At 35.1% G+C, this 72,089-nt stretch overlaps 3 protein-coding genes, 1 long non-coding RNA gene and 2 pseudogenes across 4 annotated transcripts; 4 read left to right on the forward strand and 2 right to left on the reverse strand.

The window, feature by feature from the left end:
* The first annotated feature begins 25,013 nt into the window (after positions 1 to 25,013).
* Positions 25,014 to 33,966, forward strand: LOC126727851 (putative pentatricopeptide repeat-containing protein At1g09680; annotated as a pseudogene).
* On the forward strand, positions 28,977 to 30,544 carry LOC126727852 (uncharacterized). The gene is made up of 4 exons (XM_050433761.1): positions 28,977 to 29,006; positions 29,128 to 29,504; positions 29,640 to 29,987; positions 30,286 to 30,544. The coding sequence occupies exons 1-4, from the start codon at positions 28,977 to 28,979 to the stop codon at positions 30,542 to 30,544; spliced, it is 1,014 nt and encodes a 337-aa protein (XP_050289718.1).
* On the forward strand, positions 30,751 to 31,709 carry LOC126727853 (uncharacterized). Its single transcript, XM_050433762.1, has 2 exons — positions 30,751 to 31,001; positions 31,151 to 31,709. The coding sequence occupies exons 1-2, from the start codon at positions 30,751 to 30,753 to the stop codon at positions 31,707 to 31,709; spliced, it is 810 nt and encodes a 269-aa protein (XP_050289719.1).
* A 914-nt stretch (positions 33,967 to 34,880) lies between the features above and the next one.
* LOC126727854 (nuclear/nucleolar GTPase 2-like) lies at positions 34,881 to 49,168 on the reverse strand (annotated as a pseudogene).
* LOC126725229 (uncharacterized) lies at positions 36,943 to 41,328 on the reverse strand. The gene is made up of 2 exons (XM_050429798.1): positions 40,748 to 41,328; positions 36,943 to 37,465 (listed from the first exon to the last, which is right to left on the reverse strand). The coding sequence occupies exons 1-2, from the start codon at positions 41,034 to 41,036 to the stop codon at positions 36,951 to 36,953; spliced, it is 804 nt and encodes a 267-aa protein (XP_050285755.1). The 5' UTR covers positions 41,037 to 41,328; the 3' UTR covers positions 36,943 to 36,950.
* LOC126725230 (uncharacterized) lies at positions 41,515 to 44,252 on the forward strand. The gene is made up of 3 exons (XR_007655366.1): positions 41,515 to 41,680; positions 42,291 to 42,344; positions 43,930 to 44,252. It is a non-coding gene; the product is annotated as an uncharacterized LOC126725230 (long non-coding RNA).
* Positions 49,169 to 72,089: the final 22,921 nt, after the last annotated feature.

Raw genomic sequence — 72,089 nt, forward strand, 5'->3', positions numbered from 1 at the left:
CTCACCTTCTCGGGAAGATGCATTACCAACCAGGTCAGAGTTGATCGGTAGGGTTTCGCCTTTGCCACCCAAGTTATAATGGCTCCGTCGTAGTCTTTGGGCTTAGGATGGGCATTAAGACTTGTCTGGGCCAAGGCCGTAGGCCCAGTAGAACAGGCTACCTCGCACCATGTCCCAAGACCCGAGGCCCAAGGCCCAACAAACTTAAGGCCTTGTACGCGTGGCATCATCGCAATGGATTTTAATGAACAATGAGCTTGAGGGGGGGTTGCTCCCCGTACAATTACGATGTAATCGTGCTGCCTTAACTTTGGCTAGTGTTGCAAAAGAAGAAGAGGAAGCCATTATTTGGTTAGAAGAATGCCCATCTTTCCTCTTTTCCATTGTACAACATAATTTTCCTGAATAAAGTCTCTCCCTCAAAAAAAAAAAAAAAAAAAAAAGTGTTAAAGTTCAAACATGTTAGGTGTGACATTGAACCAAAAGTAAAGGGTAAGGTCTTCTTCATCTTCTTTTTTATTCCACCGACATATGTTAAGATATGTTGAAATAATTACTCTAGACCAAACCAATTATTCCAACTTCCAATAGTATAAATGAATAGCTCTAGTAAATTCAGCTTCATCACTCTGTCCAGTGTATAAATTTTTTTTTTTTTTTTTTAAAATGGAATTGTCTAGTGTATTCTTTTTGAAGTATTATATATAACTATATATGCACTCATTTGAAATTAGAATCGGTGTTGCCGTGTTGAATTGGTGATATATATAGGATTGGACAATCTCTCCCCCTCCCCCTCCCCCAAAAGGTTTACATAATTGTCTAGAATAGTTGTACCACAAGAATTAATGCTCTTTACTAAAAGATGACAAATCCCTTTCCATCTAGGCTAAAAGGTGCTCAACTTTTCGTCCATTTTTCTCTTTCCCTTAATTAATTGTTAACTAATAATAATAATTCCCCTCAAAAAAAAAAAAAAACTAATAATAATAATAATAATAATAATAATAATCTATATCATATCATATCATATACTATATAATAAAAGTTGGGCTTAAAAGCTGAGCTTGCGCCAAGTGGCTTCACCATATTGTAGAAATTTTTTTTAGATTTTTAGATTTTAAAAAAATATATATAATTTTTCTTCTCCTATAATTTCTAAGTTGATAAAAATCTTAATTTGATTACAATTCAAATTCTTCATCTTATCTATGTAATCCTTATTTTTTACGTGGTGTATTATAAAAAGAAAAATTTTATATAAAAAGGCTATATATTACTAATAAAAGTCTAATCAATATTGCAGAATTTAAAAAGGTTAGTTCAACTCATGTTGCTGTTATATTTTTATCCAAAACAAATTGTAGTTGTAGGGGCGAGGGCCCAAGATAGTATATTGGGCCTTGGACTTTATCCGAGGACATTGATAGCTCCAAGGAGAAGCAAATAATTGTTAGATGTTCCTAATTAAAGTCTCAAAAGTGGGAAACAAATGAAAGGTTGTTTGAGGAGGAACTCCTCCTCGGATGTGATGAATATAGTTCACAATATGTACTAAATCAATTAGTGTAATCCTCCAAGAAACTCCGATGATAGGGACATGCCTCATGAACTTACGAGAATGAAGGAAACCTAAAAATATTTAAGGGAAAGCTGTCATCACCGTATTAAATACCTTGCAGCTACTTTTCTGGCCGCATTTATGTGAAGGAGACCTCTGAACAGTGTTACCTTAACTACCACAACTCACAGAAAATCAAAGAGGGTGTTTGATGGGATAGGTACTTAAGTAAGGGTTCGGATGATCAACATGTATAGGGTGAAGATGATCCAAATGAGGATATATAAGGTGAAAGACTCTTCATGGAGAAAAGATCAGAAAAATAGAGAGAGAACACTGTAGCAATCTAAATTGTCTTTGTATCCAACTGTGATCAATATATACAATTGTGATCTCCTCGGACTAAAAGTCTATTGATATAAAAAACCTCTTATTTGTGTTTGATTGTCATTTAATTCAATATTAGTCATTGTTTAACTCATTAGAGCCTAGTTCTTTGACCCACTCTTTACAAATTTATTATATTGGGTTTATTGGGCCAAGATCCCATACAATTTGGGCTTGGGCCACAAAACGGGACTCTACAGTAGCTAATAGGTGTAGTAATATAACCTAAATGAAAAAAAGAAAAAAAAGAAAAAAGATTAGATGAACATGAAGATTTTGGATTGTAATCAAATTAAGAAGAAATAAATGAAGAAAAGGATTTGGATTGCAATTAAATTAAGATTTTTATCAACTTTTAGAAATTATAGGAGAAGAAGATAAGGAAAAAAAAAAGTATATCTATTTTTTTTTACAATCCAAACTTTTCATCTTATCCATGTAATCCTTATTTTTTTACGTGTAGCCTATTATAAAGAAAATGCAACAATTTTCTTATTTTTTAATTACTACACTATACGTTAAAAGAAAAATTTTATATAAAAAAAGTTATATATTACTAATAAAAGTCTAATCAATATTGCAGATTTTTTTTTTTTTTTTTTTAGATTTAAAATAATAAGACACGTAAAAAAAAACAACCTTAGAAACATGGATAAGATAACTAATTGACTTCGATTAGGATCGTGTAAGAAATTTTGTTATATGGTAGAATAAAAAAAAGTTTATATCACAAAATATTAAAAAGAAAAAGTAAAACTGTGTCAAAAAAAAAAGTTGATATTAACTAAGTTTTTGTGTTTATCCAAAAAAAAAGAAAAAAAAAAAGAAGGGAATTTAGTGTTTTATTAAAACACTAAAAGTAGTTGAATAGAATTTTAAAATAGATCTTTAGTACAAAATCGTATACTATGTTGCTGTTTTTCACGTTGCATATTTTATTTATACGTATCTTATCATTTTTTTTTTAATATTTAAAGTGATAAGACACGTAAAAAAAAAAAAAAAAACCTTAGAAACATGGATAAGATAACTAATTTACTTAGATTAGGATACTATAACCATTAGTATTTTATTTAAAATTTAAAATTATAGATAAAAAATAATTTTAGAAAAAAATACAAGCTTTTTTTTTTGGATAGAAACATTTTTTAACAATATATAATTGATTATAATTTCACATAGGATAGGTTTTTCTTTAATTCTAAACCATCTAATAATTTCTCTTATAATTTAACTTCAATATAATTTGAATTCTATGTCTAATAGAACTCCCCAAGTCCTAACTTCCAAGTTTTTTGGATAAATATGCATCCTAAGTGATGAGTTTTAGTGTTTTATGTTTTGTTTTTTAAAAAATTTAATTGTGATAATTTTTTAATACATATATATTTTTCCTAATAATTCTATTTGTCTTATAATTCCTAAATTGATTAGAAATCTAACATCTTCACGATTGAAAATTCTCTATATATATGGTTTTTTTTAGTGTATTCTTATATATTTATATGCACAACTTCTTCATTTACGGCTTCTTTCTTTCTCTTTTTTTTTTTTTTAATAAATTTTTTGGAGATAGAAACACTACTTATTGTTCTCATCAATTTTTTCTCTCCCCATGATTAATAATAAGTTTGTATCTCTCTTTTTGTTTGCAGCAGACTATAATTTTCATTATTTATTTAGTTAATATGTATTAACATTTACGTAAACTTAATTTTAAAAAAATCTAATTTAGATAATGTCAAAAAAAAAAAAAAAAGGATAAAGTAACCCAAAAAGAATATATTTTACATAATGAAATATTTTGCAAAAAAATTAATGACAAATTCAAATCCACGTAAATTTGAAGAAAAGCATACAAATTTTGTTTCATGATATTCACAAAAAATAATATAAAAAAAAAAAATTAATCATCTTATGCATTCTAAAAAAAAAAAAAAAAAATTTATTGCACTCTTTTATTAAGTTATTACTTATATATATATGTGCGTGTGTGTGCATTTCATAATACCTTAGTTTCACATGATATGAATTTATTATATAACTCAAAAAGTAAAATATTTATTTATTTTTATTATCTAATGTTCATTGACAAACCAGCTAAACGGTGGCTATTGCTTGCTTTGGATGTTTAAGAATTGAAAATGACTTGTTTATGATCCTCGTTGTCTTAAACTATTTTTGTTATCTTAAGCTCCTTCGCATAATTTGAAAAAGAATTTTAACCCAATATTAGTGAAGCCATCAATAGGTATACATTGATACTTGAATTAATCATGAAGAAAATGAGGAAGCTCTATGTACATGGATGCACATTTTTGTACTTCAAGTTTCACTACAAGGGAATTTTTTACGGAGTTACTTGTTACGTGAAAAAACTCAAGATGTTCATCATATCTGTACATATCAGTTATTATGTGAAACATATCTTGGTGCATGCAACATACCGTGTATCCTTTCACGTGTTTACTTTCCTAGCTATAGTATATATAAACAAGGAAGCCTTAAGCATTAAGATCACATCCTGTTGAACCGCATAGGACTCTGGTTCTGCCTTCTCTTAAAAAGCTTATCTGTCGTTTCTTCTTCTTCTTCTTCTCAAAAGTTAGTCGTTTACGGTTGCCAACCTCTCTCTCTTCTTCATTGAATGGTAGTTTTTACATTCCACTTTCTTCTATTAAAAGTGAAATGAACTGGTGTACAAGCCGGCCATTTTCAGAATCTATCCAAATTGAAATAATCTCCCCCCACCCCCCGCCCCCCCTTTTTTTTTTCTCTTGGCTTTTCTATTCATCAAAGATCAGTCAAGAAAGCCATCAAACAAGATTGTACCCAAAAAAAAAAAATTTGATTTGATTACAAGCCAGGAAGAAAGAGAGAAGAACTTAGGGCCTGTATGGTACGTGTATTTAAACAACAATTTTTAATTTTTTTTAAAATACGTGTAAATGAAAAAGTGGGTAGAAATACGTATAATATTGTTTAAAAACTGAAAACATATGTTCAAAATGATGTATCAAACTAGGTCTTAAAGGCTAAAAGAGATAGTCACAGATACAGTAGGAGCAATCTTGAAAGACCATTAATGCTTTCAGGTCAATGATTCTTTTTTATTTTAATACTAATGTGTGGGTTTTGGGGAGGGTTGTTGATGCTGTAATCATGTTTATGCCACAAGAGCAACATGTTTATGCCACCGTTCTTGTAACTATTTTTATTAATCCATCTATTATTACAGCTGATCAAGCCATTCTAATTGCTTTTTTTTTTTTTTTTACTAAACTTATCCATATTACTTGGTAACATACTTTGCATTCCATATAAGATCTCATACCCATCCGCCACGAGCAATCTTTGTCTAATTGCATTCCATGGTTATCTACTTCTAGACCTCCCTGAGTTTCCAAGTTTCCAAATCACTATGTTGACAAGCCCCTCAAGGACCATAAAATTGAAATATTGGTCCCTTAATGAGCCATCTATCACCTTCCATTGTTTTACCCCTTCTTACATGAAATATTTCAGTTTTCTGGTTGTTGAAGAGGCAGTACTTAACAGCTTAATTTCTTGATTTAATATTATTAGAAAAAGAGATTGGTTTTTTTCTTTTTATGGTTGGTGTGTTTGTGATTTGGCTTTATTTTTGTATTTTGGTTGGTTTCTGAAATTAATATCCAGGACTCCTAGTTTGGTTAAGTAATGGAATTATAGTAGGGTATGCTTCAAGTTTCAACTCTTCAATACAAAACAATGTGGAGGATTCTTTCAAACAAGAAATATATGTTAAATAGAGTTCATCTTTTAATTATAGTACTGAGATCAGGGAACTCCTTCACTAATTGGTATCAAAAGGAATTAAATTCTTAAAATTCATTTAAGCTAATTTCACTATTTCTAATTGACCAAGTTTGATAATGGTGGGGTATGTTTCTGTGGCTGTCTCTTGTTTTACTCAAGGATTTTGAATCCCATATTTATGGGAGGAATTTTCTAACATTAAATATCTTCCAACTTTTTAAGCATTGCACAGGGAACTCCAAATCTGCTGCAATGGTCACAACCTGGATTTAAATTTGTGATTTTTGAGTAAGGTTGGCTTTCTTTTTTATATAAATCAGTCTCTAATTCAGTTTATGATGTAAGCAAAGCCTAAAATTTTCTTTCAGTTTTATAAGCTCCAATAATGAAGTGCTTGTCATTTTAAACCCAAACGATAGCAGCTGTAGTGCAGAGGTATTAGTAACGAAATTCTGTAGTGGGACTAGCAGTAATGGTGGAGAAAGTAGTGGCTTATCTGTTAGATATGATATGCAACCTATGTTTGTCTTCTTCAGTCTTCCTATAATTTTCAGAAGCGGCCAAAACATGATGGACCTGGCTGTAAAATACTAGACATACCCAATTAGCCTTGTTGTGTAGATCCTTAATGCACGTTTAAATGTGTAATTGATGATTCTCAAATGGAGTCTGATTTTCTTATCAATTGGGTGCATAAAGTTCAAACTCAATGGAGATTATCTTGAAATTTATTGATGTAGTGAAGCATTTTTCTCATATAATAACCTGATCTCTCATCATCTCAAGCTCTCCCCTCTTCTGGATTTCAATTTTATAATGTCATTCTTTATGTGATGTATATAGTTTCTTTGTTTCGCCTTTTTCTTTGTATATAAAATATATAAGTGAAGTCTCATTTCAAGGCGGTTCTATAATATCTTGTTTTTGTATTTGCGGTGCGGGCTGTGTTTCCTGCTCTGTGAACTGGTAGATTTGTATCAACTAGTATATGCCAAGAATGATTTATTACGTAAATTTGCTTGCTTGTAGGGATGTTTTGATTTTCTTGTTTGTTAAAAAGAAATTCATATTTTTTTATTTGTTAATAGATTAATTTTTTACCGTATATATCTCTTATATTGATCTTCATATTCTGTTTGTTAACTAGCAGTTGTTTTATGATCTGAATTTCATTCAACTATACAAGTCATTTTCTTGATCTTCATTTTAGTACTTATCTTGATCTCTGAACAGGTGCAGTTGTTTGCTTTGTTAGATTAATTTAACTCAGATTTCAAGGCTTATAGTGAGACATCTTCTCAACGAGGGGAAATCATGATAGCGCTTAAAGCTCTCAACTGTGGCCCTGTTGACACTGATAAGCTTTATGCAGTGGTGATGGCAACAGAAGCTTTTGATGAGCAGATGCTTGCAACTACTTATGATCATTCGGTTTATGATGAATTGGCAGGAAGATTCTTTAGGGCTAAAAATGCTAAACTGTGAAAATTTTGGTTAGAGAACTTTTTCACCAAAAATGGTGGTCACTAAACTTTGTTAAGCATTATGAAACAATGTTAATGGTAGTATTATGGTTATATATTAGGGAACAATATGTCTTTTGAATAAACTTGGATGGTAGTAGTGTTTTGGATGGTTATGTATTTGTAGGGGGCAAAATTTTAAGCCAATTATAAAATGCCACATCAGAATTTAATGGCAAATTCTGAATTAATGTCATTAAATTAATTAAATCAAATGATGACATGTGTCATCCAAATTGACATCACATTAGCATACCAAAATTTGCCATATGTCATTTGACCCAAAAGATAAAGATAAACTTCCTATTCAAATTTTATGGGCAATTATCTTTATTAAAATAAATAATAAATAAAATAAAGATAAATTTTCTATTCAAACTTGGTAGATAATTATCTTTATTAAATAAATTAAATAGAGATAATTATTTATCTTTGTTGATTATTATCTTTATCAAAATATGATATTTATCAAAATAGATAAATAAAGATAATTATCTCTAAGAAGAATTTGGGCCAATCAAAAGTCTACTACATACTTCCAAGTATATCAATTTGAAATGGAGCTTATCCTCTAAAATCACTATAAATAGAGGACATCCCTTCTCATTTTGAGGACGAAGTTTTCAAGACGTCAAAGCTCTAGAGAAATTCTGTCTTAAGAACACACGAAGAATATTCAAATAAGTTCTTTGAAGTTCTATTGGAATTAAGCTGAAAAAGCCTCCATAAACTTCAACAAACCTCAAATCCTTGAAGCTCAACGGATCAAGCCTCTAAAGCCCCAAAGAACTTCAACCTAAAAGCCTTCATATTCAAAGACTTGAACAACAATAAATCTCTAATAAGCTTGAAGCTAGAGATTTGTTGTGGAGACCGTTCAATCCATCTTTCAACTAAAGTCAAGAAGATTCCTTATTCAAGTCAAGTTCAATGAAGATTGAATCAGAGGGTATTCTTTTGTAAAAGAATTGAAATAGAGATTGTACTCATTATACATCAATACAAATTTATATTTGCAAACCTATTTCTTTTCAATTGTTTGATTTTCTACAATTGAGAAAAATTTGTGTTTACAAATTTTTGGCACGCCCAGTGGGACAATCTCTACCTCTCATCTCTTCTTCATCAACTTGTCACATCCTTTGAAGCTATATGGCTTCAAAGAAGACTCAAATCGACAACCCTCTTTTTGGAACAAGTGAAGTTGATCTCACACTTGATTCAAACTCTGATATTCCTTATACTGGACCCATGACAAGGGGAAGGATAAAAGCCCTTGCAGAAGTCTATGCTCAAACAACACCCATTCCCCAGCCCTCACTTGTTCTCAACACTTCTAAAGTTCAGAAGTCGCGAACAACTTCATCTACGCAGGGGGCAAGCAAAGACATAGTTGGTCTTGTCAACGAAATGTTATCTCAACCAGCTTTGTCCCAAATTTCGGAATCAATCCAAGAAGTTCCAATAGCTGAAGAAGAAAACAAATCGCTTGATGGCTTTGAATTCTCTTTTTTAGATGATATTCCTGCTTCCAAGCTTAGGGATTCTCCTCACTCTGTTAGTTCATTTGCCATGCCAGTCATGATGACTAACACAACATCTTTGGAGGAACAAGTCTCGACTATAGCCCAGACTTTAGAAGAATTAATGAAGTCTATGAAAGAAAGGGAAGCAATGAGAGATGCACAAATAACTCTCCTAATGGATAAGATGGGGAATACATTTGGACCGAATCGTGAAGATGAAAGCTCTAGGCCGAAACAAACCCATAATGACAAACTCGAGAGTTCAACAAAGGATCTCAATTTCTCTACAGAAGGGTCTATCTCTCCTGAACAGCTCAAGGAGTTAATCAAGGAAGCTATCAAAGACCAAGTTGGGGGTGGAAGTCAAGCATCCATTGCCTACGCTAAACCATACACTCAAAGGATAGATCTCTTGAGGATGCCTCAAAACTATCAGCCACCGAAGTTCCAACAATTTGAGGGTAAAGGCAATCCAAGGCAACATGTAGCTCACTTTGTGGAAACTTGTAACAATGCTGGGACTTATGGGGATCTCATGGTCAAGCAATTCGTTCGCTCTTTGAAGGGAAATGCGTTTGATTGGTATACCGATCTAGCGCCCGGCTCCATTGATAGTTGGAATCAAATGGAGCGAGAATTCCTAAACCGTTTTTATAGTACTTGGCGTACTGTTAGCATGATAGAACTCACCAATTCAAAGCAGTGGAAAGAAGAGCCTGTCATTGATTACATTCAATGGTGGAGAAATCTTAGTCTTAACTGCAAGGATCAATTATCTAAAGCGTCTGCAATTGAGATGTGCATTCAAGGAATGAATTGGGCTATAAGCTACATTCTTTAAGGAATAAAGCCTAAAACATTTGAAGAATTAGCAACACGTGCTTATGACATGGAGCTTAGTATTGCTTCCAATAGTCGCCAAGGCCCGCCTGTTCAAGAACCCTACAATGGGAGAGAAAGACAAGATACTCGCAAAGGGGGCAAATTCCCTCCTAAACCGGAAAACAAGCAGTCTTTGATTGTAACTACTACTCCTCTCAAAGTTCCAGTTAAACCTAAGATAAAAGAACAGACATATGCTCTCACACAAGAAAGAAGAAGAAGACCAACCTTACAAGAAATGCAAGAAAAGAAATATCCATTCCCTGATTCCGATATCTCTAACATGTTGGATCATCTACTTGAGTTGAAGTTGATTGAGCTACCGGAGATGAAACGTCCTGAAAAGGCTGACCAAACAAATGATCCCAAGTATTGCAAGTATCATCGCCTCATAGGCCACCCCATAGAACAATGCTTTGTGTTGAAAGATAAAATCATGGAGCTAGCCTATCAAGGAAAGATCACATTTGATGATGAAGTTGCAACTGCCAATCTAGCCATGGTAGCCTCAACAACCACTTTTACTTATTTCACCATTCAATTTGGCTCATTTGAGCCTATTGAGGTGAAAATAGCTTTCTCCCCAGTGCCAGTTCCCGAGGATTATATCTTTTCATCTCTTACATGTTATCAAGTAAGTGGTGAAGAAGACTCTTCAGATAGTGAGGAAGAAATAGAGCAAGCTATTATGTATAGAGCATATTGGTCTTCAATCATTTTCACTGATGATGATCGTTTGTTGGGATCCAAGATTCATAATCGTCCCTTATTTGTGACTGGCTACATTCGAGAACAAGAAGTCAATCGTATCCTTATTGATGGTGGATCTGCAGTTAATATCCTTCCACTCAAAATATTGAAAGAACTTGGAATCTCATTGGATGAACTACTTCCCAGTAAATTGATGATTCAAGGCTTTAATCAAGGTGGACAAAGAGTTATTGGAAAGATTAGACTTCATATGCTCATCGGTGAAATAGAATCAAGTGCCCTCTTTCATGTCATTGATGCCAAGACCACTTACAAAGTGCTTATTGGAAGACCATGGTTGCACGAGTATGGTGCATGTTGTGCCATCTACGTATCACCAATGCTTTAAATATTTTCAAGATGGACAAGTTAAGAAGATAGTAGCTGATCACAAGCCCTTTACTGTAGCTGAATCACATTTTGCTAATGCAAAATTTTACTTGGAAGATGATACACCAGAAGAAGCACAAGTCATTGTTTCACCATCTAACAAAGATGTAAACCTCCACTACAAAACTTCAAGGATTGACTCTCTAGTTAAGGAGAAGGAAGCCAAGCCAATTGAGGAGAAGGAAGCCAAGCAAACAAAGACTTCCACGGAAGAGAAGAAGCATTAAGTTTCTAAAGCAACTAAGGCACCTCCTATGTTACACTATGTCCCAGTCCCCAAAAGAAAAGAGGGTCAATCACCCTTTTCAGGAGATGAAGAGTCAGTATTGGAAGATCTGCAGGGATTAACTCTCCCAGTTGCTAAAATCACAAAATCAAGAATCTCAAGCCAACCATTGAAAGGGTTCACAAGACCATCCCAAGGACCAATTGTTGAACATGGGACTTTGCCCACCAAACGAACCAAAGAGGGTTTTGACCCTAATGCATATAGACTCATGGTTAAAGCTGGTTATGACCATTAGAAGCCAAGTGGTTTGGGTAAGCTCATCCCTGAAGCCTCTAGAAAAGAAGAACATAAAGTGTCAAAGGCTAAGGGTTTCAGTGTAACAAGTTCTAAGGCTGGAATTGGATACACCCCACCAACTCCTGTTCATATTCCCATCCGAAAAGTTAGTGTTTCTGTAATTTCGGCAAATTATGAGGAAGAAGAACAATCTTTGAATCTATCAAAGAATTTGTCTGTTTTTGACCGCATTAGGCGACCCACTTCACATATCTCAGTCTTTGATAGGTTAGGGACTCAAGAAGATAACTCTGTTGTTGACACTCAAGGCTCTATTTTCACAAGACTCAGTCACTCAACCCCTTCTCAAATTGGCACTCGAGGTTCAGTTCTCAAAAGGCTTAGTCATTCAATCCCTTCTCGACTCTCAAAAGATTTAAAGGCAAGACGAAAGCAGAATAAGAGGACAAATTTCCTTCCTAGAGATGCTAACGACACACTTATTATTGATCAAGATTTGAAGCTCCATTCCGTCTCGTATGAAACGTAGAACCATTTGGGAAGTGAATACTGGAGAAGCCTTGACTATAAAAAGGCGTACAATGGTGACCACAAACCAAGAGGTCAAAGATGATGTTAAGGATGCTCCACCCATCTTTGAAGAAGGCATACAAGCTACAGTTGAGGAATTGAAGGAAATCAACACTAATACAACTGAAGATGGTTTGAGAATTAGCCCCATCAACGGCAAATTCTTGAAGCATTACTATGATTGAAGTTTGAAATGCTCCTTGGTAAGAGCCTAAAACTGCCTACCTTAACACTTAAAGGGTACATAATGTTTTCCCATTACTCTTGAAAGTGTTCTTTAAAAAAAAAAAAAAAAAAAAAAAGCCTGTTAGGTTGAAAACCTTTTTATAAGGCGGCCTAGGAAAAAGTTAGGGCACAAAAAAAAAAAAAAAAAAACAAAAGGGCCCACTAGGTTGAAAACCTTTTTATAAGGCGGCCTAGGCAAAAGTTAGGGTATTAAAAACTCGCTAGGTTGAAAACCTTTAAAAAGGTAGCCTAGGCAAAAGTTAGAGCAAAAAAGAAAAAAAAAAAAGAAGAAAACCTTCTGAACTACGTGTTGACTTGATCCCTTTTCGGGTACGTAGGCAGCTTGGTATCATTTACTGAGTTCAGTCACATCTTAAAAAAAAAAAAAAATCTCCTTTTGAACTACGTGTTAACTTGATCACCTTTCGGGTACGTAGGCAGCTTGGTATCATTTACTGAGTTCAGTCATATCCTCAAAAAAAAAAAATCTCTCCTTCTGAACTACGTGTTGATTTGATCCCCTTTCGGGTACGTAGGCAGCTCGGTATCATTTACTGAGTTCAGTCACATCCTCAAAAAAAAAAAAAAAATCTCTCCTTCTGAACTACGTGTTGATTTGATCCCCTTTCAGGTACGTAGGCAGCTTGGTATCATTTACTGAGTTCAGTCACATCTTCAAAAAAAAAAAAATCTCCTTCTGAACTACGTGTTGACTTGATCCCCTTTCGGATACATAGGCAGCTTGATATCATTTACTGAGTTCAGTCACATCCTTAATTAAAAAAAAAAAAAAAAAATCTCCTCCTGAACTACTTGATAAAAAAACTTTCTTGGACCACGTGATGACTCGATCTCTCTCAAGTGCAACACGGGCAAAACTTGGTATGTCACACTAAGTGCAATCATAGTTTTGGGTGAACATCACTATGAGATAGTCGCTACAAGAAGACAATGCTACCGTATGAAGGCTAACATCGTTGTAAGACATTACAACCAGAAGGAATGCAAAGTCTCCATGAAAGCAAACATCATTGTGAGAATGTCTCTTGGCATCTCTAAAATGTGCTTTCTCTCTCGTCTTTAAAGTTTAAGTAGTTCTACCTTTCACGTATAAAGTCTTGGTGTTTGCACAGTGTTGCCTCTCATCTTCAAAGACTTGGTGGTATCTCCTTGCATCTTCAAAAACTTGGTGGCACCTCTTTGCATCTCTAAAGTTTGGACTGAGTTGCCTCTCTGTTGAGTTGGATCACCTAAATCCTTGAAGTTTTGATGTCATCTTCTCACATATTTAAACTTTGAATGGTCTCACCCCGTATCGCTAAAGTCTGGTACTCATCATTTTATACCTTTAAAAAGTATCATAGCAAGAAGCCAATGCACATCCATTGCAAAGATGCCAAAGCACGTCCTTAGATCATTGCATCGACAGTTGCTCCATTGCAAAGACCACGCTCTAGAAGGGGAATCAGAATTCTGAGAGACATCATAGGTCCACTCAACAATGTCTCTTGAGTCTTTAAGTTCAGGCCGCCTTTCCGCAAATCGACCAATGATCGGCCTTTCAACGAGCATTGATATGTCTACTTCCTTAGTGTCATTCGATTCTTTAGTAACAACAAGATACTTCTTGCCGAATGAAGAGAAGTCTTTGAAGAGCACTATGATGATAGGGCGAACCTACAAAAAAAAAAAAAAAAAAAAAAAACTACAAAAGAATAAAAACTACGATGCAAAGAAGGTTAAAAAAAAAAAGGGCATGGACATGCAATAATAAAAAAAAAAAGTTATTATATCCTCATATGCAAGTATTGCTCCACTGCAATATATCAATGGACACACATCCTTGCATAGACAATTTTCATCCTCAAAGTAGCCTTCTTCTTCAATGCAATCTTCATTGTCAAGATTGTCTTCCTCTTCAAGGAAGTCATCGTATCACAGATAGACTTCGTTGTCAAAATTGTCTTTGTCTCCAAGGAAGTCTTTGTTACACAGATAAACTTCCTTGTCAAGATTGTCTTCCAAGGAAGTCATCGTATCTAGATTGTCTTCGTCTTCAAGGAAGTAATCGTATCACAGATAGACTTCCTCGTCAAGATTGTCTTCCTCTTCAAGGAAGTCTTCGTATCACAGATAGACTTCCTCGTCAAGATTGTCTTCCTCTCCAAGGAAGTCTTCGTATCACAGATAGACTTCCGTGTCAAGATTGTCTTCCCCTGCAAGGAAGTCCTCGTATCACAGATAGACTTCCTTGTCAAGATTGTCTTTGTCTTCAAGATTGTCGTTGAGGTCATTGTCTTGGTAGCTACTTGGCTTGAGGAACAAAATAAACTCTTGCAAGTTCTTCGTAGTGCCACTAAATCATTGTATTACCTATTCTAAATGGAGGTGGAACAATACAAAACACTTGCAAGAAAAGAAATTCACAAGTAAGAAAGCTTTGTACAAGAATGTACCTCCAAAGATTTCGGTGATGGAACTCTTCCAAAATTTGAGGCTAAAGTATTCCGAGATGGACAGTGGCTGCATAAAAAAAAAAAAAGTAGCAAAGAATAAATTAGACTCATATAAAAAAAAAAAATTTAAAAAGAAGAAAAGAAGGAGAGAGAGAACGGAAGGAAGATAATCAACCAATATCCGAATGGTCTTGTGAAACTTGATGCAAAGTTCTTTAGAAAGAGTGGAAATTGTGGTGCCGGATACTACATGGAGAAAATAAAGTCATGAACATGGATTACCAAGAACAAAAAAAAATACACATGAAGTCACAATAAATTATGCCTTGTTACTTGACTGAGAAAGAAAGAAAAAAAAAATCTTATGCCTTCTTCAAGAATTGTTTTTGAGATTTTTGAACTTACGCACTATAAAAATATTGAGAATTACGTGTGGCTGAGGCTATCCTTTTATAGTGCTGGTTAGAGAGAGTTTAATTGCAACTAAAACTCATCTAGTCAAGACTAGATTAACCAGGAAAAGAAGTCAAAATAAAGAAGAATTCTTGTATGAAGGAAGAGTCTAAATGGAAGAAGAAATCTTGAGTTGCGATAAGAAAGAAGTTTTCTGCTTACTGTTATCTACTGAAGTTCAAATTTAAGTAGGACTCTTTGAAATATAAGAGTTGAAATCCTTATTCAAATTGGACTTTGGCCGCTGATGTTAGACGGTTTAAGGTTGTCTCCTTAATCCTATTAGAAGTCCTCTAGTCATAATTCGACTATGAAAAGAAGTCCACCTTGGGTAGGATATGATCCTATGTCCCTGTTCACGTAGAGCTATATCGGTAATTAATGTTCACATGGAGCTATTGGGAAGAAGATCTTGATGACTAGAAGTTTCCTACGTACATAAGTCAAAGCATTATGTATATCAAAACAAGTTTCCTATGCTTTGTGAAACATGCCTGTTATGTCGGTGGGTCTTTCCAGAAGAGCCCAAGGCTACGAGTTGGGGCATTTTAAAAAAAAAAATTTGTGATGGTCTGGATCTAATAGAGAAGTACGGGTCCTGCGATAATATATACAAAAGTTTAACACCATGCAAGTCGAGACTCGCCCATTTTCCACACTCAAAATTGTGGACATGTCCAAGTCTCGAGGGGGCATTTGTAGGAGGCAAAATTTTAAGCCAATTATAAAATGCCACATCAGAATTTAATGGCAAATTCTGAATTAATGTCATTAAATTAATTAAATTAAATCAAATGATGACATGTGTCATCCAAATTGGCATCACATTGGCATACCAAAATTTGCCATATGTCATTTGACCTAAAAGATAAAGATAAACTTCCTATTCAAATTTTATGGGCAATTATCTTTATTAAAATAAATAATAAATAAAATAAAGATAAATTTTCTATTCAAAATTGGTAGATAATTATCTTTATAAAATAAATTAAATAGAGATAATTATTTATCTTTGTTGATTATTATCTTTATCAAAATATGATATTTATTAAAATAGATAAATAAAGATAATTATCTCTAAGAAGAATTTGGGCAAATCAAAAGTCTACTACATACTTCCAAGTATATCAATTCGAAGTGGAGCTTATCCTCTAAAATCACTATAAATAGAGGACATCCCTTCTCATTTTGAGGACGAAGTTTTCAAGACGTCAAAGCTCTGGAGAAATTCTGTCTCAAGAACACACGAAGAACATTCAAATAAGTTCTTTGAAGTTCTATTGGAATTAAGCTGAAAAAGCCTCCATAAACTTCAACAAACCTCAAATCCTTGAAGCTCAACGGATCAAGCCTCTAAAGCCCCAAAGAACTTCAACCTAAAAGCCTTCATATTCAAAGACTTGAATAACAATAAATCTCTAATAAGCTTGAAGCTAGAGATTTGTTGTAGAGACCGTTCAATCCATCTTTCAAATAAAGTTAAGAAGATTCCTTGTTTAAGTCAAGTTCAATGAAGATAGAATCAGAAGGTATTCTTTTGTAAAAGAATTGAAATAGAGATTGTATTCATTATACATCAATACAAATTTATATTTGCAAACCTATTTCTTTTCAATTGTTTGATTTTCTACAATTGAGAAAAATTTGTGTTTACAGTATTAAACCAGGATGGGAATGGTATAATAGTTATGTGTTATGGTAGAATGTTAAATGTTTGGATGATTATGAATTATAACTTAGATGGTGGTGGTATTATTGTTATGTATATGTATTACAAATGCTTTCATTTTACCTAAGTGTGTCAAAGTATATGTTTCAGAGGTAGAAGTGCAGTCAATCTATATGCCTTGTAAAAAATAACTAGACTAGCGTTCAAGATTAAAACAAGGCAATGGACCTTAATGTCCCTCTTGTGTCTGTGTACTGCAATTTTTCAAAAAAATAAATAACGCAATTGGAACACGTGTGCAAATGTCTCAGGTTGTCCTATGTGCTACACAGTAATGCATTGAATAAAGTGTTCATGTTTTCTAGCTAATAATTACTCAAAAATTGTAGTACTGTTGGAGATTTCAAAGAGAGATATGGAGCAAATAATTATTGGACTATCAAGTCGTTGTTTTCAGATTTGAATTGTTATTACGTAGTTGTTCCAAGTCCATAGCGTTGGAAATAGTTGAATAGGTAACTGAATGGTTAACGTTTATGTCATGTTGCTTATTTTTAACACCATTTTGCTTCCAATTGATTTATCCAAAAGAAGGCAAACAAGCTCTCCAAGTGAATCTCTCTCTCTCACTCACTCCAACTATTACTGTTAAACTCTTTTACTTACTGCCTCTACAATCTCTAAACCCTTTTCTCTCATTTCTCTCTCTTTGAAGCTTGAAACAAGCAAAGAATAATGTCAGACTACTTGCCTCCTGAAGTCTGCAAATCTTTATTCACCAAAGAAGCGATGTGGGACTCTCTACCTCTTGAAATCCTAACCCATGTTCTCATACGTCTACCTATCAAATCCATCCTAACTTGCACCTCAGTCTACAAAACATGGAAATCCCTTATCCAAAACCCTACCTTCATTTCCATGCATCTCCACCAATCCTCTAACAACAACAACCATCCCCTCCTCCTTTTCAGACAAGCAACTGACCAACATGAAAAAGAACACTACGCATTGCATTGGGACGACAACGAAAATTTCTATGAACACACTAGGTTTGGCTTCCCTTTCCATGATCGAAGCCCTTGCGAAATATTCCGTGTGGTGGGTACTTGCAACGGTCTCATCTGCTTTGCTGATGATTTTTATGTAGACTATTATAAATTCATTCTCTGGAACCCTTGTGTTAGAAAGTTTGTGGAACTTCCTCTACCCAATATCACCTTCCACACACATGGTGGGCACGATGCATCTGTTGGGTTTGGATTTGATTCCAAAACCAATGACTATAAGGTGGTGAATTAAAAACGCTTACTACTTTGCCTCCCACAGGGGCTGTAAGTTTTTGCGACTCACAGGCTTTTGTAAATGGGTCTCTACAAGAGATTAAAAATCTTAGGATTGTTGGAAATTGTCATACTTTTGTTGATTCTTATGTTGAGAGTATAGTTTTGCTTGACAAACCAACTGTGCATTTACGTAGAGAAGAAAATGCAGGAACAACAATAGGCAAGAAGGAATTTATTATGGTCCTTACATTTATGTTTTTAGCGTTGATGGTACCTGTTTTCATTGCTCTCAAGCCTGAGGACTCTCGCTTATAGACTATGTTTCAATGTTTATTGAGTCGTTTTCTTTTTGTTTTAATTTGTAATTCCTTAGGCCACTTTATGCCATTTGTGCATGAAGTAGTCTCTTTTTATAAAATTTTATTACCTATTAAAAAAAAAAAAAAGAATATACATGGCACTTTTCTTTAAATTCTTATTTCTGAGTGATTGCCTTGATTGAGTGGTTTTACATTTAAAATAGATAGCGATCAGTTTTATTGATGAGATAGTTGAGTAAATGGCATTTAGTACATGTACTACAGAGTGATTACCTTAATTGAGTATGTATTGATACTTGAATTAATCATGAGAATAAAGAAGTTCTATCTACATGGATGCAAATTTTTGTAATTCAAGTTTCACAGCAAGGGATTTTTTAAAGAAGTCAAGATCTTCAAATATCTGTACATATCGGTTTTTATGTGAAACATATCTTGGTGCATGCAGCATACCATGCATCCTTTCTTGTGTTCACTTCCCTTTATCAGAATAAGTTTCAGGGAGACCAGAAAATTGGTATTTTCTTGGTGGATGGTTAGATACAAATGCGCATCTGTTAGTTATTGTTGAAAATTGAATGATCTGGATCTGCTTTTGTTGATGGGGAGTGCATGTATAGTATAATCCATATTGTAAAATCATAAGCTACTTTTCATATTGACCTGTATCTAATATGTGTTCCATCAAAAGAAAAATTATTGCACGTATGTGCCTCGGGTATGATGCCAGTACGGCAGTACTTGTCTGATATAGATGAATTCTGTTGGTATCTCACACCCTTGATCTGGTGCCGGTACTTGTCTGATATCAGATGGACTAGTACAGTCAACAAATGCACACAAACCAACCAGATGGTAATGCATTTTCACAAGGTCAGTGGTTTTATTCAACAAACATGATAATTAAAAGCACTAAAGAGTGTATCCTATATTATAATACAGAAATTGAAGAATGCTTACATTCAAGAAATGGTAAAAAGTCCAAAAGAGCTGTATCGTCTGCATCATTTTTCTTCCATGGCTTAACAGGAACAAATTTCTCTTGTTGAAGGCAACTTTCTTGTGCATGGCCACTCAAAGAAAAAATCTTTGCCGGCTCTCTATTAGGTTTTGAAAGATCCTACCCAGAGAAATTACATCTTATTATCTGCACTTTTCTATCTGGTCTAGCATCAGACTTGATATATTGACATGGATTCACTGCCTAATTTGATTCTCTACAAGTATATTATACAAAAAGATTAGTTGCTAATTAATTCCATATGAATGTTATATTCAATTTTTTCAGTCATTTCTGCTTTTTTTACAGAAAAACAAAGCTAAAACTTAACCCCTGTTCATCCTCTTTCACCGATGTGCTCTTGACCTTCAACCTGTGGTCACTTAGAATCTAGGCTACTGATTTGTAGCTTGTTGGTAGATTTGAGTCTTATAAGGTATAGTAGACCTATAGTCAAAGTTCTCCTTTCATGCCCAATTTCTCCAATGTGACTAGATTTTGATGCCAATAGTTTGGATTTGAAATCTCACTCTCTTATTTGGATATGTACATGGAAGTGGAACCGCCTTCCCAGGACATCGATTTATTGAAATGCAAAAAATGACACTGTTAAATATTAGCAACGCGATGTGTTATATCATGTTGTGTATGCTAGAGTAGATGCGGAAGAGGAAGCATAGAGGAGGAACACTGAGAACACAAGGGTTACGTGGTTCAACCTTACGGCCTACATCCACGGAGGAATCCCTTAAGGGCTACATCTTTATTATATGAGAGTATAGTACAATAACCTGTGTTACAATGAACCCTAACATGAGTATATATAAGCGATTAAACCCTAGACTACTAGTACAAGCAGGAATGGGCTTGGGCCTATTACATTGGGCTAATATGTCTAATATATATCTCTAACACCCTCCCTCAAACTCAAGGCGGAAGCTCGATGAAGGCTTGAGGTTGGATAAGTATGAGAAGATCACTTGGAGATGCCTTGAAGAATGCCTTTGAAGAAACCACAATGAAGAATGTGCCAATTGACTAATTTCGGAGTCTCAAATGCAGAAATGGAGCACAAAATTGGAATCTACGCGAAAAACTAAGCAAGATAGGCCCTTTTGGAAATTTTGACTTTTGGTTAAAGGTCAACGCAAAAAGTCAAAGTCAACTGGTCCAGAGTCAAAGTCCAGAGTCAAAGTCAACAGTCAAAGTACTCACGGGTCAGATTTGGGTGGTCCGGGTCGGGTCGGTCCGGGTCAACGGTCAGCTAGGTGACGTGGTGTTGACGAGACGACACTGCTGACGTGGCTGATGACGTGTTGCTGACGTGGACTAGGGCTGATGTGGAGGTGCTTGCATGGCTGCTGACGTGGAGTGATGACGTCATCCGGTGACGCTAGATGACATCAGCAGGAGTTTTCTGGCGCCTGGCAGGAGCGTGCGATCTTCACCGGCACGTGGAGGAGATGCCGGAAACTTGTGAGGCGCGTGGAGGCGCGTGTAAGCTCGGTTGAGGCCCGTAATTTCAGGTTTCGTAGATCGGCGGACGAGGAGGCCGACAGGGCGGGGCGTGCACCCAGAAGACGATCTAGAAGTCAAGAATCTATGGCGGCACGTGGGAGATTTTCCAGAGGCTACTGCGGCGCGTGGAGGTGCGTGAGAGCTCGTATGATTACCAGATTCTCAGTGGATCGGTGGACGACAAGGCCGGCTTGGCGGTGCGTGTGACTGAGATCCGAGCTGGGAGTCGAGAATCTTCGGCGGCGCGTGTGAGAGTTCCAGGAGCCATTGGTCACGCGTGGTGGCGCGTGCGGCTGCCGTTGGAGGTCGGGTTTCTGGGTTTTGGTCGCGATATGCCGTGGAGCACGTATGTCTTGTTGGTTTCATCAGGCGAAGGCTTGATGTGCACAGATCTGATAGGGAGAGACACTGATAGCTTGGGTTTAAGATCTGGACACAGCAGTGAGAGCCATAGTGGCTGCGAGATGCCGTGGAGTCTAGATCCAACCGACAAGCATATGACTTTTGATGGTGGTGTGCACGTGAGAATCTTCTTTGCTTGCTAGAGATGTTTGTTTGATGCCAAGAACGGAGTTTGGCTCTGATACCATGTTAAATATTAGCAACGCGATGTGTTATATCATGTTGTGTATGCTAGAGTAGATGCGGAAGAGGAAGCATAGAGGAGGAACAAGGGTTACGTGGTTCAGCCTTACGGCCTACATCCACGGAGGAATCCCTTAAGGGCTACATCTTTATTATATGAGAGTGTAGTACAATAACCTGTGTTACAATGAACCCTAACATGAGTATATATAGGCGACTAAACCCTAGACTACTAGTGCAAGTAGGAATGGGCTTGGGCCTATTACATTGGGCTAATATGTTTAATATATATCTCTAACAGACACAACCCTAGCACATGTGAAGCATAAAAGGAGAATTGTGTAATAAAAAAAAAAAAAAATCAAAGTTAACCCCAAATAAATTAAAGGTCCAAATAAATCATGGAAGAATAGAAGGAGAAGCAACTAGATCCAGCTATCACTCAAAAATCGACCACAAGTCTAAGCTTCAACTTATCACAGAAAGATGGAACCCCTCAAAGGCCCTTACCAAGGCCAACTGCAAGCAGCTGACATAAATCTACACCTGCAGCTGTCTCAAGGACCAATGTAAATCACCTGTGTTTGCAACTACACGTTCAAGTTGACTATTGACAGATGATCACAAATGGAATTTGAAGTGATAATTGATTTATCTATCGACATCTAAGGACCTCCCTAGTGACACAATTGTGAGAGGCTGAGAGTTCAAGCCATCCAACTATATTTTAACAAGAAATGATACCTGGGAATTAATGTAATGTACTGATTACCTTGTGCACTTGAAAAGGCAGATAGGTTGGCGGGTGAAGGCAATTAAAGTTACAAGACCAAAAGTACTCACCTCTCCTTATGTTCAAATCTGCCATCTACATGGCAGCAGTAGGCAACTCTCAGAGATTCATGACAATATCATTCTGTGTGGCCTCCAGTCCAGTGTCCTTTTTTGCTGAATAAGACATATATTAACACTAAAAGGAGAGTAGAAACAAACAGAAGCAGGGGAAGGGGAGAGACTTAGCCATCGCCACCTTCCACCAAGCTAGATACAACAGAGAGAGGGGGGGATCCAAAACTATTACAAAAATAAGCCCATTGGGCAAGGGAATGAGCTACACAGTTAGAATCTCTAAAAACAAAGGAGGCATTCCAACATACAAAAGAGTTAAGGACCAGCCGGATATCCTCAATGATAGCATTGATGGACCAATGAGGAGTTGAAGATGGATTTAGGATAGCCTTTATCACTGATTGGGCATCTCCTTCAATCACAACTCTAGCAAAACCTTCTTTGCGGGCCAAACTAGCTGCTAAGAGAGCTGCTTTAGATTCCGCCCATAAGGGCTCACCTGGGCAATCTTCTTGAGAATCAGCTACTACTATGGATCCGTTGCTGTCTCTGCAAACCACTGCCAGCACCACCTTATCCGGCTTCACTGCTGCATCAAAGTTACATTTGATCCATCCAAAAGGAGGGGCTTCCATGAGGGGGAGTTCTCTTTATTCCCAAGAATAGAAAGCCAAGCTTGCTTGTGTTGAGAAAATACCTTATTTATTTGGATGGAGAGCTTTATTAAGTCTACTGGTTGGTTTCCCCACAATGTTTGGTTTCTATTCTTCCAAACTTGGTCACAGAGCACCGCTGCAAAAAGAGAAAACTCCCTTGCTTCTTTGCCTTGGATCTTTAACTTTTCAAGTGGATTAATTATAATCTTTATCCACTGATCAATATTCATATCTTTGAAAACATTCATGTTTAGGGGCCAAACTGAGTTAGCCCAAGCCTGGACTGTGATGGGGTAGCGAATAAAGACATGTTCGACAGTTTCAATCTCTTCTCCACAAACTGGACAGCTTATGCTAGGAATTGGGAATCTTTTACTAAGAATCTCCCGGACCGGAAGACAATTGCAGACAATTCTCCAGAGAAGAAGCTTAAGCCTCTCATGCATCTTGCTCTTCCACAACATCTTCCAGTGCTCTTCATGCATTGACCCAAGTGAGGTGCTGCTTTGTTGCGTTTTTAACATATATGCTGATTTTACTGTAAACTCACCTGATGGACTAAGACCCCCAGCATAAGGTATCACACTTTAGGAAAGCAGGAATGTGGATATTGAGGATCCTTATAGCCGACTGAGACTCAAATAACTAAAAAATTTTCTCCCTATCCCATTGTCTTGATTCATGGTGGATGAGCTCAGCTACTAGCAAGATATTTGTAGTCACCCCAGCCTTGAGTTTTGGCCTAAAATCTGGTTCTTTGGGGACCCAAGGGTCATCCCATATGTTAATACATCTTCCATCTCCCACTTTGTAGCACATGCCTTTCTTAATGAGCTTGTTACAACTAAATAAGCTCTTGCAAATCCAAGAAGATTGTTTAGGTGGCCTTGTATTGGAAAAACTTCCACCTCTTAGATATTTTCTTCTAAACATTTTTACCCAGTGCTTATCCTCATTTTTTTGGACCTCCCAAGCTAGTTTGGTTAGGAGAGCCTGGTTGAAATCTTCACTTTTCCTAAGGCCAAGGCCTCCCATGGACTTGGGTTTGCAAATAGAATCCCATTTCTTCAGGATGCAGCAGTTGGAACCATTCTCCTTTGAACCCCACCAAAATTTCCTGTTTAAAGCATCAAGCTTCTTTGTTGTTTCTTTTGGGAGTTTGAGAGAGGACATAACATATGATGGCATGGCTGAGGTAACTGTGCGAATTAGGGAGGTTCTAGCAGCCTGTGAGAGGATTTTAACTTTCCAGCCTTGGCACTTCTTCTCCACTCTTTCCACCACCTCTTGAAATGTGCCTTTCTTTGACTTTCCTATCAGCATTGGCAGCCCCAAATATTTTCCTTTTGCCCCTTCAATTTTCAACCCCATACTCCCAGCTAGCAAGTGTTTGGAATGCCAATTAGTTAGATTTTTGCTGAAAGCCATGGTAGATTTGTGGGTGTTTATCTTCTGCCCTGACCAAGAAGAGTAAGTGGATAAACATTCTTTAATGGACCTTATGTTCTCTTCATCAGCTCTCCCAAAAATGAACAAATCATCTGCAAATTGGAGATGAGATATTGGTTGGCATCCCTTAGCAATCTTGATACCTTTTAGCTTTTTACTCTCTTCTGCTTTTTGCAAGAGTTTGGATAGCACTTCTGTTGCTACGATAAATAGGAATGGGGAAAGGGGGTCCCCTTGTCTTAGACCTCTTTGTGGTTGGAAGAATCCATATGGGGAGCCATTTATGAGTATAGAAAAAGAGGTAGTTGAAATGCATTCTGAAACCCAATTTATCCATCTCTCATCAAATCCAAAATTCCTTAGTACATTGAGAATAAAAGGCCATTCCAATCTATCATAAGCCTTTTCCATATCAAGTTTAATTGCCATCCACTTTTCCTTACCTTTTTTCTTTCTCATAGCATGGATGATTTCATGGGCTAATATGCTATTATCTTGTATTTTTCTACCTTGAATGAAGGCAGCCTGCCAGGGAGATATCATCTTGTGAAGGAGTGGTTTCAATCTGTTTGCTAATAATTTTGAAATTATCTTATATAGCACATTACAGAGTGAAATCGGCCTGAATTGGTTAACCATGGCAGCCCTCTCATTCTTGGGGATTAGGGTGATAAAGGTATGATTTATTTCTCTTAACATACAACCGCCTTGGAAGAAGCTTAGAACTGCATTCACAACATCACCTCCTATCAAGTGCCAGTAGTGTTTGAAGAAAAGGGGAGACATTCCATCAGGCCCAAGAGCTTTATAAGAATCCATCGAAAATACTGTTGTTTTGATCTCTTCCATCGAAGGCAAGGCTAGCAACATTTCATTATCTTCTGGGGTGATGCACCTTGGAATTAAATTATTAAGATCATGAGGAATGTCTGGGGTTGAAGAAGAGAACAGGTTATTAAAGAAGGTTTGAAAGCATTGACCAATCTCCTCCCAACCTGAATCCAGTCCAGTGTCCTTAAACACTACTATTCAGCAATTTAACAGCTCACCAAAAGTAATTAACTTTGTCAAACATTTTAAGTTACCTGGTTAACTTTTCATGTTGGAGCCAGGCATAGAAATACAGAGAGATATTCAAAAGTAATGTTCAAATAAAATATTGAATTAACCAAAATAATTAAGATAAATCAAGAACAGATATTTGATTATATGGCAATCCAATTTGGCTCAAGATTTTTATTATAGTTACAGCCAATGGCATACAGCAGAGGCCCCTTTCAACAGGTGGTAGAATATGCATGGCAAAATTCAGGCCCTGCACCAGGTATTATCAAGTCAAAAACTTTCAAAGCCTGAAAATGTATTGAAGACAATATACAACTAACAGCTATGAATTATTCATTTTTCATCAGTTAAAATTGTTTTAAGTGATATATCATATGTGTAATCTCATGGCCAACCACGATTACAGGTAGAGAGGACCCTTGGCGGACGTGCTGATTGATACCTAAGTTTTCATTTTTTTGGTGTTGATTCCAAACTAACCTATATTTTATTTTATTTTTAGTTCTACAATCACACTTTGCCGCAATTTGATATTATATTAATATCCGACTCATAGACTGTAATTAGTAAACCATCACACTTTCATATGAACCCCAAAACTCACAATCTCACGTGTCATTTTATATGGTAATGATCCAATTTGGCCAAGGTTTGCATGTTCACCCCGTTGTAGGCCATATATTCCCTCTTCTTCTTTCTTTTCTTGTTTTTTTCCCTCTTGTTAAAACGTTTAGAAATATTCTTTCGTTCAAAACAGAGGGGAGAGCGAGAGATAAGTACTATCAGAATGAAAAGCTAAGGCACGACTTAAAGCCAATAAAGCCATTCTCAACTCCAAAACCAAACCACTCCACTATCAGAATGAAAAGCTAAGGCACGACTTAAAGCCAATAAAGCCATTCTCAACTCCAAAACCAAACCACTCCACCACTCCTCTCTCAGAAACCTCCTCGCTTCTCTTACACCCCAACATGTTATCAACCTCATCAACCACAACACCTACTCTCTCTCTCTCCACACTCTCTCCTCACCTTCTTCCAATGCCTCTCTTCTCACCCCACTTTCCGCCACACCCTCCATTCCTATTGCACCATGGCCCACTTCCTCTGCTCCCACAACATGTTCCCTCAAGCTCAGTCACTCCTCCACTTCCTTGTCTCTCGGAAAGGCAAGGACTCGGCTTGCTCTGTTTTTGCTTCCCTCGTCGAAACCAAAGGTACCCATTACTCCAATTCTGTGGTTGATGCTATGATGATTGCGTATACGGATAATGGTTTTGTTTCTGATGCTATTCGGTGCTTTAGATTGGTTAGGAAGCATAATTTTCGAGTCCCATTTCGAGGATGTGGGTCTTTGCTTGATAAGATGATGAAGTCGAAGACAGCCTCATCGGCTTGTGCGTTTTATATGGAGGTTTTGGATTGTGGGTATCCACCAAATGTGTGTAACTTCAATGTTTTGATGCATAAATTGTGTAAAGAGGGTAAAATTAGGGAAGCCCAGCTTGTGTTTGAGGAAATTCCGAAGTGAGGTTTGCGTCCCACGGTTGTTAGTTTCAATACTTTGATTAATGGGTATTGTAAGTGTGGGGATTTAAAGGAGGGGTTTAGGTTGAAAAGGGTTATGGAGGAGAGTAAAATGCATCCTGATGTTTTTACTTACAGTGTTTTGATTCACGGGTTGTGTAAGGTGGGTAGCTTGGATGATGCGAATAGGTTGTTTGATGAAATGTGTGAGAGGGGGTTGGTTCCGAATGATGTTACTTTCACGACATTGATTGATGGGCAATGTAAGAATGGGAGAATTGATTTGGCCATGGAAATTTATCAGCAAATGTTGGGGAAAGGTGTGAAACCTGATTTGATTACGTATAATACACTCATCAATGGACTTTTCAAGATTGGAGATTTGAAAGAAGTGAGGAACCTTATTGATGAGATGAGTGTGAGGGGATTGAAGCCTGACATGATCACATACACTATTCTTATTGATGGGAATTGCAAGGAAGGAGATTTAGAATCAGCCTTAAAGATTAGGAAGAGAATGATTGATGAAGGGATTGAACTTGATAATGTGGCTTTCACAGCTCTTATTTCAGGGCTGTGTAGGGAAGGAAGAGTTGTTGATGTAGAAAGAACGATGAGGGAGATGTTGAGTGCTGGTATGAAACCTGATGATGCAACATATACCATGGTCATGGATGGTTTTTGTAAGAAGGGTGATGTTAAAATGGGTTTTAAGTTGCTCAAAGAAATTCAGAGTGATGGCCATGTTCCAGGTGTTGTAATGTATAACGTACTTATGAATGGCCTTTGTAAGATAGGGCAGATGAAAAATGCAAATATGCTCTTAGATGCTATGCTTAATTTGGGGGTGGTTCCAGATTATATTACATACAACATTTTGTTAGAAGGGCATTGCAAGAATGGAAACCCAGAGCATTTTGATAGATTACGAAGTGAAAAAGGCCTTATTTCAGATTATGCTTCTTATACTTCAATAGTTAATGAAATCAATAAAACTTTAAAGGATCGCCAAAGGAGATGATTACCGTATCTCTTGGAAAAATTACAAGGCTTGTTGGCTCAATAGACTGGTGAAGGCTAGTCTGGAACATGAACATGGGAGACTCATATGATTTCTTTACTTTCCATCTGCTAAGAGAACAAAAATGAATAGAGAGACTTAAGATGATTGCCACCGTAGATATGGTTTTCAGTCATGGACATGGTTGCAGCTCTCTGACAGATTTTGAAACAGGAACAGAGAGTTGCTTTTATTTGGCTATATCATCAAAATAAGGCAACATTTCCTTTTGAGCCAAAGACACTATCTTGATAATTTCTTGATGTGTTTTTTTTTATTCTATGGGCAACCAGAAGCATTTTGAGAGATTTGATCATTGTCTCAAAATTTTCTGAGACGGAGAAGACTTTCTCTGAACACTCTCAGGTTTGTTGTGTATACATCTTAGTAGCTACATCTCACTTTCATGTTCTAAGCATCTTCATTCCTTGTATAATAGAAGGCAAGGCATATACATATGAGAGTTGACAGATATAATCAGTAAATGACTATATGCAATTACAAGGATCTTGCTTGCTAATTGACTTGTGCTACAGATACGATGATATTTATGTGGCACCTCAAGTCAAATGGCTTTTAGATTATGTATACAAGAACTTGGGGTTGTCATTGAAATAGGCACCGACATAGATGCTCAGAGAGCTCCTGAACTAGGACTGAGACACCCTCAAAAATCCCTTGGTTCACTAGAATTTTAACCAATAGAGCACTACAGGTAACTTGATTTTTAAGTTGTTCTAGTCTGATAAACATATGACTTTTTGGTTTTCCCTTTTAATTTTAGTCTCATAATTTTTCTTATAAAATAAATATATTAATTATTTAAAGCTTCATGGCTGACATGGTTTTAAAGGAAATCGGATACTTCTAAGTCCTCTCATTAGTAGGACAGGGAACAAAAGTAAGAAAGGTATGAGGGAATTAAGGAGTTTAGTCTCTTCCATTAATTATGATAGGAAGGCTGGTACAAACTCTAAAGGTAGTTTGATATCCATTGGGTTGGGCTCAAATTAGTATCCATGAATTTAAAAATCCTATCCTGGAATGTGAGCGCTTTAAATAATTTTTGTAAGAGGGTTATTGTGAAAATTTTGCTTTAGGAGCGGAAGGGTGATATTATTTGTTTACAGGAAACCAAATTGGACAATACAAACTCTACCGATGTGAAAAGTTTATGGGGCAGCCCATTTGTAGATTGGGCAGTTTTGGATGCAATTCACACTGCCGGGGATATTTGGCTGGCATGGGATAGGAGGTTATTTGAGAAATTTGATTTTTTTGTTGGTAGATTTTCTGTTTCTGTTTTGTTGAAGGGAGTGGTAGACAGTTTTGAACGGGTGTGTTCAGGGGTATACGGTCCATCTGATGACAGTGCTAGGAATGATATGTGGGTGGAACTTGATTCTATGAGATTGCGGTGGAGTTCGGCTTGGTGTTTGATTGGTGATTTTAACATCATCAGATATCCAGTAGGGAGGTTTGGTTGTAACTCTTTTAGCTTAGCCATGTTTAAATTCTCTGACTTTATTGAGAAACACAATCTAGTTGATCTGCCTTTCAAGGGAGGTGATTACACCTAGTTTTGTGATTCTAATAATCCTTCCATGTCCAGAATTGATAGGTCTCTAATTTCAGCTGATTGGGAGAATCATTTTTTGGAAGTGATACAGAAGTCTCTTCCTCGGGTGGTGTCAAATCATTGTCCTATTTTAGTGGAGGCAGGAGGTGTGTTGAGGGGGAAGAGTGCTTTTAAATTTGAAAATATGTGGCTAAAAGTGGAGGGTTTTGTGGATCGAGTTCGGCAATGGTGGAGGGGTTATCACTTTGTGGGACCTCCAAGTTATGTTTTAGCTTGCAAATTGAAGGCTTTGAAAGGTGATTTGAAGCATTGGAATAAGCATGTGTTTGGGGATGTGGCTTTTAGGAAATGTCTTTTGACTAAGTTGTGGGAGCTTGATATGTGAGAAGAGCTGCAAGTTTTGTCTCTAGAAGATAGATCTAGAAGAATTGTGATCAAAGCTGACATCGAGCATTTAGCTTCTTTGGAGGAAATTTTTTGGAGGCAAAAATCCAAGGCCTTGTTCATAAAAGAGGGATAATAATACTTAGTTTTTCCATAGATTGGCTAACTCACACAGGCGAACCAATCAAATTAGGGAAGTGGAGGTTAAGGGAGTGCTTTATGAGGATGACAAGGAGGTTCAAGCTCAGGTGGTGGAATTTTATAAGAATCTATATCAAGAGCCTGAATTTTGAAGACGTATTATTGATGGCCTGGAGTTTGCTTGCTTGGATGAATCTAAGAGGCTATCTTTAGAAAGGGAGTTCGATAAGGAGGAGATTCTTGCAGTTTTAAAGGAAGCTCAAGGCGATAAGGCACCTGGGCCAAATGGTTTTACTATGGGTTTTTTCCAAAAGTGTTGCAGTGTGGTAGAAGAAGATGTTATGGCTTTTTTGTGGATTTTCATAGAACTTGCATCTTTGAAAAATCTCTTAATGCCACTTTCTTATGTCTGATTCCTAAGAAGACCAATGCTATTAACATTAAGGACTTTCGTCCTATTAGCCTTGTGGGTAGTTTGTATAAGCAGCTATCAAAAGTGTTGGCACATAGGCTTTGTTGTGTTTTGGATAAACTTATTTCTAATTCTCAGAATTCTTTTGTTGGAGGGAGATAGATTCTTGATTCCATTCTCATTGTTAATGAATGTTTGGATAGTAGAATGAAGAGTGGAATTCCAAGTGTGATTGTCAAGTTGGATATTGAGAAGGCTTATGATCATATGAATTGGGATGCTTTGTTTTATCTCATGGAGAGGATGGGTTTTGGAGAGAAGTGGAGGAGGTGGATGAAGTTTTGTGTTTCTACAGTCCGATTTTCAGTTCTTCTTAATGGCTCTCCAGTGGGTTTTTTTGGTATTACTTGGGGCCTTCGCCAAGGGGACTCTTTGTCTCTCCTCTTTGTTTCCTATTGGTGATGGAAGTTTTGAGTAGGCTGTTGAAAAGAATAGAAGAGGGAGGCTTTCTTAGGGGTTTTCAAACGAATTCTGATTCACAAGGAGGTTTGCATATTTCTCATCTTCATTTTGCTAATGACACTTTCCTTTTTTGTGATGCAACTAGGGAACAACTTTTATATATTCGGACAGTGATGATTTTCTTTGAGACTATCACAGGCTTGAAAGTTAATATTGGTAAGAGTGAGATTGTTCCAATGGGGGTGGTAGGGGGTTTGGATACTCTGGCTGGTGTCTTAGGCTGCAATGTTGGTAGGCTGCCCATGATTTACTTAGGTATGCCTTTTGGAGCTTATTTTAAGGATCCATCAATTTGGAATCCTATTATAGAAAAAATGGAGAAGAAGGTTTTTGGTTGGAAACGTTTATATTTGTCGAAAGGGGGTAGATTAACTTTATTGAAAAGTACCCTTTCAAGCCTTTCCACCTATTTCTTATCCCTGTTTATTATCCCTCCGGTTGTGGCGGATAGATTAGAAAGGATTCAGAGAAATTTCCTATGGGGGAGTTTTGAGGAATCTTTCAAATATCCACTTGTTGCTTGGAATAAAGTGTGTTGGCCAGTTGAAGCAAGAGGTTTGGGGATAAGGAGGTTTGGTTTGTTTAATCAAGCCCTGCTTGGAAAATGGTTATGGCGTTTTGGAAGTGAAACCAATAATTTATGACATCAGGTTATAGCTACTAAGTATGGGGAGTCTAGTGGATGTTGCTGCACTAGAGTTAGTAGAGGTGCTCTAGGATGTGGAATGTGAAGAATTTTAGGAAAGGTGCCGAGAGTTTCCTTGGCCATGTGTTGTATGTGGCGGAAGAGGGTCTTCGTATTCGATTTTGGTATGATCTTTGGTGTGGGCACATTCCCTTAAAGGATCTTTACCCTAATCTTTTCTCCTGTGCTATAGGTAAAGAAGCGTGGATTTCTGAGTTTAGTATTTCACTAGATGGTGGTAATAGGAGTCGGAATATTCAATTCCACAGGGCTCCTGATGATTGGGAGGAGGAGAGAGTGTTTACGAGCTTATTTATTCCAAAATGCCTAAGGGAGAGGGGACTAATATTTTGTTTTAGAAGTTAACTCCAAATGATGTTTTTGATGTGCGCTCTTTCTATTGACAACCTTGTAAAAAGGAACTTGTCTTTGGTTAATTGGCGTTGCTTGTGTCGTTGTGATGGAGAAACAATGGATCATCTTTTATTTCATTGCAAGTTTGCACACGCCTTATGAAGTGAAGTGTTTTTGATGTTTGGTTTGCAATGGGTGATGCCAAGGATAGTTGTATCTCTTATTTTTGCATGGGAGAATTATTTGGGGTTGCACTCTTCTTCGGTCTGGAATATGGTTCTAGCCTATTTGATGTGGCTAATCTGGAGGGAACGAAATACCCACACTTTTGAGGATGTTGAGAAATCTACTGGTTTTTTGAAGCCTTTGCTAGTTGGGACTTTGTTTGGGTGATCTTGTATTTGGGGTTTTACACAATGTATTTCCATTTTTGATTTTGTGCATTCTACATGTTTGATTTGTTTCTAGTACTTTCTGTTTATCAGCGTGACCATGAAGTACTTTTTTTAATGAAAATATCTATTACCTATCAAAAAAAAAAAAAAAAAAAAGAAAGAAAGGTTTAGCTGACATAAAATTTTCAACTTTCCTTCTGCCACAATCCTGCTGTAATTGATAATTTGCAGTAGTTGATGTCATAAAAATAAATTCATTGATCAATTCTATATCCTTTGACCATAATTCTTCTTGTTTTTTCTTTGTTCCATTTCATGAGTTTGGTAAATTATAAAAACTTGAACCGTCCACATGATGTTCTATCCTTGACATATCAGCAACAACAATTGATCAAGATAAGTAATGTTCAAATGATCCTATCTGCAGAGAGTCTTTTGTCAGTTTATCATTTGTAATGCATCATTAGCATATCCTCCCTTAAACCTACATTCCACTTGCAGGTTTTCATTTGCATGAACTTCAGCACAATTGGGGAACTTTCTCTGGCTTTTCATAGAATGATTTCATAAGAATCAGCTTGATTGGAATATAATAAATATCACTTACTGGTCAAAAAGGAAAACGAAAAAGAAAATAATCCCCTGATTTACTAAAACCATTTTCTTTCAAAATGTGTTATCTCTTTACAACAAGACCAATAATGTCTGTTTGGGAATTCCAGGATAGGTCAAAGGGCAATATGGAAGAGTTAATTGAATAAGTATGCCCTGGAATGAAGACAAGTTGTACCTATTGTTTTATCTTGTCTATTGATAAACCTAAATGAGTTTTATGAGCATAAAATTGCGGATATGGACCTTCATCTCGTTTCTTTTCTGCCATACATTTATACTTTAACCCAAATTACTCATTTCCTAAGCATATCTGATACATTAACTGAAGGAGCATTGTTGACACTGAATGCCAACCTTCAAATTGTGTAGGTAAAGGAGATACTAGTGGGAGCAAATGAGTTTGATCGGTTGAGGGCACACAAGAAATTCAGTGCATAACCCCAGAATTTTTATTTTATTATTTTTTTTTTTTCATTGATTTCAAGTTTTGGATGCTTGAGAGTTTTCAAAAGAGAGCCTCATTTGATGAAGCTTCTAGGATGGGGTTCAAGCCGCAGATCCAGAAGCAATTTGAATCTCATGAAAACAGAATCGAAATCCCACCCCGCCCTCTGCTCACATGCTCTCCAGGGAGACACCAAAAAATAAATCTGTATCGATGATGTCTGACGGCCAAGTGTTTGACCCAAGATTGTCCAATTGCACGTCAATGCATATCAGTCTCGCAAAAATTGAGCCATGTCTAAAGCTTCCCTGGTTTTTCATAAGCCGTTTGATACATCAAATAGATTGGATTGATGTTATCAACATGTTTGACTTAATTGCAATAGTAAACATTTAAAAGTTATTTTATATTTATGTTGTCATTCCCATACCATCCCATCAACATATCATATTTCATTCTCACTATATACAAATGTAAATCAGGTAAAGTTGGTAAACCACCCGATGTAAGATGAAACAATGGCTTATGATCAAAGAATTCAAACTGGTTATGAAACAAGCAGAAAGCCAACCCCATAAATAGCAGTAGCTCTAAAATTTCAAGGTTACAAATCCTGATATAAATAATGTAATTGCCATTGTTCCCAATCATAGCATGATGAGTTTCCTGCTTTTTAAAATGAATGAAAAGCCAAATTACTAAATTGATTTCCTTGAATTAGATTGTTGGGGGGGGGGGGGGGGGGGGGGGAACTTGCGGTATAATATAATTAGGCATTGTAATTTGATATAGGGTCTGTTTGGGATCCACTAATTTTACTGTCTGTTTGTATTGCGTGTTTTGCATGTCTGCGTTCAGCGTTTTTGGCTTTTTTTTTTTTTTTTTTTTTTTTTTTTTCTCAGCTCAGCGCCTCTTGCACTATTCATGGGACATGAACTGTGCAAACAGGCCAATGAACTGTACTTGCATGTGAACAGTAAATTTTTTTATTGTTTTCAGTTTTCAGCAAAATAAGTTGTATTTAAATGGACCTTAAAACTGAAATTTTTTTGCTGAAAGTACTGTAAATAAATGTAAAAATTAACTGAAATAGTATATGAGATCTATATATAGTAGCAAAAATAAACTGTATAGTAAAATAAGTTGGCTTTTTAATTTTTGCTAAACACACACATAATCTGTAATTAAGACAAGCTCCCAGGTATAAATACTCAAACAAAATTTATTTTAGACATACAAAACTGCCCAGACTACAAAAAGTGATAATCCCTCCACAAAAAACCCATGACAAACTAGCAGGAAGCTGACCGGCAATCTCACCCTAGGTTGCTGGACAAAGTTCATGCGCATTACCCTTGGCATCTGAGACCAGCTTGAATTTTTCACCCCCTTCCAGCTTGTCTGTGTCACCCCTTAACTCGTTCTCACTGAAGAGATCCCTTTGAACAGGGACAGACATTTGCTGCTGGGAGGAAATAACATTTGCAATAGCTCTGAAAGCTGCTGCAGATGCCTGACTGCTACCCACTTCATCTTGGTCAGCACCAAAAACATTGGGTTCATCTGACGACTTGTCTTCTTGTCGTGGAGGGGGTACAAAAAAGTGTATTTTACCTCTCTGCCAGTCATGGAGGACCATCTTAATTTGCCGCAGTCATCAAGTCAGGTTCACCACCCTAGACAGCCCATTTGTAACATAGTAGTGTCAATAATGAAGCACAACTGTTAATTTCAAAAGCAAAAGTAATAACATCAAGAGCCGAGTTGCCATTAATGGATTGGTGTTGTACATATAAATCTAATAGCACATATGCTAACCATTCAACGTTCAACGGCGTCAGAGTTATGGACACTCGTTTTATGTCTCTTGGAGGTAAGTTGGGTGATGCTGAGTTCAGTGATTGCCCACTTAACATGCTGGAAAGGGGTAAGCATGATAGAAAAGAGGTTTGGGAGTCAATTTTTCTGTGCTTGAGTAACACTGTATAGGCGTTCTTTTGAGGGAAAGGGCATGGCACATCTGAAGTTTTTGTTCCTCATCTATGAGTGGATGTTGACTTTCACCTCTTTTACCACCTAATACCTTGCTGACTTCCAAGCTGATATGAAGTTTTTTCAATACTATTGCAATTTTTTTTGCCACTCTTTTTGGCTCTTCTTTTGTATACTTCCCATGCACTAGGGTTGTGCCCCTTCCTGTTCTTTTTTAATGAAATTACTAATAAAAAAAAGAACCTCAAAGACACATAAGAAAAGGCAATAGTCTTCTAATCTTGTTAAAAATCATATCAAGCTGAATTGAAGAATAATTGCAAGCATTCGACAAAAGTGGTATCCTTACATCACCATTAAGCATTATAGCTAATACAAGTACCTTACTTATCAAAAATAATATATATATATATATATATATATATATATAATTGTACCTTCAAAAGCTTTCCTGTCAATTTGCATAGCTGAACTAGAAAGTCATTATCATCATTCCTGGGATCACCACCAAACAAATAATTAGCATTCTGCAAACAATGTTGTATATTTCTCTTAAAAAAAAAAAAAAAACGAAAAGAAAAAAAGGCAAATAAAGGAATTAAGAGTCTCATACAGAAGCCTAGACAAAGCAAGCAAACAAAATAATACACATGCTATAAAATCCTAGAATAAAAACCAAGGAAAATGTTAAACTGCACCCTTTTTTGTATTTACTTATTGTCAAATTCACTAAAGCCAGACTCAAGATAACTATTACCTGAAATCCATTGATAGCAATCAGTGATAATGATCCATGTGACTTTTATATCTAATATCCAATATTTGGTATTTTTAACACCAAGAAGACCCAAGAAATGACGGTGTATAATATAAAAAGCAAGAATGAATTCTGATATTGTGAAGTTTTAGAACTTTGCTCATAGCTGCAGTTTTAACACCAACGAAAGCCCAGGACAATCAAAGTGGAAAGAGACCACTTGACAATGGGCTCTAGCCCAACCGGCACCTCCTCCCCTGTAAGTACTACATGAAAGGAGAGATCTTGGGCTCAAGACTCACACAAAATAAGTGCAAAAGTCCTCTTGCCAAGAGATACTTGGAAAGGCAGGATGCCCTAGAATGTATCGTTAGTCATGACATGATATTTTGTTAAAATTAAAACTATAGAAGAGAGAGACGCACCAATCTTTTGTCTTATATGCTCTTTCCAAGTGCTCCTTCTTCACACGTTTCAAAACTTCTCCAATGTGTTCAGAAGCATCCTGCAGGTTCGTGACACGTACCTGGAAACAAGGGCAAAATCCTTATTAAAAACAAAATAAATGACTCGTAAAATACCAATTTGCTTAATAAAAACACACAAGCATTTTTTTTTTATAAACAACCAGGAAACAGAGCACTACAACGTTAGGTGCTGTGGCCATTGAAAGTGCATGGGAGCACTGGAGGCCATAGCAGCCATATTATATACATTAACAAGCACAAAAGCAGGGATCCAACGGAAGGAAAGACAAATACCCCTTTGCTTTAAGGACTGCAGATCAGCAAACAAGGTTTTTCCTTCCCAATCCGGTACTTGGCCTGTGTTAAACAACTGAACCAAAAAATTACAATTGCTCAAAACCAAAATCTGGTTGTATTGAAGCCTAAAAGCTGTTACAGCTGCTTCTCTAAGACCTTCAAGCAAAGCAAACTGGGACTGAGTTAGCGGCACTGCTGCTGCATCCGTAGAACACCACTGTACCCTGCCTGTTCCTAGCCTCATAAGCAAAAGCAGCTCTTTTCTTTTTTCTATGCTTGACACCAGAAATCTTGAGGATGATGCTCCATTGCCCTTGAAACCCTTGCTCCATAATTTTCTGCCTAGATATCCTATGCTCAGTACAGTAATGCTTTTGATAGATCTCATGATACCTGCAAAACAGATTTTGAGAGGTTAAAATGACATTCATTGGATCAGGAGTAACTCCCTCATGAATCACCCGGTTTCTATGATTCCAGATAGCCCAAAGAGTAATGAAAGTCCGCTGCAAAGATTCCAAGTCACTCTCATCCAATCTCTGATGTCTACTAATGGAATTAATGATCCACTGCTGAACAGTTATAGGACCAAGGGAGGAAGTATGCAGGGCTAGAGCTGAACCATACCAACAAGCTCTAGCAAAATGGCAATGAAGGAAAAGATGGCTAGTAGACTCCTCATCACAGTCACAAAAGGGGCAGAGGACAGCAATTGGAATTCCCCTCCCCTTTAAAGTCTGAAATGTTGGCAAGCTATCATGGATTACCTTCCAGACCAAGTTGCAGATTTTCAAGGGAAGTCTAACCTTCCATAAAGTGTTCCACACAGCATCAGGGATAACAAGGGGTCTAAGATTTGCATTGGCTGACATATTAGCATCTTCCAAAAGAATCTCATAAGCCTTTTTAACTTTAAAATCCCCTGAGTTTGAAAACTTCCACATAAGAGAATCTGTCACAGAATCGGTCTTAGAGATTGGGATGCTTAGAATTTCAGAACTTATAGAGGGGGGTACAGGGATCTAACAAGATCAGGTTTCCAAGAGTGAGTGGCTTGGTCAATTAAGTCAGCCATAGTACCTGTGATAAGGTTTGAGTTATGCAAATTAGGAGTTTGGAACCAAGCAGGATGGTCTAATGGAATATTAGTACCATTACCCACCCACCACTTCCCCTATTTCATTTTCCTATTATCCTATTTCACAATATTTCTCCAAAACCAAGATTGATGCGGCTTGGGTTGACATTCATGTATAGAGCTTCTAGGGAAGTATTTGGCTTTAAAAGTTCTTGCTAAAAGAGATTGAGGATTATGGTGAATTCTCCAGAATTGCTTAGCAAGCATGGCCTGGTTCATCAAACTAAACTTTTTAAGGCCAAGCCCTCCCCTATTTCTAGGTTGACACACTCTATTCCAGTTAAGCAGATGCAATTTCCTAACCCCTTGATCATGCCCTCACCAGAAGGATCTTGTTATGGCATCAAGTTTGTTACAAATACTCTCAGGCACCCTAAAGCAAGAAAAGGTATATAAGGGCAAGGATTGGAGAGTTGAATGGATCAAGGTGGTTCTACCAGCTTGTGAAAGGAGTTTAGCTTTCCATCCTTGAAGTTTAGAGTTGAGTTTATCCACCAAGTAATGAAAGTCAACAACTCTCTTGCCCTTAAGTTTGAAATTTAAACCTAAATACTTGCTAGGTTCCGACACCAGGTTGACCTTTAAGGTCGAAGCTAGGTTCTCTTGCTCAACTCTTGGCATATTTGAAGAACAAAACAAATCAGACTTGGCAACATTTATGCTCTGACCAGAAATAGAGCAGTACCACTGTAAAATGCATTGAATATTGTCAATAGATTTATCATCTCTCCTGAAGAACAAGAGGGAGTCATCAGCAAACAACAAGTGGGTGAAGGTGCATCCATTCCTACCAATTCTAATACCTTGGATCTTATTATGTTGCTCAGCTTGAATGGGGGCAAGGGAAAGAACATTTGCACACAAAAGAAAAAGATAGGGTGATAAAGGATCACCTTGCCTGAGGCCCCTCTTGGGCTTAAAAGTTTGAGAGAGACTTCCATTCACAAGAAGGGTAAATTGGACTGTGGTGACACACTGTAAAATCCACTGTATCCAATTTTGGCTAAAATTCATGGAAGTAAGCACAGCCTTTAAAAATTTCCAATCTACTCTATCATAAGCCTTTGTCATATCAATCTTCAAAGCTCCATAAGACTTTTTCCTCCTCTTCCTTTTTGTAAGAAAATCAAAGATTTCATGAGCAAGGAGAATGTTATCAGAAATATTCCTTCCCTTAATAAAAGCATTCTGAAAGGGAGTAACAAGAGAGTCCATAAAAGGCTTAAGACGATTAACCAGAAACTTAGAGATAATCTTGTAAATCACATTACACAAACTAATAGGTCTAAAGTGATTCACAATATCAGGACAAGCAACTTTGGGAATGAGAGTGATATAAGTAGAATTAAGAGACTTAAGCAGAGAACCTGAATGGAAGAAAGCAAGGACAGTGTTAAAAACATCAAACTTGACAATACTCCAGTACTCATGATAGAAAAAAGCAGGAATACCATCTGGACCAGGGGCTTTATGAGATCCCAGCTGGAAAACAGTATCCTCAATTTCCTTAGTAGTGACCGGCCGATCAAGAGAAGAGAGTTGATGAGCAGACAATTGAGGTAAGGGTAGAGTTCCTACTTCAGCAAGGATCTGGTCATAAGATAAAGGAACATTGTCCTCAAAGGCATTCCTAAAGTGCTGAGCAAGAATGTCCTCAATTTCCCCTAGGTCATCAGTAAAGCTACCATCTCCCCTTTTTAGATGCATGATTCTATTCCGAACTCGCCTTTACCTTACAACAGTCTAGAAAAACCTAGTATTTCTGTCCCCAAAAAGAACCCAGTCACTCCTAGCTTTCTGAGCCCACATAACCTCCTCCCTTTGCATCAAAACTTCCAACTCTTCCCTCAACTCAGCCTCCCTCTTAACATCCTGAAGGGACGAAATAGAGTTCTGCACCAGTTTAAGTTGGTTTTGTTTCATGTGAATCTCATTCTCCACCTTCCCAAACACTTCCTTATTCCAAACTTGGAATTCATCCCTAACATTGATGAGCTTGTGCCGTAATTGAAAAGCTCTTGAACCCTTAACTTGATTATGCCAGGCTTTTTGCACAACACTCTTGCAGGAAGGATGTGAAAGCCACATTTTTTCAAATCTAAAAGGTCTACGCCGAAAGGGAGGAAAGGACTCACAGTCCAACAAAATGGGGCCATGATCAGACCTAACAATTGGGAGGTTCCTAAGAACATATTTGGGATAAAAATTCACCCACTCTATACTAGCAAAGGCTCTATCAAGTTTTTCCATTACAAAATCCTCCTCCTCCCTCCTATTCATCCAGGTATACTTCTGACCGGAAGATACCAACTCACACAAGGCTAAGTCATCAATCACTTGTTGAAAGGATTCAGCCCCTGAGATTGAGTTCAAGTGGAAAGAAAATTTATCCTCCAGAGTAAGAATCTGGTTGAAGTCACCAATGCATAACCAATTTGGGTGGGAGATAGATTTAAAACTTCTAAGTTTGTTCCACACTTCAATTCGATGAGATTGAACAGGGTTGCCATAAACAAAAGTAATAGAGAGAGGGTTACCTCTGTTATCAACAAGATCAGCGTGAACAAGGTGCTTAGACTCGTATTTGATGATGAGGCATTGTTTTGGCATCCAAGCAAGCAGCAACCCACCACTTAAGCCAGTCCTAGGAAATTCCCAACCCTCAGAAAAGCCACATTTTTCCCATATCAACTTGCCTCTGTCCTTCACAAGTCGAGTCTCCATTAAAAACAAAATATCAGGCCGAGACTCGTGGGCAATTTTCTGACATTGTCGAATTGCAGAGGATTTGCCCAAACCCCTGCAATTCCAACTGAGAATCCTCATGGTTGTTGGGGAAGCTGATCAAGGACAGCTTCCTATAACCCATTTGGATGTGCGGAGCTTGAACCAACCTGTGGCTGAGCAACAGTATGAGCCTGACTTGAATTTTCCTCCCGTAATTCTTCATCAATCCTCTGATCACTACCATTATCCCTCTTGGCAAAGAAGCCACATAACAAATGTTGTCTAAGATTACGACTAAACCTGTGAAACTCCTTCCTCAACCTCTTTTTTGAATACTGACTACCCTGAATAGAAAGTCTTGGGCCAGGATCAGATTGGGTAGAAATAGGAGAATGAAGGTCAGGTCCAAATGTAACATCCCGTGAGTTTAAAAAAAAAAAATATATATATATATATATATATATATGTAAGTCAGAATTTTGTGGACCACATGTGCCCCCACCTAACCCCACTACCCATCATTCTCATCCACTCAATTTCACCCACATCCCTTCTCTCTTTGGCCGGCTCTCTCCTTTCTTTCTTTCTTTCATTTTCTCTCTTTTCTTTTCATTTTGCTGAAACACACACACACTCACTCGCCTGCCTCCACTCCAAAATACACTATCTCACCATCATTTTTCCGGCAAGATCACCGGAAAAATACTTAGGAACTCCAAAGCATCTTCATTATTTTATTTGAGGTAAAAGTTCAAATCTTTTTTTTGATGAGTATTATATTCTTGTTTGAGGTTATTTTACTCAAGCTTTAATAATGTTATTCATGTGATTTAAGAGCTTTGGAAATGATATTCATGTGTTTACATGTATGGATTTTGGTCTTGGTGGATGTATTTGATGAGTGAGTTCATGATTTTTACAATGATGGTTATCTAAGGCTTGTTGTGGTGAAAATTTAGAGGTTTTGAGTTATAATATGTGATAGATGATGAATATAATTTTTTATTGATCATTTGGAGCTAGTTAAAGATTTAAATTGTTTGTCTTGGAGAAAATTATGATTTTGGTGTCATAGGTCACTTGATGATGTTATAAAAATCTTGTGGGAAGCACTTGTAAAGTGTGGAGGTTTTGATGTTAGATATGACACCTTGAAAGATTTATGAGTATAAATGGGAGTCTATGCCTTGCAAATTAAAGTGGTTTGAGAAATTTTGGAAGTAGAATACATTGCATGTGAGGTTGAATACTAGGCTTGCCTAATTGAGTTCTTACTTGGCAATTCCTAATTTGTAGTTAGATACAATTTCAAGCTTTGTGCTCATTGTGATAGATTTGCTTGACATTGTTTAGGTTCTAGCTAATTTCCCCTTGGAGCTTGGAGAATTAGGATTTTGCGGTTGCGAGGTAAGTAGCTTTTTAATGGGTATTTTTGAAAAATAACCATATCTTATAAATATTGTTTTTGAGTCAAACACATTTTGGAAAATGACATATATGGATATATGCTTTCTTAAAAGTATTGTGTTGTGACCCTTACTATATATGAAAAATGCATCATATTTGATATTACATTTGGGGAAATGCATGAATTGTTATATGGAAAAATGAGCATCTTTTAATTAATCTTTGATAAGAAAATCATTGATTTTATGGTGTATTGAAAAGTTAAAGATGCTTATCTTGTCTTGTATTATTTGAGAAATTGTTAAAAAATCTTTTGACAGGAATGAAGTTTGAAAACCTTACAAACTTTGTAGAAGTTAGATTATTTAAGATTTTCTGAAACTATTTGGATATGAACTATGTGTTTCAAAGTAAGGTAACCTGTGAGTTTATGTGATTTTAGCCCTATGCCACGTGTGATTTCCCGGTGATCACCCGATTTGATTTCCGTAGTCTTTGTGACAATGGAATCAAATTTAGGTCAGTGCCTTTTCACTTTGGATGACGCGTTCTTCCCTGCTGTCCATGGGGGGAAGAGGTTTCTTGATTGTGTGTGGGTGAGGCTGCTGTCCATGGGGCCAAGAAACCACATGCAAGAGAGGTCCTATTTGACGCGCTCTCTCTGCTGCCCATGGGGGGAGAGAAAAACCTTGAGGGTATGGGTGAGGCTGCTGTCCATGGGGCCAAGAGTCTGCATACCAGAGAGGATAATATCATGCTAGTTGTGAATGGGTGGATCCCCTGACCGGTCTATGTGGTAGTGTGGTAGATTTGTGATAATTTATCTTATGTTAAATATTATGGTTTTAGAAATTATATTGTTGATACTCACAGATTATGGTATATAGTTTCAAGGTATTTACTTTGAGAAACTTTGTGCTTCATTATGTAATCATTCTTGTCATATTATTATTATTGAAGATGAAACTTACATTTCCCCCACCCCCATTATTGTGCTACTTACTGGGCTTTGTCTCATTCTATTATTTTTATAACTTTTCAGAGTAGGCAACAATCTTTTGAGACAGTTTTTTGGTGGCTAATAGTAGTTAGACTAACTACTGATGGAGGCTGAATTTTTGTGTAATGGATATATTAGATGGTGTACATCTTAAACAAGGCTTGACTCATTCTTTTGTATATTATAGTGGTTATGACTGTATTTCCACTGATGGGACAAGCTGTTGTTATGTAATTGTTGTTTTCAGACCTTTATTCTTTTGTGGCCTATGGTTCTTGTAATTAATGCTTAGAGCTCTAACTTACTCTGAAAGTATATTCTATGGGATGATTATGATAATTCTTGTTGTTGGCACTTGATAATTTATCTTATGTTAGATATTATGGTTTTAAAAATTATATTGTTGATACTCACAGATTATGGTATATAGTTTCAAGATATTTACTTTGAGAAACTTTGTGCTTCATTATGTAATCATTCTTGTCATATTATTATTATTGAAGATGAAACTTACATTTCCCCCACCCCTATTATTGTGCTACTTACTGGGCTTTGTCTCATTCTATTATTTTTATAACTTTTCAGAGTAGGCAACAATCTTTTGAGACAGCTTTTTGGTGGCTAATAGTAGTTAGACTAACTACTGATGGAGGCTGAATTTTTGTGTAATGGATATATTAGATGGTGTACATCTTAAACTAGGCTTGACTCATTCTTTTGTATATTATAGTGGTTATGACTGTATTTCCACTGATGGGACAAGCTGTTGTTATGTAATTGTTGTTTTCAGACCTTTATTCTTTTGTGGCCTATGGTCCTTGTAATTAATGCTTAGAGCTCTGACTTACTCTGAAAGTATATTCTATGGGATGATTATGATAATTCTTGTTGTTGGCACTTGATAATAATTATGTGGATTGAATTGTCAAAAAGGAAAAAAATTTACAGGTACTTGAGACGTCTCTCTCATGCTTTGGACCCTTTGGGGTTTGGGGCGTGACACCAAAGGTGTCTACCTCAGGGTCACTCTGAGTCTGGGGTTCCACATCAAAGGCCTGGTGTGGGCCTAAGGTATCATTTGGGCCATCAAGCACAGAATTAGCATCAAGCCCACCATCAAGCCCCAAATGACTCAAATCGTTTTGCATCCTCTCTGCATTGTGAGAACGGGCATGCGGCCTAGATAGTCTTGGGCCGAGACTAGAATCACCCACTTCAAATCTAAGTCGGCCCCTATTAACTCTATGGACCAAAGGTTGAACAAATGAATCTGGAGATTCTGGAATTTGACCGTTAGTCCATCTTGTACCCTGCATGACCTCAGGCCTAGATTCATTAAGGCTATCAAGATTAAACAAGGTTGCCGTGAGAGATTCACTCTCAGTCTCCGAGGAATCATGGTTGGTCTCTCTAAAATCCCCTGTTCTAAGAAAAGGGCCATCCTGACCTATCCAGGTCCACCTAAGGCTAGATGAAGCTGGAGGTACCCAGGGTGGTCGCACAAAAAAGGAGGAAGTAGATGCAAGGTTAGGCCTAGGGGGTGAAAGGGGATGGGCATGTCTAGGTGATAAGGCTTCATGTGTGTTCAGAGGAGAAACAGGGGAATCAGTGGGATTGGTAGGGATTGTGTCATGGTCCAGGTTTAAAGAGTTTATAGCAGAGTGAAGGTTTGCATGCACTGTTGCTGGGGGATGATTTGCATGTGGAGGCGGGGCAACCGTATGATGTTGGGCAGACACATGAGGGGGGGTTTCAGGATCAGGGTAAAAAGTTTGGTGGGAATGGTCATCTGGGGAGTTTATAGGAGGGTGGGGTGGAGAGTGGTTGGGGTCAGAGAGGTTACCAAAGCGAACCCAAGTAGTCCAACGTCTTCTCTGGTTATAAAACGCTCGAAGGTTATTAGTGAAGTGAGGTTCAAGAGCATCATACCGAAATTGTACTTGCTGAAAACTCTAAATTCGAAACCCCTGTCTGACTAGCATCATTTCAATATCATCCATACTGTGGGTGCATTGACCTCGAGTGTGACCGATTAGACCACATTTGATACAGAGTTTGTGGATTCTCTCATACCTGCATTGAATCCAAACCCTTGAGCCATCATCCAACCGCAGCATGAAACCAGTGACCACCGGTAACCAAGGATCTATTCGAACTCTTGCACGCATGAAACGGATATTACAAGGCAGACGATCTTCCCAATCCAGTTTTTCAAACACACCCATGCATTGACCCATTCTCTCAGCTAACTCTGGATATTGATACTCCACCGGTAAGCCATTAAACTGGACCCAAACTGCTATGTAGTTCACCTGAAGATTGCTGATGACGAGATTTGGTCTCCATTTTTCCAAAACAAGCAGGGCGCCATCCACTGACCAAGGCCCTTCACTACACACATGGTTCAAATCCTCTAGATACTCAAAATGCAAAATATAAAATGAAGAGTCCCTGCCCACAACTTTAACAGCACCTCGGATTCGCCATGCAACACTGATAAGATGCTGTAGATGTGAAACCGAGAACCTCCTATAATCTAAGATAAAACCTATTGCACAATGGCCCCAGAATTCACGCTGCATGCACAGTTCTTCAGGGTCAGCTTCTAATAGAGGGCCATGCCTAGCAAAGGGGACCTCATCCTCTTCACTAGACTGAAGATCAGAGTCAACATCACCAGCAAAAGGGACATCACTGACGTCTGACTCACTACTTTCTGTCCATCCAAACTCTTGACAAAATAGGATCATCCATGAGATCAGTGTGAAACGAGACCAATAGACCACCCTTTGGTCCAAAGGTTGCAAGCAACAGTAAAACACAAAGAAAAAGGCCAAAAAGAACCAGGAAAAGACAAGACCAGACGAAAGCCAAGGAGAGGTAAAGAAGTCAAAGAGAGAAAGAAAACAAGAACAAGAACCAAAGAACAGAGAAAGAAACGGACAAAACAAGGTAGCAAAGGACAGGGCGCAACAAGAAAAGGAAGAAAAGACAAGACCGGACGCAACAAAATAAGCAAAGAGAAGAAAAAGAAAGTAATTGGCAAGGCAAAAGGTGAAAAGACAAGAAAACAGAGTCAAGAAGCACAGAGACAATGGAGTTCTCTACAGATCCAATAAAATAAAGAGGCAAGATAGCAATCATTAGGGAGAAGGACCTTATATAACAGAAAAAAATCCAAATAGGCTAGCCCCACGTATAATATGCAACAATAAGGTAAGATTAATTTACTAACATGATGACCGAATTCTCATAGATCAAGTAAAACAGATACATCATCTAAAAATTAAAATTAAAATTAATGCAAAAACTTGAAACATATAAACCACAAATAAAAATAAAAGGCACACCAAAACATGGCAAGATAGCAATCATTAGGGAGAAGGACCTTATATAACAAAGCAAGATCCAAATAGGCTAGCCCCATATATAATATGCAACAATAAGGTAAGATTAATTTACTAACATGATGACCGAATTCTCATAGTCAAGTAAAAAAGATACATCATCTCAAAAAAATAAAAAATAAAAAAAGTAATAAGCAAACTTCAAACATATAAACCACAAATAAAAATAAAAATGAAAGGCACACCAAAACATGGATAAAAGCAAACTAGTTTTAGAAATGTTTGTGGAATTGTTATACAAGATTAATACCAAATAAATAGGATGAATAACTATTGAAATATATATATATATATATATATATTTTTTTTTTATGGGGAAGATGTTTATTATAGTTGCATGAACTTATATCAGCTTCTATGCCTAAGATAAACTAAATTAACCCTAAACAATTTCAAATCTAGCTCAAGACAGTTTGAACATGATGCCTAATCACATGGCACATACAATATAGGTTTGACCACAACTTTACTGCATAATGTAACTCAATCATGATGATATTGCTTCAATGGCACATTCATGTATTCTACAGTTTAGAAACCAAAGGCATAGTTGAGAACAAATAAGGATAATTATAACAATAGCATCAGCAAATCAATGTTTCAAAATTGGTTAAAATTTATCATGGAAGCACATAATTAGAACATACCACACCCTTCAGTACAACATCTGTTTCAGAGTCACTGCTCTTATAAACAACTCCAGGGTTGTCAATCAAATGGATCCCATTTGTGAGGGTAATATACTTCCACACTTTAGTCTCACCAGGAATAGGAGCAACATTGCAAAACTTTGAAGAAAAACACAAGTATGTCAGTAAACCAAACCATTAGCACAACCTTGTCACATAAAAGCAATAGATCACAAACATCATTAAAATCAAAGTCCTTTTTTTTCCTCGTATCAGTAAACTGGATGCTCTCTCTCTTGACCAGATAAATTGAACTTTCTCTTGTTTTATGGATAAGAAATATTGAACTTGTCTTTCCTCAAGAAGGAACACAAGGATATAAATCCTAAGAATGGGACTCTTTACCAATGTCCTTTGCCGGCAAGCTTCTTGGTATTGACAGTAATGGTAAAATGTGTATGCAATGTGTAATTTGAAGCATCCAAAGAAATATTCTTGCAATGAAAGGTCAAGATTTAATCAAAGAAGACACTACCAGAATTGCATAGATTTTACATGACAAAATAACTTGTGCTGACCAACAACAAAAAAGAAAATTCATCTCTTTAAACCACCATCACAAAATGCACAAAGCTTATTGCAGGAATTTGATTATGCTTTCTTATTTTGGCCTCCCAAAACATAGCTCCACACTCATGCATGTGTTTCAGGCAGTAGGTTGAGCTACAGCCTGGCAGAATGCCACCGCAAGCACGCAGTAGGGAGGTTGAGGATGTTGTACGACAAGCTACATATCTCAATTCTAAATAACATGTTCATATCCTAACATTATGAGGCATTCAAAGTCTACTACAGCATAACCAGAACAAATCACAAATAAATTCAAAAAAATTTTAAAAGTAAAATGAGTCCAAATTTAAATGCAAAATCTACTTGCACTTCACAAAAGGTAACCAAATTGTTTAAGTTCTATTTTATGATTCAATGATCAAACTACTATAATATATATATATATATATATATATATATATTTATATCAAACATAACATTTAGAGAAATAAATATATGAATAGATCCTTGTTTATACAAACAGGCCTTGTATATATGATTATGTGTGCGCCTGCATGCCCTTAAATTAAACTAGCCGCTGTAGAAGAGTAACACATTATAGGCACCTAAGAGCACCCACACTAGATGTGGGATATGCGCCAAATGCTAAATATTTGGTACATATCCCACACCAAACCCAATTTTAGCCCATTTAGTAGATGTGGGATATTGTTTTTTTTTTCAACATTGAATAGTACCGTGGCAAATTTGCCACAGTACGGAAGATATGTGGTATATTATTTGTTATTTGTTTATTGTGTTGATGAGTAGTAAATATTATTTTAATGTGTAGTAAATATTATTTTAATATATAGAATTGAATTATAAAACATCTGATAAATGAGATGTTGTAAAATGATGTGGTAAAATAATAAAATAAGCATTTAATATAGTAAAATGACATAATTTTTGAAACATCTGCTACGGATACACCAAGGAGAAAGAGAAATATTACATTCTTTGTGCGAAGTATATTGATAACCGACGACTTTCCAACATTGGGATACCCAACAAATCCGATAGATATGGATTGCTTGTCACTTTTTATGCGAGCAAATTGTCTCAATACTGACAGAAGAGAACCCCGAGTCCAAGAAAGATATAAATTTGAAAAAGAACATATTAGAACAGCTTTTTAGGCTAAATCACACTAAGAGTTACACATATACAATGTGCCATTTATATATTCAGTGAATCCTAAACTGAGTATAAGGTCCATCCATATTAATCATGTTAAGTATCCATTTAGAAACAACTTATTTAGTTAAAATTGAAAATTTTTTGTTGAAAGTATTGTAGATAAAGGTAAAAGTTAGATAAAATAGTACAGTAAAACCCATAAATAGTATCAAAAAGTGCAGTAGAACTCATGAATAGTACCAAAAATAAGATAAATAGTTAAATGAGCTGGCTTTTTAAGCTATTGCCAAACGCAACCTACCAGTTCCTTTGGATGTAGCTTGAAAATAAAAGAAGGAAATGAAAAGAAAAAAAAAGTGCGCACGTGTGTGTATTTGGCCATAACATTATGTCTACATTGTAGGATAATTGTTGGTCATAATTTGGCCAAACTAATTGAATTGAATTGAGTTTATTTATTTATTTTTAAATTTTTTTTTTTAATTCCCTCCATCCCATTTTATTAAGTCTATTTAGAAATTTTAACTTTTTAAAGGAACATCATTTAATGCGTTGTCTTTTACATAAAAGGTAAAATTTTCCAAAACTAGCTCCCTAATTTAAACTTTAGTGAAAGAGGGGCATTGACATTTTAAATAACGTAAAAAAATATGTTAGGAAATTTATTTATTGATAGTAATAGAGGCCAAAAAATTAAGGATAGAGGGAGTATATGAGTTAGGCCCCAAGGGGAGGGGAGTAAATGAAAATTCAAAGTAGTGACATTTGCTTCATGAGATGTATGTAATATAGTAGTGCGTATAAAAGGGGAGGTAATATTATAGGAAACATCTAGAATTTGTAATAATAATAAGTTCTGCAAAGCATACCACACATTGTTAGATATCAAGAAGTTAGCAGTTATCATGACCACAAAGTTACATGAGCCAATAAGGGTACTTTGCCAAATGACTTTTTGATGCTTGCATGGAATGCTAGAGTTGGATATTCCTTCGATAACACTCTAAGCCATCCTTTTGTAGCCCAAGCAGGAATAAGATCACACTGAGAAAACCAAACATTAGAATGTTCAAGCAGCAGGAAGGAACATAAAAGAATAAGGAAATCCTTATCATCTCACCAAACTCACGGTGTATAAAATGCAACAAACCCTGTTTAACAAAAAAATCAAGTTTTTATGCTTGCAATGCTCTTTCAAATGCTTCTCTAGATGGTAACATCTCGTACCTAGTGGGTCCCTCCCATCCAAAACCTGCAATGCATAAGAACAAATTGAAAGGAACAAAAGAAATTAGGAAGGGAAAGGGGAATGCTCAATCAAGCAAAATGTGTCCTACCAGCACTATTTTGGCATGAAAAGGCAAGGCAAGCAAGCATAAGATAAAATAAATCACAAAAAAAAAAAAAAAAAACCTAAATTAGAACATTTGATAATTCCAACCATAGTAGTCCAAATGTAAATTATATCATGAATTGATTTTTTATTTTTCTGTATCATGTATCATAAGATACACAAACACTAATAAAATTTACACAAAAATTACAAATATACATAAAAAAAGAAGAAGAAGAAAATTATATTCATTATAAATTCAAATTATATTCAACTAATTACTAATTTAATATCACTTTATGTAATAATATTTAAAAGGCTGACTAAATAAATCAAATTAACTTGTGTATAATATACATATTCAAATTGACTAAACTCAAAAAGGATAATACATGACAAATGACCCAAAATAATGTCTCCACTTTCGAAGGTGTTCCATTATATTTTGTTATTGAATAAAGATAAAGTTCAAATATCACCTACAACAAAGCATGAGGTATAAGGGAATGGTGTTATGGTGCCTTAAAAGAGGACCATCTCTTATAGTTGGCGACAGTACCATCAAATATTTTTAGGGATGACCAAACAATACAACATTCATATGTCTTAACACACACGCGCGAAAATTTTATGTTTTGATGGATGACAAAGGTAGAACATCTTCGAAATTTTTAACCATAAAAATCACAATTTTTTTTATAACAATAAAAAATGAATATTAGAAGGAAAAAGTGTAGAGACATTAATACTGTAAATTACTGTTTGTACATTTTTATTTATTTTTAAATATGAACAATGTCATTAATACGTATGTGTTTTTTAAAAGGAAAAAACTTAGGTATATTACTTATTACTTAGATACTATTTTATAAGTTCTCCTCTTAAGTTTCGGTCATGTGGCTGTACTTAATTAAAAATATTCTTCCATCTCATAAGAAACAAGCCACAAGGTCAAATCCAAGGTTGTTAAAATCGGGATCTTACGTAAGATTGTGAGAGATAGGTAAGATTGTGGATCGTAGGATCAGATCGTAAATCGTAAGATTCTACATTATTTGAGGAAAAAAAAAAAACATATTGGTATGTTAATCACTTAAATTATACATTCATTCATAATTTGCATCAATTTGATGAAATTACCTTACCACTACATCCATTTGACACTCTATCTCTCTACATTTGGAAGAGTAGGATAGAAGATTTAGACTCCATGTAGTCCCTACTGTTACTTTCTTAATTAAATCCTAACAAAATCTTATGATTCCTAGAATATTTCATTGTGCAATATCTAAAATGCCTTACTAAATTTAATGTCTCAAAAATTTTCTTTGTATATTTTGAGTTTTAGGTGTTAGTCATACTTAAAAAGTAAAAATGGTGATCTATAGTATTCTATTTATTATCTAGAGAATACTAATTTATTAGAGGTTTAAATCTTCTAGATTCATAATTTTATCTAATAGAAATTTTAATGACATATGTCTTTTGTTATTTTTTATTTCTTTTTCTTTCTTAAAAAGGTGTTCATTAAAAATTTTAAATAAACTAAGTGTCGTAGTTAGGCTCATAAAATAAAATGATAAAGAAGGAAGTATAAATAACAAAATATTCATTGCAAATGGTTGTAAGTATTTAATTTGATGAAGAGTTTCAATTGTAGCATATGTCATCATTTATTGTGAAAATTTAAATATTGTGACAATGTTTTATCAAAACTTAGTTGTTTATTGTTGGAAGATAACGATATTTGTTATCATTCTTAGTAAAAAATTTTGTGAGTAAATACTGTCTTTAATAAATAGGTTCTAAGAAATTATCATACCAAATAGATAGTCATATGTTAATTAACTATTCTAAATTTAAATACATGATTTGATACTACTTAAAAAAAAAATTCTATCTAAAATTTTTTCACTCAAGGGGCAGCACGTGCAACCCTTACTAGTACTTATAAAAAAAAAATGTTAATTTCAAACTTATCTTTTATTTAGTTTTAGTTTCAAACTTTTGATATTGTATTCTAATTTATGAACATCATGTAATGGTTATGTATTTATTGTATTATCTACTATTATTCTTAAATTGATATATGTTTACCATTATATGAAAAAAAAATGCTTAGCAATATAAAAAAAAATATAATAATTAATTAATAAACATATCCCATTGCACTTGCGTCCTACATTTTCAAAAATTGCTGTGTTGCTGCACTGCACTCGCACTTGAACCCGAATCCGCACCCATCCTTCCTAGCTAAATATAGATAAGCATGAAAACTATTTACCATAAACAACATGGATTGTTTGCTTGCCCCTTGATTCATTTTCTTTATGCATTGAAATGGTATACGTTTTTAATTCTTACTTACACCTCTTGCATTTGAAATTCATTTGGTAAATATTACTGGGGTTCCACCCCCAAGCAGGTGCTAGCGTTACTCCCTCAATTCCTTCCACCTCGGGTGACATTAAAATTTGAAACTTCTCAAACTTCTTAGCCATCAGCACAAGAAAATAAGATAGTTTTTAGAAATGATATTCCTAGATTAGGTCTCTAAGATTTTTAAGAAAATAAAACATTCTCTAAACAAAAATGCTTACTATCTAAGCATCAGGTCGTAGTCACCATCTCACCAACCATAAAAAACATAAACTAAAATGTCAATAAATCACTTAAATAACAATTAGCTTAACAATATCTAGTCTTAAAAAGGTGCAATTTACTAAGTGTTTTTCTTTATTTTGATACTTAAAAAAAAAAAGTATAATCAACTTCATGTCATATTTTTGTAACAGCAAAGCAAATAAAAGTGCTTATGGCTTTCAAACAATTTTTGCCCTAGTATAAAGCAATTCAATATCTTAGATTTTTGGCTTTAGAAAATATTAGGTATAATGTTGCATAACATAATAGAATGGTTCTGCAAACACTATTTAGTAATATAGTCTGGTCAAATTTGTATTATCTATTTGATCAACACTTATGATAATGACATTGTATCATTCTTATTTTTGAAAATTTATTTGTTTGAAAATTTCTTTTTTAATTTTATTTTGTTATAGGGATAAAGCCAAGACTCAGATTTTTTGTGTTGCTCCTAGGTTCTTTAACTAAATTCAATCATTTGATAAGTAACTAGTTTTATTTATTTATTATTTTATACAAGATATATAGAAATTCTACTCTAACTTATTCTAAGTATATAAGTGTACGAGTCTTCCTCCTAGAAAGTTGTACCCCGGCCCTTACCCCATCCACCCACTCACCTCGAACTTGTATTTCTTGTGAAGTGACCATCATGCTAAGCATACGCGGTAGATTTGAAATCTAGATATTATATAGTGAAAAGAGAGAGGTGTAATTCACATTAAATAATTGAGTTTAATTTTCCTCGTGAGTAGATTACACTTTTTGTGTTGAATTAGTCAATTCAATCATAGCAATGTTAATGACATAACAATTTATCATTTATCCACAAAAAGAAAAGGAAAAATAATAATAAACCCATTTGAACCTTTGAGCCTATTAAGTGTAGATTCAAGCCTTCAATTTTAGTTGGGTCTTAACTTGGGCCACACAATAAAGAGCACAGCTCCAAAAACAAATGAATTCAACTCTTCATAAAAGGGTCTAGGATTAGCATGAACGGTGATGGTTTTTTTGGTCGGTAGGCTATAGGCCTCTTAGAAAAGGGGCCGGATTAGGTGTTACCCAACCCAGTTCTTATCCTTTAGAGATTTGTTTTTAGGTGGAAGCCATCCTTTAGAGACCCCACTAATGCATGATTAAAAACATCATGCATGTTTTACATTCTTTCTTCACAAGATCCACACCTTTCCTTAAAATAATATAATAAAAAAAGATTTGCAGCTTCCACTTTTAGTAATGAAGATATAGTTGATGGCGGTGGTGATGGTGATGGTGATGGTGATGGTGGTGGTGCTGGCAGCGCCTATGCACTTCAGGCACATTTTGGTGGCGAGATTGCTTATAACACAGTATTAATTTGTTCGCAACAAAATCAGGTTTTTGTTTTTCTTTTCCATAACCTTGATTTGGTTCGGCATCTTTTAGTTATTTCTTATTATTTGTCTTATAAGATGTTCTATTTAATATTAACTAAGTTTTTTTTTTTTTTTTTTTTTTGCAGAGATTATGGAATTGGATGACTTGGGAAGATTTTGTTTAATGTAAGTTAAATTATGTTTGATTAAATCAAAAGTGTTGAGTTAAAGTTACAATAGGTGTTATTTGGTTTTATTTTTTTAAGATTGTCTCTAAAATTCTGAATTTGGACATTTTTTTTGTCATCCTGCACTACCATATTTCTCATGTTTAGTGTGTTTATGATTTGTAAGTTATTTGTTTCTTATTTTATTTTTAAACTGTCTCTAAAATTCTGAATTTGGGCATTTTTATTATTATCCTGTATGGCACTACCATATTCCTCATGTTTAGTGTATTTATGATAAAGACAGCAAACTGTCCTTAACTAATACTTTTCCCACAAGTGATTCTATTCAGTTTATTTAACAAAAAATTGAATAAACCATCTTTTGGTGATGCAAAAGTGACTGCTCTCCAAATTTGAATCCAATTTGAAAATTTTGGATTTCTTGATATTATATTTGTTTACAGTAGGAATTTGATTTTTTTTTTTGCATGTGAAATGCTAGAATTTTTAGTTTCCATACAAGGCATAACCTTTTGTTTCTACAAGAAGTTAGGTTGACAATTAGCAGATAAAATATTCCTAGAACATCATTGAGATGCATTTCCTTCTTTAATGTCTTCTTCCAATAGTAATCTAATTACAACTAAGCACCCTATTACTATTCTTGCATCCACCTGTAGCTAAATCTGTATCAGTCCGGATTGTACTCACCTTGGCTGCTGTGAAAGGGTGGTTTCTTCACCAAATGGATGTTAACAATGCATTCTTGTATGGTGATTTGAATGAAGATGTGTACATGTGCTTGCCACCTGGTTTTCACAGCAAGGGGGCCAATGTTGTATGTAAACTAAACAAGAGTCTTTATGGTCTTAAATAGGCCTCAAGACAATGGTTTGACAAATTTTCTACAACTATTCTTCAAATGGGATTTGTTCAATCCAAGTCTGATTACTCACTGTTTACTCACACTCAAGGGACTTCTTTTACAGTGCTTTTGGTGTATGTTGATGACATCTTGCTCACTGGTAACAATCCTGATTATGTGAACAGTTTGAAGAAATTGCTAGATGATAGATTTGGCTTGAAAGACCTTGGTTCTTTAAGGTATTTTCTAGGTCTTGAGGTAGTAAGGACTGATGCAGGCATCAGCTTGACACAAAGGTAATATGCGATTGAAATTTTGAAGGATACTGGTATTCTTGGATCAAAGCCAGTTAGATTTCCTATGGAGCAGAATTTAAGGCTTTCAAAGCATAAGGGGAAGTTGTTAACAGACCCTGGATTGTACAGAAGGTTGATAGGGAGACTGCTTTACTTAACATTAACACGACCTGACATCACCTATGTTGTACATAGGTTGAGTCAGTTTGTTTCAAATCCTAGAGAGCCTCATCTACTTGCTGCTCTAGAATCCTTCAATATATTAAAGGGTCACCAGGGAAGGGACTCTTCTTCTCAAGTACCTCTGACTTACACATCAAATCCTTCTACGATGCTGATTGGGCTGGATGCCTTGATACAAGGAGGTCATTGACAGGTTATGCAGTGTATTTGGGAGAATGTTTAATAGCATGGAGATTAAAGAAACAAGGAGTGGTTTCATGATCATCAGTAGAGGCCGAATATAGGGCAATGGCCAGTGTAGCATGTGAAATTACCTAGGTACTTCAATTACTCAAAGACTTGAAAATTGAGCACCCGAAACCAGCTATGCTCTTCTGTGATAATCAGGCAGCTTTGTATATAGCTGCCAATCCAGTCTTCCATGAGAGGACCAAACATATTGAAGTAGATTGTCATTTGGTTCGAGACAAAATTCTGGAAGGAATGATTAAAACTTTTCATGTAAATTCAAATGCTCAAGTAGTTGATGTGTTTACCGAAGCTTTAGGCTTCAATTCCTTCACAAGATTAACACAGAGTTTGGGTTTACGAGACATCTTCATGCCAAAGCAATTGCAATAAGAGTTACAGATTGAAACTAATTTTCAAGTCCATGATCTTCCAGCTTAGGACTTGAGGGGGAGTATTGAACTTGAAGAAGAACAACACGGAGGAACGGGCAGAGTAAAGAAGAAAGAAGGAAAGAAGGAAAAATTAAAGGGGAGTCCACGTGTCAAAGAATCAAGAAGAAGCAAATAGAAGTGACAGATGTCAGATAGTAATTGGGTGAACTAACAGTTAGTTAGTTAGTTAGTTTTGGAGGGAAAATTTGTTAGCCTCTGTTAGTTTCTATTTCCGTGTATAAAAACATAGGTGATAATTAATTTGTATTCACTTTTTTCATTTTCATCAATTAGAGAGTAAATTCAGTTTTCATTTTCTCTCTATCTTTTACTTTGTTTCTAATACTATGTGTATTTCCTGTAATATAGCTTGTGTGCATGATGGGTGCATGTGAAGAAGGAATAGATGTTACTCGCTTGCTCTATTTACTCTGTGTTCTGTTGACAGCTGAAAAAATGAGCTAACTTTAGGTTAGGCTTTGAGCTAAAAATGGAAAAAGAAAGATGAAAGATTTAGAACAATGCAAGAAAGAATGGTATTAGGTTGTCTTTGTTGTGCTCCATCCCCTTTTCTCTCTTCCTTTGCTCTTGTTTCTTGTTGAAGTTGTTGCCTTTGCTGTTATAATGGAGCCATCTGCTTGCTTGTTTTTGTCTATTGTTTTGGGTTTGTGGAAGAAAGGAGATTGCTTTTTGGAGTTGACTGTAGTAGTTGTGGTTTGACAATGGTTGTTGGGGTTATGAACAAGGTGTGACTTTGGGTTTTTTGGCTTGATGGTAGAAAGGAGGGATTTTATGTGATTTTTGGGGTTGTGCAAGGAAGGTTTTCTACATTGGGGCTAGGATTTTTGTGAAGATGCTTAGAATGAATACCAAGGAAAAATGGATTTCTGCTTTCAAAGTGCTGTTGATTTAGATTCTCTTTCTCAAATAATATTCTCCAATATTATCGGCCCGAAACTTAACACACAACAACACAATACCAACTAAATATCAAGGAAGCATGGGAGGACCATTTTGGTTGGCGCACCTGAGTTGGATTTGTGTGAACGCACCATGTTGCTGTGGACGTGACTACATGCGCCTCCATTGACGATTTTTTTTTTTTTACGCATCCCAATTTGGTCCGATTCAGTCCAATTTGGTTTGAAATGATTCAAATTTGGGCTCGATATGGGTCGAAATACTTATTAAAAAAATGTTAATTCCAAACTTATCTTTTATTTAGTTTTAGTTTCATACTTTTGATATTGTATTCTAATTTATGAACATTATGTAATGGTTACGTATTCACTTTATTATCTACTATTGCTTTTAAATTGATATATATTTACCATTATATGAAAAAAATGCTTAGTAATATATTGAAAATATGAATAAAAATATATTTAATAATTAATTAATAAACATATCCTGCCACACCCGTGTCTTCTTCAAAAATTGTTGTGTCGCCGCAGTGCACCCTCATCTGAACTTGAGTCCGCACCATGCTTCCTAGCTAAATATAGATAAATGTAAAAACTATTTACCTTATGAACAACATGGATTGTTTGCTTGCCCCTTGATTCCTTTTCTTTATGCATTGAAATGGTATACATTTTTTATTTTTACTTACACCTCGTGCATTCGAAATTCATTTTGTAAATATTACTAGGGTTCCACCCCTAAGTAGGTGCTAGTGTTACTCCCTCAATTTCTTCCATATTGAGTGAGATTAAAATTTGAAACTTCTAAAACTTCATAGCCATCAGCAGAAGAAAATACATAGGTTTTAGAAATGAAATTCCTAGATTAGGTTTCTAAGACTTCTAAGAAAATAAAACATTCTCTAAGCAAAAATGCTTACTACCTAAGCATCAAGTCATGATCACCATGTCACCAACCATAAAAAAACATAAGCTAAAATGTCAATAAACCACTCAAATAACAATTATCTTAACAATATCTAGTCGTAAAAAGATGCAATTTACTGAGTGTTTTTCTTTATTTCGATACTTTTTTTTTTATTAATATAATCAACTTTCTATTATATTTTTGTAACACCAAAGCAAGTAAAAGTGCTTATGGCTTTCAGACAATTTTTGCTCTAGCATAAAGCAATTCAATATCTTAGATTTTTGGCTTTAGAAAATATCAGGTATAATTCTGCATAACATAATAGAACGTGTTTGTTTGTTTAGACCCCTTAAAAACAGATTAGTTTAACCTAATGAATTAGCCAAGTATTTACTTAGGTTAATTATGAGATCTAGGTTAAACACATGCAAACTTATTACTTAGTGCAAAAAAGTAGAGCAAACAGTAATATGATGACCCAGGAAAACCAACCGTTTCAAAGTAAGAACCTAGAGAGGATTTAACTTAGCTATCCTCAAGGTAAACAAATCTACTATGATAGAATGAAAGATTTCAATAGATTTAAACCCTAAATCTAAAGCTACCTCATGTAGAACTTATTAACACAACCACTTGCAGCTCCAACTCTATGGACTCTTCTATTTTTGACTTGCTGAACACAAACTTCCCATTTGTGACTTTGAGATCCCACTTAAAGATTTAGCAACACAAGCTCTCTAGCTTGTGATTCCAAGATCATCCTTGATGCTTTAAATCATCAACTATGTATAATCTTGTTGTAGCAACTTCAGATCTACCGATTCTAAAGATGCATAGATGGAATGCCGGTAGTGACTTTGAAAAGAGAAGGCATAATACCTCTTAGATCACAAGAGCACCTCCAAAGTCCTCACAAAACATGCCTTAGGGTTTCTTTTAATACTATGTGAAATAGATTTGAAACCCTAATCACTTAATGGGCTTGATGGGTTGTTGCTCTTTAATTAAATTCTACAGAACATGTCTTTTGATCGGTCGAACTTGTTCTCTTGATCGGTCAAACCTAGCATGTTTCAAATTCCTGAACCTGTAGTTTTCTTATTCTTGTATTCTGACTTGAGCAGCTTAAGCATTGTCTAATCAAACCTATAGACTCTAAGATCTATATCTAGACAAGTTTGTGCTCACGGTTTGCCAATTATTCTAAACTTTTAGAATCTAACAGAATGGTTTTGCAAACACCATATAGATTATGTTTTTGTATTGTAACACTATTTAAATGCCATTTTTTGTTTTAGATATAGCCTTTGCAAAGTAACTTCTTTGGTAATACAGATTGTAACACATTATTAAAAGCATGTTCCACTAGTATGTTAAATCTATTAGTAAACATGAAACTATTTGCATATTAGTAAAATCTTCCCAAGTCCTCCAATTATATATGCAAAATCTTCCAAGTACTTCAATTTCATAATTACTGTAAAAGATTTTTAGTTAAGGGAAATGATAATGAATGCCCTAAGGGTATTTGTTAGTGAACTATTTTAGGAAAGTTTTTACAGGAAAAGAAAAAAGTAATTAATGTTTTTACATCTTTTTCAATTTCTCATAAAAGTAATATAAAACTTTTTAAAAATGATTTATTAATAATTGCCTTCAAGACATTCATTAACATGACTCTTTAGTTGATATTAAATAGAATGTTATGTTAAAAAAAAATAGAAAAATCGCTAAAAAGTTCATACACTAGATCAAGGTCTTAAAATAAAATAAAATAAAAACAAAAACCTTTTTACGTTAACAAATGTGACGATTTAAGCAATCTAGCGAACACCACAACAGGGACTAAAATGCTTATTACAATACTCTATGTATTTGGCATACACATATGACTCAAAACAAGGGAATTTGGAGCTAATTTTATAAACTTTTCACTATTTTGCTATTCATCACATTGCATTTCTTATGTGACCAAATGAAAACATGAAGAAGGAAAATAAAATAATTAGAAGGCGAGGAGTGATGTAAGGATACTTTCATTCAATCATGAATATTCCCTTAGCAAATGTCACTGATGGTTTAGTAAATTTTTTTGTTTGTTTGTTTGTTTGTTTGTTTGTTTGTTTTAAATCACTTAATATACATGGTAGCCTATATTTTTCATGAACTAAAATATAGTTTTGATCCTTAAACTTTGAGGTTGTTTTTATTTGACCGTTTACTCTTCAAATTTTTTATTTTTGCCCTTCCTGTTTTATTTTGTTTTCTAATTAAATCTATTGTCCATTTCCCTTGGTGAAATTATTTTTAGTTTTTTTTAGACACAAAATTGTTTTGATTTTATCTCACATTTTATGATCAATTTACTAGTGTAAATGGATGGTAGGATTAATCTAAAAACAAAAATCAAATATGAGAAAGAGCAAAAGTTAAATTTTGAAACTTAAAGGGCTAAAATAAGAACCCAAACTATGGGCGCTAAAAGTGTACTTTACTCCTAACTGTATTATATAAGCCTTATAAAGTGATGTGTATAAAATCTAAAGAAAGTAATTTATAAATATATTTATTATGTTATGAGATGGGTTCAAGTTACACCTGGTGTAATTCTAAAGTGTTACACATTTTTTAAACCACTAGATTTAAGTAGATTCAACAGTAAAAAAAGACCCTTATTAATGCTAATATTTTGATTAGGATCTCATTAATTATCCCTCATTTATTATATTTTATACCTATCTTTAAACCCCAAAAGAGTGTTATGTTTAACTCTCTCTACGTTTCTCTCACTGTCTATCATAGCAAACCTTGAAGCATGTTGATCCACAAATTCTTCAATACCCTGTGAAATTTCAGATAGAGATGTAGAGCTCTTGTCACTCACAGGACCACTATCATAGCTTGTAGTAAGAATTTCATTAATAACTCAGACTAAAACAATTAGTGTAATATCATAGAAATAGTTCTGGTTGACCGTAAAATGTTAGTAGATACAACAAGAAGTAATTAGGCAAAAGATCGAATCAGCTCTAACTTCCTCATTTATAGCCAAAAAGATCAACAGAAACACATGCCTACAATGGCAATAATTCATTCAAAAGAGAATCAACTAGGCAATAGAGACAGAAAATGACAAAATCTATAGTTTTCAAGTAGCAAAACACATGTACAATGTTTAGAAAACATCAGATAATTATTACAACCATAACTTAGCTTACAAATCAGCAAACTCTTTGTTTGTTTGTTTGTTTTTTTGTTTTTGTTTTTAAATTGATTGGATAACCAAATCAACAAACTCTTATTTAAAAGCACACATGCCCTAGATAAAAATAAAAATCATCTGCCCTAGACTACATACGGACTGACTTAACAATTCAAGGAATACAGGCAGCAACAACCAACTTTAGCATTCGTGGAGAGTGTATCAAAACAAAAAAGGTCAGTAGCATAGCCATAATAAAATAGGTTCCATTATGTTAATATTTATGTTGGCTTTTATTTTTGTTGGGGGTGGGGGTCTACATTATCATTTAAACTAATCCTTCATAAAAATCTCATAATAACCTGTCCCACCTCTTAACATTTTCATGCAATACCCAACCCCCCAATCCCCCCCCCCCCCCCTCCAAAAAAAACAAAGAATGACGCAAAACTTGTCCCTAAGTTCTTGCTTTTTGTTTGCATTTACTTGTTTTCCTTCTCTATCTCTTTCTCTTTGTTTTCATTTTTGTTTTCCTTCTCACAAACCTCTAATGTTAGTGTTTTGCAGTTATTTTAAAATTTTTTTTTTCCTTCTTCTGCCGGTAATCTATCCATGGAGGTGGAACAACGGTGGAGGAGAGAGAGAGAGAGAGAGAGAGAGAGAGAGAGAGAGAGAGAGAGAGAGAGAGAGAGAGAGAGAGAGAGTCAAATATAACACTTTTTTTTTGGGTAAATGAGGGATAACTAATGAGATCCTAAACAGAATATTAGCATTAATGAGGGTATTTTTTTTACTATTGGATCTACTTAAATCCAATGGTTTAAAAAATATGTAACCTTTTAGAGTTACACCAGGTGTAACTTGAACACATTTTATGTTATTGGTGTAATACTAATCATATTCATTGTCTACATCAAAAAAAAAAAAAAAAAAAAAATCATATTCATCGTCACCACAACAAATACCTTTTTTTTAGAAGACACCACAACAAATACTTAATATGTGGATTTGAGCTACTTTAATATCCAAAATTTTAGTATATCATATACTCCTAAAAAAAAAAACTTTAATAGTTCCAACCATGTCGAGGGAAAACCTCCCATAACCCTAAGAAGAGAGAAGAGTACATTGTTGACTAAACATACCTTGTAGTTCTTCAATTAAATGTTCCCTATTTACTTCCAATAAGTTTAGGGACACATTCACTTTCACAACATGCTAAAGTGTCAAATTGTAATTATTGCATAATAAAAGGAGTTTCAATTATAAACTTATGTTAAAGTAATATTGCTTCAATTACAACTTTATACCTTAGTGTGAAAGAAGGTGTAAAATATGTTTGCATAAAGTTTTTTGATACCTCATTTCCTCACTCAGTCAAGCCTTCTTAGAGCATCAGCAGTGGGCTTCTCAAATGCCAAATTGTAAAGTACTTTTGGCATTTAGGCCCAAATTGCTCCAGCAACTGGATGGCTATACCTGGGACTGGCCAAATTTTTTTGGCATAGTGCTACAGTGCGATCTCATATGTGAGATTGCACTATAGCGCTATGCCATCCAAAAAAATTGTATTTTAATAGCGCACAGTCCATTCAATCGTCTCTCTCTTGCTACAGTATCGGATTTGGCAGGTTGTTGAAATAGTTGGAAAGAAATTGAAAAAAAAAAAAAAAATTCACCCAGGTTGTTGAAATAGTTGGAAATAAATTGAAAAAAAAAAAAAAAAACTGGCAGGTTGTTGAAATTGACCGTTGGAATAGTTGAATTTGAAAAAGTTGGAACAGTTGAATTTGAAAAGAAATGAAGTTGAAAAGAATTAATAAAGAAAGATTAGAAAATATTATTTTAATGAAATGGTAAAATAATAGAGTTTTGGGATGCTGCGTGTATTGTAAAATGGTATGGTATAATTGATAAAGTAACTTTTTGGGATGGTAAAATAAGATGAGATTCTCTTCAAAAAAAATAAATAAGATGAGATATGGCATCTTGATGGAGATGCTCTTAAGGGGAAAAGATACGAGATTCCGGTGATGGGCTTTTGTGCCTTTCGTTCGTGTCTTCTTGTGGGTAACCAAGGAAGAAGCAGTTCTGATTGGGGCCCGTATAACCTTACCTCTTCTTGCTTGGGCTGAAGCCCATTGCTTAATTCTCCATAGGGGAAGGCCCAAATACTGCCCATTTGTTTTCTTCAAATTTCTCTAGATTATCTTCTTGGATTACTTGTGTGGGCTTGTAAACCATGCTCATAACAAAAGGGTTCCAGGAATAATAGGGCCCATGATTGACGGCGAGCTGTCATCAGGCGCTGGTATTCATCGTCCTTGGCGGGGTCTGAACCTCGTCAAAATAAAACTTATTTCTTGCGTTCCAAATTGCCCACGACACAGATGCCCACACTTCCAGGTCTTTCTTCTCTAGTCTCGCAAACAAACCACGAATCAGCATGAATATATCTTGGATCGAAGCTGGACTTTTCTGGAGTTTACCACGAACAAAAGTCCAAACCTTTTTAGCTAAAGGGCATTCCCACAGTATATGGCTAGCTGTTTCAGAGGAGTGGTCACAGAGTTCACACCTTTCTTCAATCCTCACTTTCTTACGCTGGAGGTTGTCCCTGGTGGGTAGAATATTCGAACATGCTCGCCAGGCAAAAGTCCTAGTCCTTGCCAAAGAATGCTCCCCACTTGCACTTGGCTGCTGCTTTTGTCGGATGGCCACCAAACAGGCAGTCTATACAGAGAAAATTCTTGCCTTGCTTTCTTGCCACTCTAGGAAGTCTCTACGAGTGGGTGATTGTAGTGGAAGTGCCAAAATTTCCTGTCTGGTTGAAGGTGCAAACAGAGTGTGTATCTTTCCCCTATCCCACTGCCTCGTAGAATCATTAATTAAGTCGCATACCCGTTGGGAAGGAGGTAGAACTCCAGTTGGAATCACAGGTCGTGAGAGCCACTTGTGTCTCTCCACCTCAATGTATTGACCATCCCCTACTCTCCATTTCGACCCCTCTTGAATTACCTCCCTAGCTGATAGTAGACTTCGCGAAACATAAGAAGGGTTGCTGCCCAATTCTGCCTCCATAAAATAGCAACTCGGGAAGTACTGTGCTTTGTATACTCAATAGAACAGTGAGTGTGTATCATGGATCAAACGCCAAGCCCATTTAGCTAGCATAGCAGTGTTAAAGCAATGAAGATCATGAAAGTTCATTCTGCCCTTATTTTTTGGGGCACACAGTTTGTCCCATTTTATCAAGTGTATTTTCTTTTCATTTTTTGTCTGAACCCACCAGTACCTAGCCATCATGGAGTTGATATCATCACAAAGAGTCTTTGGGATTCTGAAGATGTCCGTAGTATAAGTAGGAATAACATACCCTTTTCCCCTCCAAATTTCTTTGATTTGAGGAATTTAAATTAAATATGGGGCTTGCACCCTCAATGCTCCTCATCCTCAATTAACAAAAAAATCTGACTTACCCATATATACCGAAAACATCCACACTCCAATAGCCCTTTCTTTTAGTCACTCCATCCAAACAAACTAAGGCTACTACTAGTGTGTGTATATATAAAATGCAAAACCGAAAACATCCACACTCCAATAGCCCTTTCTTTTAGTCACTCCATCCAAACAAACAAACTAAGGCTACTACTAGTGTGTGTATATATATACACACACACATACAAAATGCAAAACCGAAAACATCCACACTCCAATAGCCCTTTCTTTTAGTCACTCCATCCAAACAAACTAAGGCTACTACTCTCCCGAGTCCTTACATAAATTTTATTTTTATTTTCCCGGTGTGCAAAGTATACTCAATAGCTTTACCAAAAAAGTTTATCTTCAAAGAAAAGAACCGTGATGGCCCAGGGACGAACCCACGTTGGGGCAGAGGGGGGCCATTGCCTCCCCTCCCCCCCCCCCTCCCCCCCCCCCCCCCTCTTTTGAAAAAAATATAGCACTGTATACTTAATTTAAGAAGTCATCCTTGACTCTTGAATTTGAAAAAAGAGATGGTCAAATAAGGACAAATGAGATAAAAAATAAATATAAAAATAAAAAGAATAAAAAAACTAGAAAATGGCAATAAAAAAGTAAAGCCTGTGGGACTGAGAACTATGAATCAAATGTGTGTAGTGGTTAGTAATAAATGTTATTAATTAATAACGCTTGTTTATTGATTTATTTTATAAATTATTAACTATTTTTAGAAAATAATTTATTAACATCAATGTTGTTGTAGCGAGATATGTTTGTTTGGTTTATTTTTTGGACTAAAATTTGAAACTATAGAGCTATATAATATGGAAATAATGAAACTTTTATTTGAATGGTTGATGATGGGAAAATTATCTATAATATTTGATTTTTTTAAAGAGAAAAAATTACAAATAATTTGAAGTTGATAATGTAGCATTGCCTCTAGTGTTGATGTCCCAATTCATGAAAATTTCAAACAAAATTCCAAAAAAGTAACACCAATTAAATCAGTATCAATCCAAATTGTGAAAATATGAGATTATAATGTTAATAAATGGGATGGAATTCAACAAAGCTTGAGTAGATGTTAGTTTTGATTTTCATAAACTTTTTTGTGTTTATACTTTGCCCCCCCCCCCCCCCCCCCCCCAACTTCGAATCCTGGTTCCATCCCTGCGTGATGCTAAAAGTTGGCGATACATCATGGTCGGTGTGCAACGTATACTATAGGTTCATTTTCTGCTGGTTGGCCAGCATTTGCATGGGATAGTACTCTGCAAGTAGGAGAAGTTTGTGTGTTTGAGTATGAAAAAATATGATGAATTATTTGCAAGAGGATCTCCATTTAAAGAGTTCATATAGTTAATTACACATTTTTAGAATGAATTTGATTTCTTTATTCATATGCACTTAGTTGCACTGTATCATTTTTTGTCTTTAAGTTATAAAATTAGAGGTTATGAACTCGCGTCTAAAACGATTTCTTTTTCCAGCGCGGCCCAATATGTGGGGACGTTGCCCAATACCCTAAAATCTCAATCCTCTCTCTCGATCTCTCCTTTCTAGTGTTTCATTATTGCCAAATCTGTTATGCTTTGTAGAACATATATTCTATAATATTTATGTGTTTCTTTATTACCCGTAGAAAGCAAAAAGAGAAGATTGATTTTTTTTTTTTTTTTTTTGGATTTGAGGTTATTAACTATATTAGTAAATCATTTTTGGAAATTTACATGAAATTTGGTCAGAGTTAGTCCTTGGCCGCTCTCAAATTTCAAGTCCTTTTCTTTTCTGACCTTTTGTTTGGTTGGCATGGACCTGTAGAAAGCTAAAATGACTGCAGTGTATATAGTTTTCTCAAAATGATAATTGTCTGATATGAAGTTCTAAATATAAAAAAGCATGTATTGATTAATAACTCAAAATATAATTTTTGGAGTTAGTTGGATACTTTAGTTTGAAGTTCCAAGCACATTTTTTGGTTAGGTAGAATGGTCTATTGAAGCATATGAGAGAGTTAGGTTGAAATAGATAAACCAGTATGGGGTTAGACTAATGTTATACAATGTGTCTGTTTGAAAACAAATTATTTAGTTTTTCATTAAATTATTTTTTTTTTGAAAGTGTGTTAAAATATATTTGTACTTAAAAAGTTGTATATAAAAACTAAAAGCAAAAATCAAACTTATAAGCTAATCCCAAAAATCTAGCTTAAAAAGTTGTTTATAGCATTTGTTTTAAATTTTCTTTTCTTTTCTCTTTCCACTTTTTCTATTATATGCTTTTGTTAGGGTTTTATTGCCTTCTTGCCATATAACCATTTGTTCTATAGCTGTCCACTCAATTTGAGCTACATCTTGCACCTGAGTTGGAGGGAGCAACCAACTTGATGCCACTAGGTGGATGGAACAAAACCAACCTCTTTCTTGTGGCTTGAACATTGGACTTCTCAAACTTTCTTTGGAGAGAATTGTTAACAAGAAGAAGCATGAACCACTTCATATAAGTATCCAAGTGTGTTTTTCTTTTGTTTTTTGTGTTTATATGTTTTAGATTTATTGTGTAGCTATTAATTATCCAAGTGCGTGCTTAGTTCTGACCTTGCAAGTTTAATTTATTTGTTTGTTTTAGTGTGTTTGAAATAAAGTTATTCATTCATCAATGTGTGTGTGTATATATATACATGATTCAATGTCAGTGTCGATGCAAAACTATAGGAAAGGTCAAAATCTTGAACTTGCTAAATGGTCGCCCAAAGAAGAATGGCGACATTAAAGTCATGTTGATTGAGTACTCTAACATGCATCCATTGAATGAAATTGTCTTGGAGTTTAAATGGATAGCATTTGATGTAAGATTTCTAACTCATCTTATTTTATTTAGGTTGTCTTAATTAAATGTCTTGACTATACTTTTCATTTTTTAGGAAGAAGGTGTTGAGTCTATTCCTTTTGAGTTTTATCTTAGAGTGCATCCTAAATTTCCTAATTCTAGGAAGATCGAAGGTTAGTGTATTGTTCAAAACTTGCGTCCACATTTCCACATATAAGTTTCTTACCCAAAAAAATTATTAAACCAGTACTAAATTCTCCCTAATAACATTCTCATCCTCTCAATTGAATTTCTATGAACTGAATAAATGTTTGGTGGATGTAGGAAATGAAAGAACCTTCAAAATGGTTGCCTTCAATGCTTTTGGATAGAAAAAATTTCATGTTTCCCTTCACTGACTACTTTTGTAGTTAGGAATAGTGAATTTTACCACATTGATTTTTTTTTTTTTAATTTATTTGGTTTTGCCAATGAAACAAGACTAATTGTTCTGACATGTGCACCATGAGAAATACATCAACCATTAAATTGTGCTTGTTATTGTTTATTGCAACGAAAAAAAAAATCGTTACAATAACATTAAAGTCATTGCAATAGTTGATGCAAGATGTTACAATAAAATTTGAGATAATAGGTTTGTATAACAAAAACTTTTGTTGCAATAAACTCCAAATATTTTATGATAACTTTAATTCAATGATATATATATATATATATATATATATTGTTACAATAAAAAAATTACTATTTCTTATAGCTTGTAAGTATAGGCTATTACTTCACTAAATTTATTGCAATAGATTGCAAATAATTGACCAAAATAAGTCGAATTAAATTATTGCAATGATATTTTTATTGTAATAGATAATTACTTCATTTTATCATTGCAATAGATTATGAAATAATTGATACTAAGTTATTGCAATAATATATTTGTTGCAACTTCATATTTGTCATCGCAATAGATTATAAAAGAATTAATATCAAATTATTGAAATGATAACTTCTTTGCAATAAGCTATTAGTTCAAAATTTTCGTTGCAAAAGATTACAAAAATAATTGGTATCAATTTATTGCAATGATTCTTTCATTTTAAGTTGTTGCATTTCCTAATTTATTAAAACTTCTATTGCAACTAAAAATTATAAGTTATTGCAACTTATTATTGTTGATGCAATATTTTAATACTTTTAAGTTACTATTACAACAATTTTAACTTGTAGATGCAATATATTGTCTAATACTACTATACTTATTTTGTTGTGTTAACACTTGATGTAATAGAGCTCTATAAAATTGTTGATAATGAAACGGAAACATATTACACACTCCATCTCAAAGGCAAATTTCAACAAAACACACAAATCACTACTGGTTTGTCCATAAATTAAGAAACACAAAATTGTTACAGAGGTCCATCTCAAAGATAGATTGAAAACATAAAAAACAGAGCACAACAGATTTGGCAAAAGTAAAGTCTCATCCTTTAGTGTACACCTATATTGTTATTGTTACTACTTACAAAGTTGAGAGAGAGAGAGAGAGAGAGAGAGAGAGAGAGAGAGAGAGAGAGAGAGAGAGAGAGAGAGAGAGAGATATCTTGCAAGCCTTCTTATTAGGAGAGAGAAGAGTTTGTCTGAGAGTGAGTGTTGGAGCCCAAGAAAATGGTTTTTATATGCCACTTTTGGATATATTTCTCAATTACATAACCAAAATACAACCCTAAAACAACACATCAACAAGAGATAGATATTACCGAAAATGAGAGAAATTCTAAAAGATTTCTTGATCAAGAGAGAGAGATTGTTGTCTGAGACTGAGCCATGGAGGTGAGAGAGGTGGGTCCAAACTTTTTTCCCAAGTAGATTGGTTTATATGCCACCTATTTTAGCTATATAACTAGCTTATTCAATAAAACTCTAGTAATAAGTCTATGGATAAATAAAATATTATCATATTTTCACAACTTTATTAAATTTATCCAATTATTAGAAACTTGATTGTTCCATCAATTTAGCTCTGCTTACCAAATTACCTTCAATTTAATAAAATATCAAGATGGGTCAAAATTTTGATTAATTTAGAAAGTATTCGGTGTCTATAAAAATAGGCCTTTAAAATTAGGCCCAATAACACATGGGATGGAACAGTAATTTCTACACAAGTTAAACACTAAAATTTTCACATAAAAATAAAGATTCTTTGATAGAGTTTTGAATTGAACTATATTAGTGAAAAGTTATATGTTTAAAATTTTTGATGTACTTGTTAAGAAAGAAATGACGTATTCATCAAAATTTTGCATTTTCTCAACTAATTATAGATCACAAAATCGTACATAAAATCAAAAAGAGAGAAAAAAAAAAATCTTCAACTTTATAGTCTTTAAAAATTATTGCCATTGGAAAATAAATTTATTGCAACGTTTTTGGCAATTTTGCTTAAGAGATTTTTTTTTTTGTGTTAAGCTAAAGCATAAATTTCAAACTCTTTTTGCTTTTTAAGAATCATAAATTTCAAGAAGTTGAGTTCAAATAAGGCTCCACTATATAAGTTGTAATGCTTCTATCCTACTCAAATGTTTTGAATTATTAGGATAAAAAATTATAAACTATCATATAAAAAAATTGGAATATGAAAGAGAAACCCTAACACAACAAATTAAGTCATTTTAGTTTTTGGTCTTTTCTTTACATTAGGGCAATTGAGCACTAAGATTTAATTTGAGTACTAATTAGTTAATGGCTAATTAAATAGTTGAAACTCAATTCAATTATAAGAGGAGAGCTAGAAGTGAATTCCACATTAGCTAATCTATTTTAGGATTAGTGCTGGTACGGAGAATTCACCGAGGGAACAATCCTAGATCTCAGACAAAACTCGTAAAGATGAATATCCTGTTGAGTTCCACACTACTCATCCAGCCTATAACTGAAAATTACATGTTTTTATCATAGCTAATAAATACACTTATAATCAACAAATAACTTAGTCTCTACCAGGACAAGAACTACCAATACATGAACTTTTAGGACTACCATCAAACTATATTTTGTAAATGTTAAGATTCTATCATCAAAATACATGTTTTATACAGAGCTAAATACATATACTTACATGAGACAAATGACTTCAAGACTTTCTACCGTGAGAGGCACTACTAGTACATGACCTCTAAAGACTACCATCAAACTAATTCTTGTAAATGTACATTGAGATTCTATCATCAAAATACATGTTTCATAATTCCAATTTACTTTAAACAAAATATTCCCAAGTCATCCAATTCCATAATCTCTACAAATATATATATATATATATATATATATATATATATATATATATATTCCCAAGTCATCCAATTTACTTTAAACAAACATAATTCCATAATCTCAACATTGAATATATTGGATTTAATCAAACATAATTCCAATTTGTTTTAAACAAAATATTCCCAAGTCATCCAATTCCATAATCTCTGCACACACAAAAAAAAAAAAAAAAAAAAAAAATCTTACTTAATATTAAATAGAACATCCTATTAGAGGAAAAAAAAAAATGTTAAGAGATGGCTAAAACATGCTAACACCAAAAAAAAAAAAAAAAAAAAAAAAAAAAAAAAAAAAACAAACAAAAAAAAAAAAAAAAAAACAAAAAACAAAACAAAACCAAATTTTACGAACAAATGCAATGTTATAAGCAATCCAACCACCACACATGTGCCTAAAGTGCTTAGATGTTACTAGCACCACTACCATCACAAGGGTCGGCCCAAGGCCTAGGCTTAAGGCTCACATAAAAAAAAATTTTTACCCCTAGAAAAAAAGGCACCGTTCCCATTGTTAAAGACTCAAAATTTTATAAAAATTATGAATTTTTCAAATAATTGTACGCCATTTTTTTTATTAGTGATGCTAAAGATACCACAAAATTTACCATATCCTTACAAATTGACATTTCTCCTATCACACAAAAAGTAATTGAAGCATCAATTAATTACGTTATTAAAGTTCATCAATCACAATTATTGTCACGTCATATTATGAATATTTTATAGTACCTTTAGCATTTTCTTTTTTTATTTCTAACAAGG

The sequence above is a fragment of the Quercus robur genome, chromosome 5, assembly GCF_932294415.1.
Source record: "Quercus robur chromosome 5, dhQueRobu3.1, whole genome shotgun sequence".
Taxonomy (NCBI): domain Eukaryota; kingdom Viridiplantae; phylum Streptophyta; class Magnoliopsida; order Fagales; family Fagaceae; genus Quercus; species Quercus robur.

What these genes read in the sequence shown, in the direction of transcription:
- LOC126727852 (XM_050433761.1), top strand. Translation starts at nt 28,977, where the DNA reads ATGATAGGAAGGCTGGTACAAACTCTAAAG. An exon ending in GGCTGGTACAAACTCTAAAG is followed by an intron (nt 29,007 to 29,127) that starts GTAGTTTGATAT and finishes ATTTTGCTTTAG; the next exon opens with GAGCGGAAGGGTGATATTAT. An exon ending in AAGTTGTGGGAGCTTGATAT is followed by an intron (nt 29,988 to 30,285) that starts GTGAGAAGAGCT and finishes TGAATTTTGAAG; the next exon opens with ACGTATTATTGATGGCCTGG.
- LOC126727853 (XM_050433762.1), top strand. Translation starts at nt 30,751, where the DNA reads ATGAAGAGTGGAATTCCAAGTGTGATTGTCAAGTTGGATATTGAGAAG. An exon ending in CTCCTCTTTGTTTCCTATTG is followed by an intron (nt 31,002 to 31,150) that starts GTGATGGAAGTT and finishes TGATGCAACTAG; the next exon opens with GGAACAACTTTTATATATTC.
- LOC126725229 (XM_050429798.1), bottom strand. Translation starts at nt 41,036, where the DNA reads ATGAGGATTCTCAGTTGGAATTGCAGGGGTTTGGGCAAATCCTCTGCA. An exon ending in TGATCTTGTTGATAACAGAG is followed by an intron (nt 37,466 to 40,747) that starts GTAACCCTCTCT and finishes TCTGTTTTGCAG; the next exon opens with GTATCATGAGATCTATCAAA.